The sequence below is a fragment of the Thalassophryne amazonica genome, chromosome 3, assembly GCF_902500255.1.
Source record: "Thalassophryne amazonica chromosome 3, fThaAma1.1, whole genome shotgun sequence".
Classification (NCBI taxonomy): domain Eukaryota; kingdom Metazoa; phylum Chordata; class Actinopteri; order Batrachoidiformes; family Batrachoididae; genus Thalassophryne; species Thalassophryne amazonica.
This window is the reverse complement of record NC_047105.1, coordinates 36323071-36395159: the sequence shown is the minus strand read 5'-3', so window position 1 is coordinate 36395159 and position 72089 is coordinate 36323071. Positions and strand designations below refer to the sequence as shown.

The following is a 72089-nucleotide window of genomic DNA, read 5'->3' as shown; positions in this document are numbered from 1 at the left end:
TATGAACATACAAATTAACGTGCTTACACTTTATCATGATTTTCTCCATTGTGAGATATAAAAGTGTTTTATCGTAGCATTCGTGTGTGTGTATATGCGTTATAACGCCTCAGTGCACGAGCGAAGTTACAATATTCCTCAGAATGACAATATACACAACATGCATCTAGCAGCATACACGTTGCTGTCATAGGCAACTGTCTGTAAAGTTTTTTGGCAAGATATAATTTTCTAAACAGCGTAATTTGTAATGAAAGCCGCTTTCATTTGTGCGGCTCTTTCGGCACCATGTTTGTTTCTTTGGAGACAGCGGTAAGCTCCTCCTACCCCTCCAAATGCAGTGTGCATACAGATTCACTCTGTTTGAAGGGGTTTTTAGCCCTCTGCCTACCCCTCCACCTTGCATCGAAAAGAGAATTGAGCCACCCCTCTGTCTCTTGTGCCCACGCAAAACGGAGGGGAAGGGATAAGGGGAAGAGCCGAGGGGTAGAAGTGAGATTCAGCCTAAGTGTTCATAGAGCTCCTTGTTGTGTGGGCCACCAGAAGAGGAGGTACTGCTGGCCCACCACCAGAGGGCGCCCTGCCTGAAGTGCGGGCTTCAGGCATGACAGGGCGCTGCCGCCACAGACACAGCCGGGGGTGACAGCTGTCATGAAATAATGAGTGACAGCTGTCACCCATCTACACTTCATCATACTACTCCATAAAACCCGGACGTCATCTCCACCTCGTTGCCGAGATATCATCTACCTGTGAAGGTAATATCCTCAGCCAGAAGCTAATTGTGTCTTAGTCTAAAGTCATTTTGCAGCTGCTTTCCTGTGGAGTGCCTTATCAGTGAGGTTGGTGTAATCAGCGACAGCTTCGCTTCACACCCCAGCCAGATAAGTGTTGAGACAGGAGCTGCACGAGTGTGTGTGAGAGGTGGAGGTGGAATCTCCACCACTGTTGTTACTGGGTGTACACACACCCACTTCTTATTGTTTCTGCTCCTCGCCAGCAGTACCAGATCCGACATTCGTAGACGGTGGCCACCTGGGGACTCGGGACTTGGCGGCTCCAGTATTCTCCAGGTTCGGTGGCGGAGGAAATCGTGTGGTTCCGGTTCTTCTCAGGACAGACGTCTTCTATCCTCGAGCCCACACGTCACCGTTGTGGATTGACTGTTTGCAAAATTCTGTATTCCTCTGTATTGTGGTTGTGCTCATTCACAACAGTAAAGTGTTCATATTCGACTGTTCTCCGTTCATTTACGCCCCCTGTTGTGGGTCCGTGTCACTACACTTTCCCAACAGGATATCTCGGCCAGCGTCATGGATCCCGAGGGGCGTCACCCATCTGTTGAACAGCCAATGGAAGAGCAGGGTGCACAGGCGTCTGCAGGAGGCGTGTTTGGTGAGTTGCAGCAAATCCTCACCGCCTTTACCGCTTGGTTGGATCTGATGACCGAGCAAAACGTCATCCTTAATCGCAGGATGGAGGCTCTCACCGCACAGGTGGAAGCGCGCGCTCAGGGCGCTGCTGCAGCTCCTCCTCCTGCCGACCCAGTGCAGAATATAGCGTTCCACTGGTCGTTCAACGACCCCCCCCACCATCCCCTGAAGCATACATAAGTCCCCCAGAGCCGTACGGAGGTTGTGTGGAGACGTGCGCGGACTTTCTTATGCAGTGCTCCCTCGTCTTTGCACAACGTCCCGTAATGTACGCGTCTGACACCAGTAAGGTGGCTTATGTAATCAACTTGCTTCGTGGTGAGGCACGCGCTTGGGCTACGGCGTTTTGGGAGCAAAATTCACGGCTTCTTACCACTTATACTGGGTTTGTGAGGGAGTTCAGAACGGTTTTTGATCACCCTAATAGAGGAGAGACTGCTTCAACAGTGCTGCTGTCAATGAGAAAGGGGCGCCGGAGCGCAGCCGAATATGCAGTCGACTTCCGCATCGCGGCTGCGAGGTCCGGCTGGAATAACGTTGCGCTCCGCGCCGCCTTCATAAACGGACTGTCGTCGGTCCTGAAGGAGCACCTGGTAGCGAAGGAAGAACCATGGGATTTAGATGGGCTTATTGATCTCATTATACGGTTAGATAATCGGTTGGAGGAACGCCGTCGGGAGCGAGATGAAGGACATGGCCGGGCACGCGCCGTCCCTCTCCCTTCTGGGTCTGAAAAGGTTCCGCCCTCCCCACGCTCCACAGCCTCAGCGCTCCGTGTGGCAACAGCTCCCCCTGCTGATGAAGCTATGGACACGAGCAGGGCCACATTTAACAGACAGAGGAGGCTGGCCCGCGGGGAGTGTTTTGTCTGTGGCTCGAGTGAGCACCAGAGACTGCCCCAAGCGATTTAAACAACAACGCCCGCCCCTAGAAACTGGGCTGAGGGTGGGCCAAGACATTCACGTGGGACACACACATATTTCCACACGACTCCCAGTTACAATCCTGAGCGGGGATTTAACCCTTCAAGCCCCAGCACTGGTGGACACGGGGTCAGAAGGGAATCTGCTAGACAGCAGATGGGCTAGGGAGGTAGGGCTCCCTCTGGTGGCGCTCCCTTCACCATTGCAGGTGCGGGCACTAGATGGCACCCTTCTCCCTTTAATCACGCACAAGACACAACCTGTAACTCTGGTGGTGTCTGGAAATTATCGGGAGGAGATCGAGTTTTTTGTGACTCCTTCTACCTCCCAAGTGATTTTGGGCTTCCCGTGGATGTTGAAACACAATCCCCGGATTGATTGGCCGTCTGGGGTGGTGGTTCAGTGGAGCGAAACCTGCCATCAGATGTGTTTAGGTTCCTCGGTTCCTCCCTGTTTACAGGCTAAAGAGGAGGTCAAAGTCCCTCCCAATCTGACAGTGGTGCCGGTTGAGTACCACGATCTTACTGACGTCTTCAGCAAGGATCTGGCACTCACCCTTCCCCCGCACCGTCCGCACGATTGTGCCATTGATTTGATTCCAGGCGTGGAGTTCCCATCCAGCAGGCTGTACAACCTCTCACGACCTGAGCGCGAATCAATGGAGACCTACATCCGGGACTCATTAGCTGCCAGGCTGATCCGGAATTCCACCTCCCCGATGGGTGCAGGTTTCTTTTTTGTGGGCAAGAAAGATGGCGGACTCCGTCCATGCATTGATTACAGGGGGCTGAGTGAGATTATGGTTCGCAATCGATACCCGTTGCCGTTGTTAGATTCCGTGTTCACCCCCCTGCATGGAGCCAAAATCTTTACAAAGTTGGATCTTAGGAATGCGTATCACCTGGTTCGGGTCCGGAAGGGAGACGAGTGGAAGACGGCATTTAACACCCCATTAGGTCATTTTGAGTACCTGGTCATGCCGTTTGGCCTCACTAACGCCCCCGCGACGTTCCAAGCTTTGGTTAATGACGTCTTGCGGGACTTCCTGCACTGATTCGTCTTTGTATACCTGGATGATACTCATCTTTTCTCCGGACCCTGAGACTCATGTCCAGCATGTACGTCAGGTCCTGCAGCGGTTGTTGGAGAACCGGCTGTTTGTGAAGGGTGAGAAGTGCAAGTTCCACCACACTTCTTTGTCCTTCCTGGGGTTTATCATCTCCTCCAACTCCGTCGCCCCTGATCCGGCCAAGGTTGCGGCGGTGAGAGATTGGCCCCAACCAACAAGCCGTAGGAAGCTGCAACAGTTCCTCGGCTTTGCTAATTTCTACAGGAGGTTCATTAAGGGCTACAGTCAGGTAGTTAGCCCCCTGACAGCCCTGACCTCTCCAAAAGTCCCCTTCACCTGGTCGGATCGGTGCGAAGCCGCGTTCAAGGAGTTGAAACGACAGTTCTCGACTGCACCAGTTCTGGTGCAGCCCGACCCTAGCCGCCAGTTTGTGGTTGAAGTGGACGCCTCTGACTCAGGGATAGGAGCCGTGCTATCCCAGAGCGGAGAGACCGATAAGGTTCTTCACCCGTGTGCCTACTTTTCTCGCAGGTTGACCCCGGCTGAACGGAACTATGACGTCGGCAACCGAGAACTCCTTGCGGTGAAAGAGGCTCTTCAGGAGTGGAGACACCTGTTGGAGGGAGCGTCTGTGCCATTCACGGTTTTCACTGACCATCGGAACCTGGAGTATATCAGGACCGCCAAGCGGCTGAACCCCAGGCAAGCTGGTCAGGCAACCCCAAGCCCGCTGGTCACTGTTCTTCGGACGTTTTGACTTCCGGATCACCTATCGCCCCAGGACCAAGAACCAGAGATCGGATGCCTTGTCCTGGGTACACGAAGACGAAGTCAAAACTGAGCTGTCGGATCCACCGGAGCCCATCATTCCGGAGTCCACTATTGTGGCCACCCTCACCTGGGACGTGGAGAAGACCGTCCGGGAGGCCGTGGCACGGAGCCCGGATCCCGGAACTGGGCCGAAGAACCGACTTTACGTCCCACCAGAGGCCAGAGCTGCATTCTTGGATTTCTGTCATGGTTCCAAGCTCTCCTGTCATCCAGGGGTGCGAAGGACCGTGGCAGTTGTCCGGCAGCGCTTCTGGTGGGCGTCTATGGAGGCCGATGTCCAGGAGTATATCCAGGCCTGCACCACCTGTGCCAGGGGCAAGGCAGACCACAAAAGGTCCCAAGGACTTCTCCAGCCGCTTCCTGTGCCTCATCGCCCCTGGTCCCATATCGGCCTGGATTTCGTCACAGGCCTCCTGCCGTCCCAGGGCAACACCACCATCCTCACGATAGTGGACCGATTCTCCAAGGCGGCCCACTTCGTGGCCCTCCCGAAGCTCCCAATGGCCCAGGAGACAGCAGACCTCCTGGTCCACCACGTCGTCCGTCTGCATGGGATACCAACTGACGTAGTCTCGGATCGTGGTCCCCAGTTTTCCTCTCAAGTCTGGAGGAGCTTCTGCAGAGAACTGGGGGCCACCGTGAGCCTCTCGTCCGGGTACCACCCACAGACGAACGGACAGGCAGAACGGGCCAACCAAGAGTTGGAACACACCCTCCGCTGTGTGACATCCGCGCACCCGACGGCCTGGAGTAACCATCTGGCCTGGATCGAGTATGCACATAACAGCCAGGTGTCTTCTGCCACCGGCCTCTCCCCATTTGAGGTGTGTCTAGGGTACCAGCCCCCATTGTTTCCCGTGGTGGAGGGAGAGGTCGGTGTGCCCTCAGTCCAGGTCCACCTGCGGACGTGCCGTCGGGTGTGGCGTACCGCCCGTTCTGCCTTGTTAAAGGCCCAGACGAGGGCTAAGGCCCATGCAGACCGCCGGCAGTCCCCGGCCCCTGCATACCAGCCCGGGCAGGAGGTGTGGTTATCAATGAAGGACATCCCCCTCCAAGTGGACTCCCCTAAGTTGAAGGACAGGTTCATTGGACCATTCAAAATCCTCAAGATCCTCAGCCCTGCCGCAGTGAAGCTCTAACTCCCAGTTTCACTGCGGATCCATCCTGTTTTCCATGTGTCCAGACTGAAACCACACCACACCTCACCCCCCCACCACACCTCCCGGTCCAGCGCCGCCTCCTGCCCGGATCATTGACGGGGAGCCGGCTTGGACAGTGCGCCGGCTCCTGGACGTCCGTCGAATGGGCCGGGGGTTCCAGTATTTGGTGGACTGGGAGGGGTATGGACCCGAAGAACGCTCCTGGGTGAAGAGGAGCTTCATCCTGGACCCGGCTCTCCTGGCCGATTTCTACCGCCGACACCCGGATAAACCTGGTCGGGCGCCTCCTGGCGCCCGTTGAAGGGGGGTCCTGTTGTGTGGGCCGCCAGAAGAGGAGGTACTGCTGGCCCACCACCAGAGGGTGCCCTGCCTGAAGTGCGGGCTTCAGGCACGAGAGGGCGCTGCCGCCACGGACACAGCCGGGGGTGACAGTTGTCACTCATTATCTCATGACAGCTGTCACCCATCTACACTTCATCATACTACTCCATAAAACCCGGACGTCATCTCCACCTCGTTGCCGAGATATCATCTACCTGTGAAGGTAATATCCTCAGCCAGAAGCTAATTGTGTCTTAGTCTAAAGTCATTTTGCAGCTGCTTTCCTGTGGAGTGCCTTATCAGTGAGGTTGGTGTAATCAGCGACAGCTTCGCTTCACACCCCAGCCAGATAAGTGTTGAGACAGGAGCTGCACGAGTGTGTGTGAGAGGTGGAGGTGGAATCTCCACCACTGTTGTTACTGGGTGTACACACACCCACTTCTTATTGTTTCTGCTTCTCGCCAGCAGTACCAGATCCGACATTCGTAGACGGTGGCCACCTGGGGACTCGGGACTTGGCGGCTCCAGTATTCTCCAGGTTCGGTGGCGGAGGAAATCGTGTGGTTCCGGTTCTTCTCAGGACAGACGTCTTCTATCCTCGAGCCTGCCCACATGTCACCGTTGTGGATTGACTGATTGCAAAATTCTGTATTCCTCTGTATTGTGGTTGTGCTCATTCACAACAGTAAAGTGTTCATATTCGACTCTTTCATTGTCCGTTCATTTACGCCCCCTGTTGTGGGTCCGTGTCACTACACTTTCCCAACACTCCTTGTTCAATGACGGTGATTTGACAGCAATGTAGAAGCAACAAATGTAAAATTAAGCCAATATTTTGATCATCCTGTGTTTTTGACTGATATAAGATAAGGTGTTACTGACCCCCCTGCTGTGAATTAAACAAAAAAGCTGCAGACTTTCGTATTGAATGAATGAACGATGAAGCGCTTATTGATTATTATCTGATGCATGCAAATTTAGTTAGGCCTTCAATGATGGAGGTTATTGGGCAACTTTCCACACAGTTACTGTCCGTCTGGATCCACGTTTATTCCTGTGAACTAAACATTGTTTCAGACATACAAATAACATTGACTAACTGTGTCTTTATAAAGTTAAAACTTGCTGTTTTTAATCCATATTTAAATATGTTTATGTGTGATAGAATTTATGTTGGGCTTATGTCAAATGTTTACTGTGTGGAACCACCAAGCCTGTACATGCAAAGGGTTTGTATGTCTAATGGGTAGGTTTGGGGGTAAAAAGAAAAAAAAAAAACAAACAAAAAACTGGTAAACATTTTGGTGAGATTAATGCTGAAAATAAATAAAGTTGATCAAATACACTTATTGCATTGTTTTAACTATTTTAATACTTTTAACTAATTAAGCTGGTACCCTGCTGATTCTTAGTTAACTGATATGCATAGATGGTCTCTCTCACTTTAGAAAAAAAGATTATGCATTTTTTAACTTGTATAATAATAATAATAATTTATTAATTTATATAGCACCAAATCACGAGTAATCGCCTCAAGGCGCTTCACAAACATTTACAAGCAGAATAAAATGAAATAAGATTAAAACACAATAAAAAAAATTAACCATAAAAGGTAAAAGAAGTAAAATAAATAAAATGAATAAAAAAAAGACACACAATCATATAAAATACTAATGATAAAACAGGGAGAACAAATGTGTCTTCAGCCTGGCTTTAAAAGTCTCCACAGAGTCCGACTGTCGTATCAGCGCAGGCAGATCATTCCACAGAGTTGGGGCGCGGTGATAAAAAGCTCTGTAACCCGCTGACCTTTTCTTCACCCTTGGGACACACAATAGTCCTGCACCCTGTGAACGCAGAGCCCTTGCCGGCACATAGAACTCAACCAGGCCGGCCAGATAGGGGGGTGCCAGTCCGTGAACAATTTTATAGGCCAATAGTAACACCTTAAAATCTGATCTCAAAGAGACTGGAAGCCATTGAAGGGAAGCAGCATTTTGAACCAGTTGAAGACCCCTGATGCTGGACTGTGGTAAACCAGAAAACAAAGTATTACAATAGTCCAATCTAGAAGAAACAAAAGCATGAATCAGAGTCTCAGCATCAGCCATAGACAGGATGGGACGAATCTTTGCTATATTTCTTAGATGAAAGAAAGCAGTCCTCGTAATGTCCCTAATGTGGAGGTCAAAGGACAATGTAGGATCAAAAATTACCCCAAGGTTCCTCACTTTGTCAGTATTATGTAAAACACATGAACCTAGGCTAAGCACTAGCTGACCTAATTGATGCCGATGTCTTGCTGGACCAAGAACCATCATTTCAGTCTTAACAGAGTTCAAAAGTAGAAAGTTGCTAGACATCCAACTTCTCACTCCTGCGAGACAGTCCTGTAAAGATTTTATGTGGACAGGATTTCCAGCAGCTATCGGCATATACAACTGTCATCAGCATAGCAATGAAAAGCAACCCCAAAACACCGCAAAATGTTCCCAAGGAGTGCCATATACAGGGAAAAAAGCACCCCCAACAGTTAATAAAGTAAACCTGGATTTATAAATAAAAGCAACACCCCAGCTCCTCAGCAGCCAGTGACGCTGCGTGTTTCACCCGCCGGATGAGCTCAGGTGAAACATCACGTCTGCGAACTTTCCCAAATTACTTCCTTCCCCAAACTAATTTTGCAGCTTTAAGGGACTTTGTTGAACAAATAAATAAATGTAATTGGGAGAAAGCAATATGCAGTAGGGCTAAAAAAAAAAAAAAAAATACTGAAACTATTCACTACTTTGTTCATGTTATATTCATCTTGGTTTGTATAAGTAAAGTAATTTGGGTAGTTTTTTTTTTTTGGTTTATTTGCTGTAATACTATTCAGTATTTTACATGTTTCCTTTATGTTGCTTATATTATTGTTTAGTATTTTTCCATAATAGTTGTTAATTTACTTTTATAGTCCTTATATATAATCTCTGCCTCTCTTGATTTACTTTTAATGAATTCTCTGTATAGCACGTTTCTTTTCTTACAAGCCTTTACCAGCTCTTTTGTTATCCATGGCAAGCTGTTGTGTGGGCCGCCGAAGAGGAGGTACTGCTGGCCCACCACCACAAGATGGCGCCCTGCTTGAAGTGCGGGCTTCAAGCACGAGAGGGCGTCGGAGCGACCAGGAGTGACAGCTGTCACACATCATCCGTACCAGCTGTCACTCATCCACTACTCATCACCACCACCATAAAGGCCGGACTGCAACTCCACCTCCCCGCCGAGAAATCAGCTACCATTCAGGTAATTTTCTCTGCTGACTCAAAACATTGAGTAATAATCTGAACTTCTTTGTAGCCGTTTTCCTGTGGTGTGTCCTTATCTGTGGGATTGGCGTTTGGTGTGATCAGCGACGGCTTCGCCTCACACCCCAAACTAGATAAGTGGTTAAACAGGAGCTGCACGAGTGTGTGATTGGAGGTGGAGGTGCTCCCTCCTAACTAAACACTGACTGTGGGATTACTGAGTGTGCGAACCCACACTCATCAGGACTGTCTCTGTTCTCTGCCAGCAGTACCGGGTCTGACTGCTGCGCCACCTGGGGCGCAGGGCTTGGCGGCTCCGGTGTTCTTCAGCTCCGTTGGCGGTGGAAGCTTCTGTGGGGATCCGGCTCTTCTCTCGCCAGGCGTCTTCTATCGTCGAGCCTGCCCACACGTCAACTGGTGTATGATTGACAGTCCACCATATTGTTATTGTCTGTACGTCGTTGTGCGATTCACAACATTAAATTGTTGCTTTTGACTATCCATTGTCCGTTCATTAATGCCCCCTGTTGTGGGTCGTGTCACGACACTTTCACAACAGCAAGCCTTATATTAATTGCACTGTACTGTATAATTGGAGAAATAAATTTTGTTGTATATATCGAGAAATATGTTTTCAAGTTCGAAATATGCTAAATTAGCATTCTGCTCTGTATAAATGGACTTCCAATCCTGCCAAAGTAAATATTTTTTAAGGCAGTGATAGCTTCTTCAGATTGCAGGCATTTACGATATTGTATTTTCTCATTACATTTTCTTTTTAAATATAGACCAGTTACCATAAAAATTGGTAAGTGGTCACTAATATCATTGATCAGTAAGCCACTTAATGTTTTGATGTTGATATCATTAGTGAATATATTATCAATGAGTGTAGCTGAATGTGAAGTTATTCTTGAAGGCCTAGTAATTTTTGGATATAAATCTAAGCTGTACATGGTATTAATGAAATCCTCAGTCACATTATGCTGATATGGATTTAAGGGATCAATATTTATATCTCCACAGACAAATAATTGTTTATTACCCATCGGTGAAAAACACTTCTCTATCCAGTTTCTTCAATTTTACATCCCGGAGCTCTATATATACAACTAATAATTATATTTTTACCTTTTTCCATACATATTTCAACTGTGATACATTCAAAAAGATTTTCCTCAGCCATAGTCATTTGATCTTTAGTTTTGTATTTAAGCCTTTTGCCAACATACAAAGCCACACATCCTCCTCTATTTTGTCTAATCAAATAATTGAGTTCATAACCCTCCAATTCATAGTTTGTATCATCAATGTCTGCAAGCCAAGTTTTTGTTATGGCAGTTATACTAAAAGGTTGACAAAATTGTTTAAAATAGTCCTTAATAGTCCCAAAATTTTACAGACTCCTACTGTTAAAGTGGATTATTGAGAAATTCCCATCACTTGTAATGCAGTTGTTATACTGTTCATCTGTATAATACTGACAATTACTATTTATAAAAGAATAGAAATGATTTTCCGGATCTCTCTCATATTCCAGATCTTGTATGTGATGCTTGGTATACTGAAAAGGTTGTAATTGCTGCACAGCAGTAAATTCAAGAGAATCAGCTGTCATAAAATAAAAAAGAAAAATTCACAAACAAAAAAAAAAAAAAGTCAACTTAAGTCTAGCTACATGATGTAAACACTTGCATGCTATGGAAAAAATTATACTCAAATTCCTTTGACAACACAGGCATAACCATTAATAAACACATAAACAAATACTCATCACTTAAATTTTTCCAAGTTTGAAAGCTCCTTTACCATTATGATTTTAGCTTCTTCTGGAGATCCATTAAACTTAATTAAGAATTTACAATTCTTAGTTACTCACTTTACATTATTCATTAATAGCTCCATCTATGACATACTGCATTTAGATTTGGGGAACATATATAAAACAAGTACTAATTCAACATTGGTATTGCAAAAGGTAACCATGAGTAATAAAACCTTATCTAACCCACTGTTTTATTTACTGGAACATTCTGAAATTCATGGACTTAGTTGATTACATTACAATACGTAGTAAAAAACAAACTTTGATTGCAACATAGCTGAAGGGGATGTATGCCACATGTTTGGCCACAGTGTGCTGTACATTTATCCCAAAACATTATTGCACTTGACGGTCCTGTGACCAGGGCCCTGGCGGGTCTAAACGACACTTTCTGAGGAATTGGCTGAAAAATCTGCAATCAATAACATAATAGTTGACTGGTTTTACAAACATTTTGGCAAGTGTGTTGTGTGTTGGGGGGGGTTTGGCTGGGCATTTTGGTGTTCTTTTCTTTTCTTTGCTCTCCAGGTGGTATGCAAACTGATTTATTGTCTGTGGAGAAGGTGCTGGCAGAAGAGTCCTTCACCCTCATCAACGTGATGTGCAGCACCTGTGGATGGTGCTCACATGCAACCTTAAAGACTTTCAGCTGAAGCAGATAATGAGATGGCGTTCTGCATTTAAGCCATGTGTGATTCAAGCAGAATTGCCGGGAACTCGACCTTGTGATGTTCGTTTGTGAGACGCTGAGGACCGCGCCTGGGTTTGACACATCGTGCCTGTGAAGGAGGACGGGTGAGGGACACATGCTGTCAGCACACATCAGAGGTGATTTGATTGTTTGAATAATTGTTAACAGTAACTTGGTATTTTGTTATGCAGTATATGTGAACATTGATGAGAATTGTGCAGCTCGCTTCTCACGGCCGTGGCATGCGGACTGATGATCCTCCACCTGTTGTGAGAAGCTGCTCATTTACATAAAGCTTAAATTCAGACCTGAATGTGTTGCTGATAGTGTGTGCCTTTGAAGGATATTAGTTGTAGCTGCTGACTTACCTCACCTTTTCTATCCTTCGCAGAGTCGGTTCGTCGTGTCCAGCTGGGGGGTGTTTGGCGGTGAACGTGGGTCCAGAAGCGCCGGGCTTCGATCCTTTTGGGCTCTGGAGAGCGTGCCGTCCTTCACTCTGCCAGACTGACACAGTTTACATTGTACACTTTGTATTGCACAGAAGGGGGAAAAAATAAAATTGTTTGTTTTCAGAACCGCTTTCTGGTTGTTTTGGCGCTGGGTTCCGTCAGACGCAGGTCCGCTCCTCAACCCGCGTCGACACATAACAAAGTGGAAAGGACTGGTAGCTTTAATTCTAATTTCTGACTGTAGCAGTAACTGTACTGTCCATTGTATAAGACATTTGTCTCTCAAATGCATCACTGCTGCCTTAGATAACAAATTGGGGGCCCCTCACCCCTATTAAATGTCACAGCACTCTCCTAATGAAACCAGACCTTCAAGGAAGACCAATATGTTTTTACTGCTATTACTGTGTTCTATGTTTTATTTTTTTTCTCTTCTTCTTCTAGCAATTTTTATTTGTTGGGTTTTTTTTTTACTTTTTAGTGAGTCACTAATACGCACTGTAGATGTTTTCAGTGATGCACTGTGCAATGAAGAATGCTTGCTGTTCTTAAATCTGGCAACGAAGAACTGCTTACACCAATTTTGTTACTGATATAGATGCTGCAATGAAATAACTGCTTACACACCACAGGGTGCAGGGTTGGAGGCTAAACTGAATGGGGGCCTTAGGTCCTGTCAAAATAATGGGAATGATATACATCTGATCCTGTCCTTGTTCAGTTTTTTATTATTATTTTTTATTAGTATTATTATTGTTTTAATACTAATGTCATGTATTGTTTAAGCATTGATTGATCCAACAGATCTATTCTGAGATAAATTTTTGAAGAGATACTTCAATTCCCTTTCAATGATCCTACAAATTTGATGATCTGTGAAAATTTTAACTGGATATGACACCTCAAACGGTTGTTCACCCACCCCTTGGTACCCCTGCTCAGTTGGTGTCCTTTCTCAGGCAAGTTTTGGAAGGCTGGATAGCCCATGACGGGTAAGAGTCCATCCTAAACCCTGGGACAACCTAAGGCTCTGTGGGACTCTGACTCACTTGGACTGGCAATGAAGGTACGGCACATGTTTGCCTGTATGCCTACATGTTTGGCAGTGTATTGTTTTGATTGGAGTATTGGATCATTGTCGGGAATTGAATTATCATATTCAATCGACCTGAATTGGAAACCATGCCTTAAGGTGTTGACCTCTGGTATCAAAGGTTAAAAGGGAGAATTGAAGGAATATATATCCTAAATGTGCTTAAATATGCATTAACCATTTGTGCTTTTTTCCCCATTCAGAATCATCTTATGCTTTACTGAGTTAAGAATATATTGTTACATATATGAGTGTGTTCTAATGTTTGTAAGTGATCATTTCTATATTAATAGAGCTTGTTGCTGTTGAAGGATGTATTACTCATATGCACACAGTGATGAATATTTATCAATGCTTATTAAACATGTAATCAATAGCTAAGGTTAATTACGTGATATCTATATGTTCAAATACTTTTGAAATATATGTTTGAATGCTTTTGAATTGTATATTGTGTGTACCAAATTAAAGGTATGTTATCTTTATGATTACATTTGCTTTTGCTTTGTTAGTTTAGTTTCTTAACATGCTGTTATAAAGATGACATTTCTATAATCATTTTCAAAGTGCTGTAAATGTGATGTCTCTATTGTTGAGCCTCAGAAAGATACGTTGAGAAATATCTTTATGCTGCAAACAGCATATGGAACAGGATGCCAGTACTGACCACTGTCAGCAAGATAAGAAGACTAAACTTGATACATGGATATGAATAGACTTGTTTGTCAGAATGTTGTGCAACCTTGAGATGTGAAAAATCAGTTACCAGTTTTCTGCCCAAAACAATTTTTTTTATCAGTTTAGGCGCAGGTGCCACTTCAGGAGAAACAGAAAGCAAGAAGACTGCACAGCGCACGTGGGCAGGACCATGCCACGAAACAGAGGGATGAAGACCATTCAGATGAAGGATGACGCCTAAGTTTAGCATAAAACATTGTATTAGCATGACTAATTAGCATGACACCACATGACTAATCACCTTATCAGCATAAACCACCCTCCCCCATCTCTCCACTTCACACATTTCAGAAACTTCAGTTCTGTCCTGCGGTACCTGGCCTCATTATTGTTCCTTTAATATTGCTTTATTCTCTATTCTTCCAGCGTGTCTTCTTCCTGTAACCAATATTCTAATTTTTCTGCTGTTCTCAGTCACCCGTCAGCTCTGCTATGTCCACCTGGCCCTGGCTCCACTATTTGTTTGTTCTCTGAGTTGCACTGTCAACTGTGGGACCTTATATGTAGACAGGTGTATGTCTTTCCAAATCATGTCCAATCAACTGAATTTTTCCCAGGTGGTCTTCAATTAAGCTGTAGAAAAATCAAGGATGATCAGTGGAAACAGGATGCACCTGAGCTCAATTTTGATCTTCACGGCAAAGGCTGTGAATACACTTTCTTTTGTCCTGTACATGCTGTTTATTTTTTTTAATAAATAAAAAAACAACAAAAAACAAAAACATTTTTCACATTGTCATTATGGGGTATTGTGTGTAGAATTTTGACATAAAAAATAATTTAATTCATTTTAAATAAGGCTGGAACATAACAAAATGTGGAAAGTGAAGCACTGTGAATACTTTCCAGATGCACTGCACCTATAGATCTGTTAAGTTGTGAAATAATGCAGCTGTTACCTAGCAACAGGGCATGTGGAAATGAAAACAGACAGATGACGTTCAGCGTATTTTCATACTTTACAATCATTTTATTAAAATAACAAAAGCATATATATTCAAACAGTAAATATATACAGTGATATTTTGCATTCTCATTGCCAATATCAGTTACATTTGTACACCATTTTTCGGTTCTCTAAAAGAGATCAACACTCAGTTGTGCCTTTCACAAACAGGCTCACAGGCACACTCTGTGCACTTTGGTGAAACATGCGTTCTCCAATATCCCTCCGGTATGAAATTGAAATCAATTTTCCCTTGTCACTCAGATGATGTCCCACAGAGCTGTTTTGTTGAAAGTGGGAGAACTGTAGTTGCCTAAAGTGGTGAAAATATAGCCTGCATATCGTCTGTAAGAGCGGATGTATATAAACTGTTCTGAAATCCAACATCTCTTGAAGCAATGATTATTTTGTAGATTGAGGCCAGAAAGAACAGGAGATAGCAGATGAACATACAGCCAAATAACATTTCGTCTCTGCGTGCTGGAATGGCAACCTACTGGTCAGTTCATGATCTGGAAAAATGAAAGGCACAAACAATAAATTAACATGATTTATAAGATATTCACTCATCTAAAAGATACAACAGGATATAACATTAAATGCAAATACTTTTACTGGCATTTCTAGAGTGCCAGACAATGATTTATTAAAATAATTTCTTTAATAGATAACATTAATATGTATACTCCGACTGACCGAGTCCATCCATTGAATGTAAGCAGAGACCCGGGTGAAGAGTCTTGGTTTCGTGAGAATGTTGCATGACGAAAAAGGCATCAAACAGCTAATGCCATAGGCATAGTATTGTCCATTAACTTGGCAGGTCAGGGGTGCACCAGAGTCATTCTAGGAGGAAAAGTATTACAGAGAGTATTTTTATTTGATTTTTTTTTCATTTAATTTCTTTTATATACAGTGAGGAAAATAAGTATTTGAACACCCTGCGATTTTGCAAGTTCTCCCACTTAGAAATCATGGAGGGGTCTGAAATTTTCATCTTAGGTGCATGTCCACTGTGAGAGACATAATCTAAAAAAAAAAAAAAAAAAAAAATCTGGAAATCACAATGTATGATTTTTTTAATAATTTATTTGTATGTTACTGCTGCAAATAAGTATTTGAACACCTGTGAAAATCAAGGTTAATATTTGGTACAGTAGCCTTTGTTTGCAATTACAGAGGTCAAACGTTTCCTGTAGTTTTTCCACCAGGTTTGCACACACTGCAGCAGGGATTTTGGTCCACTCCTCCATACAGATCTTCTCCAAATCTTTCAGGTTTGGAGTTTCAGCTCCCTCCAAAGATTTTCTACACTCACAGAAATATTTACCCTAACTTTTAAGATTTATGTAATTTTATTACATGACAAATTCCATTACATGACAAATTAGATAATTTTAATACAAACCTACCGAATAAACATTACATGATGCATATTCATTAATCCTATTATTTGAAATGCATAATCCTCAGCTTTATGTATTTAGTATTAATAAAATATAATTACTCTAAATCAATAATAATGACAGTATTTATTTAAAATACATAACATATATTGTCTGAATTGCATAATAATTATGTTACCTATACATAGGTAACATAATTATTCCAGAAAGGGCCAAGAGGGTGCAGGTTTTCCTTGCAGCCACTGAGTTCAGCAGGTGATTTCACTGATTAACATCCCTTTGAACAGATGGGATGAGTTCATCAGTGAAATCACCTCCTGAAGTCAGTGGCTGCAAAGAAAACCTGCACCCTCTCAGCCCTTTCTGGAATAGTTTGGACACCACTAACTGAGGTCATACTAATAAAAAACATTTTTTAACAATACAGAGGAACATCAAATTTCCAGTACTTTGAGTACTGGTTTCAAGTCTGGAAAAATGGGGAAGGATTCAGGATGGGCATCCTCACTCTCTTGGCTAAGGTTAATTCACCATCTATCTTGAGCTCCCAGAGACTATGTGGGTGTATCACACTGACTAAATATGATTCCTGATATAGAGTTCTCTGACATATGTCACAGAATCTCAAAATGAGGCTACATTTTGCTTTTAGGGGCAAAATTTCTTTACACAGTCAGAGATGTTTGACGAGAGATCCCAGTCATATTCACTTGTAGCAAAAAGTAGATAGAAACAGATAATTTTGATCACATTAACTCCCTAAAAAAAGAGATTTACCTGATAAAGGACAGATGATGGGAAGGAGAGGAGCAGTTGTAGCCAGTAAACCAGTAGCGAGCAGTATTTCTGCTATATTTGTGTATTTATATTGCAAATTGTTTTTTACTTTCACTTTTGATACTTTGTGTGCTTCTTACCCTGTGTACTACTATGCAACGCTGCTGGAATCTCAATTTTCAAATCACTTTTAACACTTTAACACTTAACACTTTTTTAAAATGGGTGAGAGGAATGTTAAATGTATTCTTATTCTGTATGCAAGGCACAAACATTAAAAACAAACTAACTCTTTAGCAATTGGAACAAACTCATAAGAATAAATAAGTAAATAAATTAATAATAAATTAGTATTATTATTATTATTATTATTATTATTATTATTATTATTATTATTACAGAGCATTAGAATACTCACAGCACATTTACAATCCACAGGACCTCCAGCACACACCATGGTGGCCTTGACGTTGCTGCCCCACCAATCTGGGCGGGTGCAGGTCTGATGGTCCACCAGAAGAAGAAAGGCCTGCATCAGCTTGGAGTTGAGGCTACCACCAGCTAGACAACCAGACAAACCAAAAAGAACCAGGAGATGTTGACTTAAAAGATCTAGAATGACACTGAAAGTAAAATTTAAATGTTGCAGTATCCACATCAACACACGTGAAAGGCGACTCCATCCGGTTTGGTAGCAGGGATAGTTGTTGGGCAAAATCTGTCCAGAAGGAGGCAGGGTAGCCAGCTGGACGTAGGAGTTCAGCGTGGCTTCAGAGTCCAACTGTAGCAACGCAATATCATACCTAAAATAGAGATCCATGAGACAACCAGGAGAAACGAAACATCAAGATGAAGCACTTTATCCAAAGGTGAAACCACCAGACTCCCCAGTGATATAGTTCTGTCTTGAACCAGTTCCAGTTACACAAGTCAAAACACTTTGGAAACTGATTCAAGACAGTCGGTTGGCCAAACATCCTTACCCATTATACACGTCGATGGGATTCCATCTGGGGTGGATGATCACCCTGCTGACTTTCTTGAACTGCTCTCTGCCACTGTGACTGTAGAGGTCATGGTCACCAAGAACGACTTGCCAAGTCCTGGAACTGTATTAGTCCAGAGGAACATAATGTCCAAGAGTCAAGAATACGTCAGTGTTGATGTGCAACAATGACAGTTAAAAACAATCTATGTTATGATCACCAAGTACGACACGTCAAGTCATTGATCTGTATTATTTCAAAGGGATACAATGTTGTTATTACTCAATGATTGCATATGGCTTGGAAATATGACAATTCAGTTTGAAGGATTTTTATTCTATGAATTTAAAAAATACTGTATTACAACTGAAAACTTCTAGTGAGGCACTTCATAGTTTTGTCATATCAATAGCGATATTTTGGAATAAAATACAGCTTTCCTGGACTGTGAGTTTAAAGTACTCTGCAAGTATTGGACAGCTCACATTCTAAGGTCAAGTCTATAACTAAACATTTAGTTGAAACCAAGTGGATTTCATGTTTAGTCTTCAAGACATTGCTGGATGTATCTGGAGTGTTGGAGAACCAGTAGAGAATCTTTGGAAAACTTGTTTTTTGTCAAAGGCACCAATAGATTACCCCCTCATTACCCCATCTCCGTAGAGACGGTGCCTGCTCCCAGACCACCAATAACCAGCAAAAATCTATTTAAGCATAAAAATTCAAAAAGAAAAAATAATATAGCACCTTCAACTGCACCACAGACTAAAACAGTTAAATGTGGTCTATTAAACATTAGGTCTCTCTCTTCTAAGTCCCTGTTGGTAAATGATATAATAATTGATCAACGTATTGATTTATTCTGCCTAACAGAAACCTGGTTACAGCAGGATGAATATGTTAGTTTAAATGAGTCAACACCCCCGAGTCACACTAACTGTCAGAATGCTCGTAGCACGGGCCGGGGCGGAGGATTAGCAGCAATCTTCCATTCCAGCTTATTAATTAATCAAAAACCTAGACAGAGCTTTAATTCATTTGAAAGCTTGTCTCTTAGTCTTGTCCATCCAAATTGGAAGTCCCAAAAACCAGTTTTATTTGTTATTATCTATCGTCCACCTGGTCGTTACTGTGAGTTTCTCTGTGAATTTTCAGACCTTTTGTCTGACTTAGTGCTTAGCTCAGATAAGATAATTATAGTGGGCGATTTTAACATCCACACAGATGCTGAGAATGACAGCCTCAACACTGCATTTAATCTATTATTAGACTCTATTGGCTTTGCTCAAAAAGTAAATGAGTCCACCCTGTTGTGAAAGTGTAGGAACACGGACCCACAACAGGGGGCGCAATGAACGGACAATGGAGGAAGGTGAATAACAAGGTTTACTATTGTGAAACGTGCACAATGAATACAACAATCACAATTTGGGGTCGAATCCGCTGGTGTCGTGTGGGCAGGCTCGAAGGTAGGAGACGTCCGTCTCAGTCGAACCGAAACCACCCAGATCTCCTCTGCCACCGAACCCTGGAAATACTGGAACCGCCAAGTCCCGAATTCCCAGGTGGCCACTGCCTCCGCTCGTCGGATCCGGTACTGCTGGCGGGAGAGAGCAACAACACAGGCGTGGATGCGACAGCACCCAGCAACGGAGAGGGGAGAAGCCGCCTCCACCTCCAGTTACAGTATGACAGGCAGGTGAGTACTTATCTAAGCAATTCAGCTGTCCTGAAAAGGTTTAACAAATCTGTTAGCTATTTATTCAGAATATAAATGCAGAGAACGTTACCTTCGTCTAAAGGCGATATCTCGGCACTGAGGTGGAGACGCCGTCCTCCTGATATACCTCTGTGCTGAGTGGAACAGCTGTGTCCGGTGATGGGTGACAGCTGTCACCCAGGCTGCTCCCATAAGGCGGCAGCGCCCTCTGGTGCCTGGAGCCCGCACTCCAGGCAGGGCGCCCTCTGATGGTGGTGGGCCAGCAGTACCTCCTCTTCAGTGGCCCACACAACAGGACCCCCCCCTCAACGGGCGCCTCCTGGCGCACGGCCGGGCTTGTCCGGATGGCGACGGTAGAAGTCGGCCAGGAGGGCCGGGTCCAGGATGAAGCCCTTCTTCACCCAGGAGCGTTCCTCGGGACCGTACCCCTCCCAGTCCACCAGGTATTGAAAACCCCGGCCCATCCGACGGACATCAAGGAGCCGGCGTACAGTCCAAGCCGGTTCCCCGTCGATGATCCGGGCAGGAGGCGGCGCCGGACCCGGGGTGCAGAGGGGTGAGGTGTGAAGGGGCTTGATCCGGGAAACATGAAAAACTGGATGGATCCGCAGTGAGGCCGGAAGCTGGAGCCTCACTGCGGCGGGGTTGATGACCTTGAGGATCTTGTAAGGTCCGATGTACCGTTCCTGAAGTTTCGGCGAGTCTACCTGCAGAGGAATGTCCTTGGTAGACAACCAGACCTCCTGCCCAGGACGATACTTGGGGGCCGGGGCCCGCCGCCGGTCTGCATGTGTCTTCGCCCTCGTCCGGGCCTTCAACAAGGCAGAGCGGGCGGCACGCCACACCCGACGGCACTTCCATAGGTGGGCCTGGACCGAGGGCACACCGACCTCTCCCTCAACCACCGGAAACAAGGGGGGCTGATACCCCAAGCACACCTCAAACGGGGAGAGGCCGGTGGCAGATGACACTTGGCTGTTATGGGCGTACTCGATCCAGGCCAGGTGGGTACTCCAGGCCGTCGGGTGCGCGGCTGTCACACAGCGAAGTGTCTGCTCCAGTTCCTGATTCGCCCGCTCTGCCTGCCCGTTGGTCTGGGGGTGGTACCCAGACGAGAGGCTGACCGTGGCCCCCAGTTCCCGGCAGAAGCTCCTCCAGACGTGCGAGGTGAACTGGGGACCGCGATCGGAGACGATGTCTGATGGTATGCCATGCAGACGGACGACGTGGTGGACCAGGAGGTCCGCTGTCTCCTGGGCCGTTGGGAGCTTCGGGAGGGCCACGAAGTGGGCCGCCTTGGAGAAACGGTCCACTATCGTGAAGACGACGGTGTGTCCCTGGGACGGCGGGAGACCCGTGACAAAGTCCAGGCCGATGTGGGACCAGGGGCGATGAGGCACGGGCAGTGGCTGTAGCTGCCCTGAGGTCTTTCTATGGTCGGCCTTGCCCTGGCGCAGGTGGTACAGGCCTGGACGTAGTCCCGGACGTCGGCCTCCAGGGATGCCCACCAGGAAGCGTTGCCGGACGACTGTCACGGTCCTTCGCACCCCAGGGTGACAGGAGAGTTTAGAACCGTGACAGAAGTCCAGGGACTGCAGCCCTAGCCTCTGGTGGGACGTATAGTCTGTCCTTTGGTCCGTTTCCCGGGGTCCGGGTCACGGGTCAGGGCCTCCCGGACGGTCTTCTCTACGTCCCAGGTGAGGGCGGCCACGATAGCGGACTCCGGGATGATGGGATCCGGGGATCCGACGGTTCCGTTTTGACTTCGTCTTCGTGCACCCGGGACAATGCATCCGATCTTTGATTCTTGGCCCCGGGACGGTAGGTGATCCGGAAGTCAAACGGCCAAAGAACAGTGACCAGCGGGCTTTGCCTGGGGTTCAGCCGCTTGCGGTCCTGATGTACTCCAGGTTCCGATGGTCAGTGAAAACCGTGAATGGCACGGCTGTTCCCTCCAACAGATGTCTCCACTCTTCGAGGGCCTCTTTCACAGCAAGGAGTTCCCGATTGCCGACGTCATAAGTTCCGTTCAGCGGGGGGTCAACCTCGGGAAAAATAGGCACACGGGTGAAGGACCTTATCGGTCTTCCCGCTCTGGGAGAGCACCTGAGTCCGAGGCATCCACTTCAACCACTAACTGGCGGCTAGGATCGAGCTGCACCAGAACTGGTGCAGACGAGAAGCGCCATTTCAACTCCTTGAACGCGGCTTCGCACCGATCCGACCAGGTGAAGGGGACTTTGGGGAGGTCAGGGCTGTCAGGGGGCTAACTACCTGACTGTAGCCCTTAATAAACCTCCTGTAGAAATTAGCAAAGCTGAGGAACTGTTGCAGCTTCCTACGGCTTGTTGGTTGGGGCCAGTCTCTCACCGCCGCAACCTTGGCCGGATCAGGGGCGACGGAGTTGGAGGAGATGATGAACCCCAGGAAGGACAAAGAAGTGCGGTGGAATTCACACTTCTCGCCCTTCACAAAACAGGCGGTTCTCCAACAACCGCTGCAGGACCTGACGGACATGCTGGACATGTGTCTCAGGATCCAGGGAAAAGATGAGTATATCGTCTAGATATATGAAGAAGAACCGGTGCAGGAAGTCCCGCAAGACATCGTTTACCAACGCTTGGAAAGTCGCGGGCGCATTAGTGAGACCGAACGGCATGACCAGGTACTCAAAATGACCTAAGGGGGTGTTGAATGCCGTCTTCCATTCGTCTCCCTTCCGGACCCGAACCAAATGATACGCATTCCTAAGATCCAGCTTGGTGAAAATTTTGGCTCCATGCAAGGGGGTGAACACCGAATCCAACAAGGGCAACGGGTATCGGTTGCGAACCGTGATTTCGTTCAACTCCCTGTAATCAATGCATGGACGAAGCCCGCCGTCTTTTTTACCCACAAAAAAGAAACCAGCACCCATCGGAGAGGTGGAATCCGGAATCAACCCGGCAGCTATGAGTCCCGGATGTAGGTCTCCATTGATTCACGCTCCGGCCGTGAGAGGTTGTACAGCCTACTGGACGGGTACTCACAGCCTGGAACCAAATCAATGGCACAATCATAAGGACGGTGGGGAGGAAGCGTGAGAGCCAGATCCTTGCTGAACACGTCAGCGAGGTCATGGTACTCCGCCGGCACCGCCTTCAGATTGGGCGGGACTCGGACCTCCTCATTAGCTTGGGAGCCGGGAGGAACCGAGGAACCTAGACACTCCCGATGGCAGGTTTCGCTCCACTGAACCACTACCCCGGACGGCCAATCGATCCGAGGATTGTGCTTCAGCATCCAGGGAAAACCCAAAACCACACGGGAGGTGGCCTGAGTCACAAAGAACTCGATCACCTCCCGGTGGTTACCTGACACCACCAGAGTTACTGGAGGTGTCTTATGCGTGATTGGTGGGAGTAGGGAGCCATCTAGCGCCCGAACCTGCACAGGCGAGGTAAGAGCCACCAGAGGGAGCCCTATCTCCCTGGCCCATCTACTGTCAAGCAGATTCCCCTCAGAGCCCGTGTCCACCAGTGCTGGGGCCTTCAGGGTTGAATCCTCAAACAGGATCGTGACTGGGAGTCGTGTAGCAATGTGGGTGTGTCCCACGTGAATGTTTTGGCCCACCCCTGGCCCAGTCTCTAGGGGCGGGCGTTTGGCGTTTGGCCACTCGGGGCAGTCTCTCACATGGTGCTCTATGGAACCACAAACAAGACACGCTCCGTGGGTCCATCTCCTCTGTGCATCTGGTGCCCTAAATGTTGCCCTACTCGTGTCCCTAGCTTCGTCAGTAGGGGGAGCTGTGACCCCGCAGCGGCGCCCGAAGGGCGCGCCTCCACTTGTGCGGCGAGAGCCTCCACCCTGCGGTTTAGGAGAACGTGCTGCTCGGTCATTAAATCGATCCGAGAGGTGAAAGCGGTGAGGATCCGCTGCAACTCACCGATTACCCCGCCCGAAGCCGCCGACGCGCCTTGGTCTTCCATTGGCCGTTCAACAGCCGGTTGACGCCCCTCGGGGTCCATGACGCTGGCCGAGATATCCTGTTGTGAAAGTGTAGGAACACGGACCCACAACAGGGGCGCAATGAACGGACAATGGAGGAAGGTGAATAACAAGGTTTACTATTGTGAAACGAGCACATGAATACAACAATCACAATTTGGGGTCGAATCCGCTGGTGTCGTGTGGGCAGGCTCGAAGGTAGGAGACGTCCGTCTCAGTCGAACCGAACCACCCAGATCTCCTCTGCCACCGAACCCTGGAAAATACTGGAACCGCCAAGTCCCGAATTCCCAGGTGGCCACTGCCTCCGCTCGTCGGATCCGGTACTGCTGGCGGGAGAGAGCAACAACACAGGCGTGGATGCGACAGCACCCAGCAACGGAGAGGGGAGAAGCCGCCTCCACCTCCAGTTACAGTATGACAGGCAGGTGAGTACTTATCTAAGCAATTCAGCTGTCCTGAAAAGGTTTAACAAATCTGTTAGCTATTTAGTCAGAATATAAATGCAGAGAACGTTACCTTCGTCTAAAGGCGATATCTCGGCACTGAGGTGGAGACGCCGTCCTCCTGATATACCTCTGTGCTGAGTGGAACAGCTGTGTCCGGTGATGGGTGACAGCTGTCACCCAGGCTGCTCCCATAAGGCGGCAGCGCCCTCTGGTGCCTGGAGCCCGCACTCCAGGCAGGGCGCCCTCTGATGGTGGTGGGCCAGCAGTACCTCCTCTTCAGCGGCCCACACAACACACCCACCACTTTAATCATATCTTAGATCTTGTTCTGACTTATGGTATGGAAATAGAAGACTTAACAGTATTCCCTGAAAACTCCCTTCTGTCTGATCATTTTTTAATAACATTTACATTTCTCTGATGGACTACCCTGCAGTGGGGAATAAGTTTCATTACACTAGAAGTCTTCAGAAAGCGCTGTAACTAGGTTTAAGGATATGATTCCTTCTTTATGTTCTCTAATGTCATATACCAACACAGAGCAGAGTAGCTACCTAAACTCTGTAAGGGAGTTAGAGTATCTCGTCAATAGTTTTACATCCTCATTGAAGACAACTTTGGATGCTGTAGCTCCTCTGAAAAAGAGAGCTTTAAATCAGAAGTGTCTGACTCCGTGGTATAACTCACAAACTCGTAGCTTAAAGCAGATAACCCGTAAGTTGGAGAGGAAATGGCGTCTCACTAATTTAGAAGATCTTCACTTAGCCTGGAAAAAGAGTTTGTTGCTCTATAAAAAAGCCCTCCGTAAAGCTAGGACATCTTTCTACTCATCACTAATTGAAGAAAATAAGAACAACCCCAGGTTTCTTTTCAGCACTGTAGCCAGGCTGACAAAGAGTCAGAGCTCTATTGAGCTGAGTATTCCATTAACTTTAACTAGTAATGACTTCATGACTTTCTTTGCTAACAAAATTTTGACTATTAGAGAAAAAATTACTCATAACCATCCCAAAGATGTATCGTTATCTTTGGCTGCTTTCAGTGATGCCGGTATTTGGTTAGACTCTTTCTCTCCGATTGTTCTGTCTGAGTTATTTTCATTAGTTACTACTTCATCCAAACCATCAACATGTTTATTAGACCCCATTCCTGCCAGGCTGCTCAAGGAAGTCCTACCATTATTTAATGCTTCAATCTTAAATATGATCAATCTATCTTGTTAGTTGGCTATGTACCACAGGCTTTTAAGGTGGCAGTAATTAAACCATTACTTAAAAAGCCATCACTTGACCCAGCTATCTTAGCTAATTATAGGCCAATCTCCAACCTTCCTTTTCTCTCAAAGATTCTTGAGAGGGTAGTTGTAAAACAGCTAACTGATCACCTGCAGAGGAATGGTCTATTTGAAGAGTTTCAGTCAGGTTTTAGAATTCATCATAGTACAGAAACAGCATTAGTGAAGGTTACAAATGATCTTCTTATGGCTTCGGACAGTGGACTTATCTCTGTGCTTGTTCTGTTGGACCTCAGTGCTGCTTTTGATACTGTTGACCATAAAATTTTATTACAGAGATTAGAGCATGTCATAGGTATTAAAGGCACTGCGCTGCGGTGGTTTGAATCATATTTGTCTAATAGATTACAGTTTGTTCATGTAAATGGGGAATCTTCTTCACAGACTAAAGTTAATTATGGAGTTCCACAAGGTTCTGTGCTAGGACCAATTTTATTCACTTTATACATGCTTCCCTTAGGCAGTATTATTAGACGGTATTGCTTAAATTTTCATTGTTACGCAGATGATACCCAGCTTTATCTATCCATGAAGCCAGAGGATACACACCAATTAGCTAAACTGCAGGATTGTCTTACAGACATAAAGACATGGATGACCTCTAATTTCCTGCTTTTAAACTCAGATAAAACTGAAGTTATTGTACTTGGCCCCACAAATCTTAGAAGCATGGTGTCTAACCAGATCTTTACTCTGGATGGCATTTCCCTGACCTCTAGTAATACTGTGAGAAATCTTGGAGTCATTTTTGATCAGGATATGTCATTCAAAGCGCATATTAAACAAATATGTAGGACTGCCTTTTTGCATTTACGCAATATCTCTAAAATCAGAAAGGTCTGGTCTCAGAGTGATGCTGAAAAACTAATTCATGCATTTATTTCCTCTAGGCTGGACTATTGTAATTCATTATTATCAGGTTGTCCTAAAAGTTCCCTAAAAAGCCTTCAGTTGGTTCAGAATGCTGCAGCTAGAGTACTGACGGGGACTAGCAGGAGAGAGCATATCTCACCCGTGTTGGCCTCTCTTCATTGGCTTCCTGTTAATTCTAGAATAGAATTTAAAATTCTTCTTCTTACTTATAAGGTTTTGAATAATCAGGTCCCATCTTATCTTAGGGACCTCGTAGTACCATATTACCCCATTAGAGCGCTTCGCTCTCAGACTGCAGGCTTACTTGTAGTTCCTAGGGTTTGTAAGAGTAGAATGGGAGGCAGAGCCTTCAGCTTTCAGGCTCCTCTCCTGTGGAACCAGCTCCCAATTCAGATCAGGGAGACAGATACCCTCTCTACTTTTAAGATTAGGCTTAAAACTTTCCTTTTCGCTAAGGCTTATAGTTAGGGCTGGATCAGGTGACCCTGGACCATCCCTTGGTTATGCTGCTTTAGACGTAGACTGTGGGGGGGTTCCCATGATGCACTGTTTCTTTCTCTTTTTGCTCCGTATGCATCACTCTGCATTTAATCATTAGTGATCGATCTCTGCCCCCCTCCACAGCATGTCTTTTTCCTGGTTCTTTCCCTCAGCCCCAACCAGTCTCAGCAGAAGAGTGCCCCTCCCTGAGCCTGGTTCTGCTGGAGGTTTCTTCCTGTTAAAAGGGAGTTTTTCCTTCCCACTGTAGCCAAGTGCTTGCTCATAGGGGGTCGTTTGACCGTTGGGGTTTTTCATAATTATTGTATGGCCTTGCCTTACAATATAGAGCGCCTTGGGGCAACTGTTTGTTGTGATTTGGCGCTATATAAAAAAAAGTTGATTGATTGATTGAATACATACAGACAAATTGTTATCCATCCTAAAAGTCACAAGATCAGAATAATTTATATTGTGCCTAGTGTAACTGACAACAGAAGCCAAACAGTTATGGCATCATAGATTGGTCCAATACAGAAGGACAATCATCTCTGGTCAAGATGTCTTCATCAAGGCAGGGAACAGAACTAAAGACTGTTTTTATTAATATGCTGCTTCTTATGAGCATCGTGTCATCCACCGTTTGGAGGGTTGCATGGCTGTTGACCCTTGGAGTTCTCCATCACCACTTAGGGCACCGTTAAATGCCAGTGATGGAGTACAAAAAGTCTATGTCTGTCTTTATCTATCAACGAGATGTGATAAACTGAGTAAATGAATTCATACATAGGAAAGTTAGAATGTTCATATATATGTAACAACAGTGACTTGCCCCTCAAAAACAACAAGACAAAGGAGCTTGTCACTGACTTCACGAAACACAAGGACACAACACATGCCAACTTAATTATCAATGCAGAAGATGTGGAACAGTTGGGGCGTTTCAAGGTGTTCATCCCTCAGAGGACCTGATGTGGGGAGTGAACACCAAGGAGCTGGTGAAGAATGCCCAGCAGAGACTCCTCTTCCTGCAAACGTCTACCAGTGCACCATAGAAAGTGTCCTGAGCTTTGGATGCATGGTGTGGTTGCCCTGGTCACACGGCACTAACGAAGGACACCGAAGCCAAAACAAAACTAAAAATCTGGACTTACGTTGACTTACGTTGACATTGGTTAACCGTTGTCCAGCTTTGTTCCTGCAGTTGGCGCTTTGTCAGGCACTCAGTCTTAAACCCGCTGGGAAGTTATGTCAACATGAATGTTTTGTTTTGATATTGTTTAATGCATCAAGGTCGCCGTTCGCTTTGTTTTTCTTTTGTTAGTTACAGTTTCATTTCAGTCTTTTATGTGCTCTGCACGCACAGGTTTTTCGGTGATGGAAGAAGTCCAGGCTCATTCGTCCACTTTTTCTCGAAGATTTGTGACTTTGTGTCTTTTTTTCCTTCGTTCAGCTAATACTGTGTGCCGTGTGACCGGGCCATTAGGAGACGAAAGATCTGCAGCGGGTCACCAAGACTGCACAAGAGATCATCAGTGCCCGTCTTCCAACCCTGGAACATATCCACTCTGTCCGGTTAAGAAGCAGATCTGAAAAGATCAGGTCTGACTGCACACACCCTTAACAATGTCTTTTTGACACCTTCCCCTCTGGCAGGCTCATAGTCATGGATGCCCTGACAGAAAGACTGAAAAACAGCTCCTTCCTTGCGGCTGTGAAAACTCTGCTGAACGCCTGAGGTGGACCTTCATGCTGCACTTTAAATTTAATGGACATTCTGTCCTTTACATTAAAATTTTATTTTTATTACTTGACCTTGTGCTCAAAGAGAATTTCATTGTAGTGAAATTTGCAATGACAATAAAAAAACTATCTATATGTATGTAGATGAAGACATGGTGTTCACTTGATATGTTTATGATGATGGGATTTGAGTTTGTGTTGTTAAATGTGTTTGTAGCATGGCCCAAGCAGAGGGTCACCCCTTACAGTCTGGTCTGCTTGAGGTTTCTTCCTCAATACATCAGAGGGAGTTTTTCCTTACCACTGTTGCCTGTGTGCTTGCTCTGGGGTTGGTAATGTGTATATATGTATATATGGGGTGGGCGTTTATAAGCTTTGCTTCTGCTCACCCCCTTTTTGGTCACACATGTCACTGTGGAATTGTCTTGTGTATCAGTTTTTGTTATTGTCAAGTTTGTGTGCCAAAATAAATAAATTCAATTCTCACCCATATTGGCCTCTCTTCATTGGCTTCCTGTTAATTCTAGAATAGAATTTAAAATTCTTCTTCTTACTTATAAGGTTTTGAATAATCAGGTCCCATCTTATCTTAGGGACCTCATAGTACTATATCACCCCAATAGAGCGCTTCACTCTCAGACTGCAGGCTTACTTGTAGTTCCTAGGGTTTGTAAGAGTAGAATGGGAGGCAGAGCCTTCAGTTTTCAGGCTCCTCTCCTGTGGAACCAGCTCCCAATTCAGATCAGGGAGACAGACACCCTCTCTACTTTTAAGATTAGACTTAAAACTTTCCTTTTTGCTAAAGCTTATAGTTAGGGCTGGATCAGGTGACCCTGAACCATCCCTTAGTTATGCTGCTATAGACGTAGACTGCTGGGGGGTTCCCATGATGCACTGTTTCTTTCTCTTTTTGCTCTGTATGCACCACTCTGCATTTAATCATTAGTGATCGATCTCTGCTCCCCTCCACAGCATGTCTTTTTCCTGGTTCTCTTCTTCAGCCCCAACCAGTCCCAGCAGAAGACTGCACCTCCCTGAGCCTGGTTCTGCTGGAGGTTTCTTCCTGTTAAAAGGGAGTTTTTCCTTCCCACTGTAGCCAAGTGCTTGCTCACAGGGGGTCGTTTGACCGTTGGGGTTTTACATAATTATTGTATGGCCTTGCCTTACAATATAAAGCGCCTTGGGGCAACTGTTTGTTGTGATTTGGCGCTATATAAAAAAATTGATTGATTGATTGATTGAATTCAATTATTCCAGCGTTGATAAATCAGACCTGATCTAAACAACTGTGCTGGTATACGTGAAGTGTTATTTACATAAAGACATGCCATGAATGACCTTTTATGGTTACAAACGTCTCCTGTAAGGTTGTAAGACTGTTAAAATATCAATAATAGAAGGCCCTTTCTTGATAATCTTTGACACTCAGTCTAAAGGAGAGATATAGTACAAGTACATTTGAGGTTTGTCTGAGATAAGCTGCTGGCTTGTCCAGGGTGGACGCCGCCTCTCGTTCAGTGACTGCTGGGACAGACTTCAGCTGCCACCTGGAGCGAAACTGGAATAAGCAGTTTCAGAAGATGGATGGATGGATGGATTTATGTTCAACTTCATCCTCCTGTCTGCACAGCATGCAAGCTGAGGGCAAAGTAAGATACAGGGTATACAGAGGTTGTAATTCGTCAGTTAATCACCAGTATATTTTGGGTAAAAAATAATCCAATCAGAATCGATTATTGCCTTTAATCCTCTGGGGTCCATGGACATGCTGGCACTTCTCAATCAATTTTTCATTTCATTATATAGCTACGACAGTACGCGTGCACTTATATTTTCCCAAATCCGACTGTTACCATGACATTGGGTCCAGATCGCATATCAGATTTGCAACTTTGTTTACAATTTTCACAGCATGAAATAAAACAAAAAGCGAATAAAGAAATTATGAGCTTTTAAGAGGACCATTTTCCGAGTGAATTTTATTACACTGACGAGTTTGAACTGGAGGAATTAACAGCAAACGAGCTCAAAGTGGACATGCAAAATGAAGACCAACAAGATGAAAACACAGCTCAGAACAGCCATATAATAAACAAATGATTAATCTTGCTTACTTGGTCTGTACGGGTATATCAGAGCTCTGTCTTTTTTTGTCAAGACTGTCAAGACCTCGGTCTGATATTTTCCCGTATAGACCTCGTGCTGTGTTAATGATCCTTTAATATTTATATTAATACACCTATGACGGAATGCCACAGTGACATCACTCGACCACTTCCTGGAATTACAACTCCTTAGCTGTTGTTTCCATCTTCCCTTGAGACAATCTGCCACTCAGTCAATCTTAGAAGCTAGAGAAGATGCAGTGTGTGTCATCATTAAACTTTCAAAATATTGAAGAAGAACCTTCGCTCTGATTCTTCTTCTTCTTTGTCTTCCAGCTGTTCCCGTTAGGGGTCGCCCAGCAGATCAATCGTTTCCATCTCACCCCATCCTCTGTATCTTCCTCTGTCACACCAACCACCTGCATGTCCTCCCTCAGCACATCCATAAACCTCCTCTTTGGCCTCCCTCTTCTCCTCCTGCCTGGTGGCTCCATCCTCAGCATCCTTCTCCCTATATACCCTGGGTCCCTCCTCTGCACATGTCCAAACCATTTCAATCTCGCCTCTCTGACTTTGTCTCCAAACCATCCCACCTGAGCTGTCCCTCTGATATGTTCATTCCTAATCTTGTCCATTCTTGTCACTCCCAAAGAGAATCTCAACATCTTCAGCTCTGCCACCTCCAGCTCTGTCTCCTGTCTTTTTGTTAGTGCCACCGTCTCTGAGCCGTACAACATAGCTGGTCTCACTACTGTCTTGTAAACTTTCCCCTTCACTCTTGCTGATATTCTTCAGTCACAAGTCACTCCTGCCACCTTTCTCCACCCACTCCACCCTGCCTGCACTCTCTTCTTCACCTCTCTACCACACTCTCCATTACTTACTACGTTTTTCAGGTCCTTCTGATTGGAGCGTTCTCCAATCTGAACTGAATCTGTCTAGACTGGTTTCTTTGCACACCTTCCAGTCTGTTTTACGAGATCGTGAATGGGATTCTTTTGCGCAATGCCTATGTTTCTAAATCTTAATCTCTTTGAGACTTTACATCATTTGCAATGTTACTATGACCAAGTTGATTGTATTTTATTTATTACCAACCAAGGGCACAATTTAGAACTAGAAATTGGGGGGGGACAAAGTGTGAGGCCCGCAGGGCCGAAGCCCATAGGCCGGTGGTCTGGGGGCTGCTTTAGGCCCCCAGAAGCCAACGGTTTCTAGATAAGCTCAGATACATTCTGAGCATCCAGAACAGTAATTTTAATGTTTTGAGAAAACCATAAAGTGGACACCATTTGACTTATACAATTTGAAACTGTGGATATAAGTACTTTATTCTGAGAATAGCCAGCATTGATTTTATTAACATCCTGGTGTAAATAAGGTGTCACTATGTGTAGAACTCAAAAAGAATGATAGGTTGAGATTTCATTATAAAAACAACTGCAATGTGGTAAAATGTATTCATAAATATGAAAGAACAGGCTCTTAATAATTATTAACTATCGCGTACTGTATTTTTTTTTCCTCAAGATTTGTTTTTGCATAAGTTTGAAAAAACAACAGCTCATACGTTTAGGATAAATTACTTATCATGAATTTAATTTTCGAAGTGGCACTAAGGACAACACTCATACTGAACATAATTTCGCTTGCATAGACTGATTTTGGAGATCAAGCAATAATTGCAGATGGTCTTTCTGAGGTCCCAGATAGCTTTTCTGATTTCCTTTTCTAACTTTCAGAATTTAGTCAATTGGCATATGGTCCATTGATACTTATGTGTAGACACTAGTCCCGAGAGGCAACTATTTTTGGTTTCAAATCTGGGCAAATGCAGTCCCAGAAAATTCCGAATGTGACAAACAAGAAACAGGTGTTGTAAACAAGTCAATGCTGCTAAAAATACAAACTTGCAGAAACAAAGATACTATTCTGACATGGTTTTGCATGTAAGACTGACATGGTTTGCACATAAGACTGGCATAGCATGTTTCAAGTACACACATGTATGTCAGAAGGTGGGGGGGCATACCATATTCTGTCCCCCCCTGGTTGAAAAGGTGGGGGGGGGACATGCCCCCCTATCCCCCACCAAATTGTGCCCATGTTACCAACGTTCTCATGTTGATGTTACCCTGTCCATTATGAGGTGTGCTGCTGCCTTTCAATCTCAATGGAACTGTACCTGGTTAAATAAAGGTTATTATTATTAGAGCATATTTTCTTGGCACAATTGCTTTCTCATTTGTCATGAGAGTAATGCAGCTGCACTGTGTATGACTATGTGCACAGATGACAGCAAGTACATTTGATGCTGAAATGAAATGCTGGTGGTGTGAAAGCAAATTTAGACAGATTAATTCAACTGCATAAATGGCCAAATGTCAAGAAGACGAAACAAAAACTCGGTTGCTCTGAACTTGAACTTGAACTCAGTTGCTTGAATGGCTGAGAATGTTCTCAGGCACTTTTCAGGGCATGATATTTACCTGTGGACACAGTGAGCAGCAGTCATAACCCAGCCTTTCCTAACCAGAGTTCCTCCACATGTGTGGTAGAATGTGCCACCAGACTTGTACTGGAGCGAGACCTAAATCGACAAAACACACAAACCTGAGCTATGAGGATATTTCCAACCTACACATTAACACTTCCAACTGATCAAATATGATGCTTGGTTTGTGCTTCTTGTGTCAAGTTGGGTAGCCCCTTTGCATCATTTCATGATCTTCAAAGAACATCTATCCATGTCTGGGTTACAGCTATGGTTAAGGTTAGGGCTTGGGTTAGCATTTCTCTATTCATTACTAATTGGGGCTACCAAATTCATCACATTGAATTGAATTGAATTTATTAGACACCCATGAAACAAAATTTCACTCATATACAACAGCAAAACTCATAAACAAAGTATTCAAAGAAAAAAAGACAGGAAGAAAAAAATAAACAATGTACACGGTACCTAAAGGTGTTGACAGAAGCAAAGCTTATCAACGCCTACACCCCTCCATGAAGTAAAATCAAACCAGGCATATGTGCCTGTTCATAAATGTTCATTTCTAAACAAAATCTGAACAACAGCAGCTCATAATTACAATTAAAAGAAAACAAATATTTCACAAACAGCTCCAATACAAGCTGGTTACCACCTACATATTTCAGTAGAAAAGGTTCAAGTATAACACCTTCATACAACACAACTCAACCACTTTCATCTAATACATATCTGAAGAATACCATTTCTTTCTATAAATATTTGAACTGGTTGATATCTGGACATCGCTTGAGTTTCTAAGGTAGATTATTCCATTTTTTAGGACCACAAATGGAGACAGAGAAGCATTTCCTGGTCGTCCTAGCGCCAGCAATTTTAAAATGATACAAACCCCTTAAATTATACATTCTTTCTCTTTGTGTAAAATATTCTTAAATTCTAAATGGTAATTGCTTATTTTTCGCTTTATACATCAATTGAACAGCCTTGAATGAAATCATGTAACGTTTTAATATCTTTGATTTAATGAACAATGGATTGGTATGGTCCCGATACCCTGCATTGTGAATTATTCTTAATGCTCTTTTTTGAATGATGAATAATGGTTGCACTGTAGTTTTATAGTTATTGCCCCAGACGTCAGCACAGTACGTCAAGTAAGGTGGAATCAATGCACAATAGAGAGTGTTTAGTGATTTGCCATCAAGAATGTGCTTTGTCTTATTTAATACTGCAATACTTTTGGATGTTTTCTTTTGAATATTTTGAAGATGAGCTTTCCAGTTAATTCTATCATCAATAACCACACCTAACAACTTATTCTCTTTGACACATGCTATGTTTACCCCAAGTATATTTAACTGTATATGTACATCCTTTTTATAATTTCCAAATAACATCATTTTAGTTTTAGACCAATTTAATGACAGTTTGTTAATATCAACCCAACTCTTCAACTTTATCATTTCAGTTCTTAAATCAAATAATGATTGTTGCAAATTATCTCCTGAACAAAACAAGTTTGTGTCATCAGCAAAGAGAACTGCTTTAAACACATCTGAAACTTTACATAAATCGTTGATATATAAAATAAACAATTTTGGTCCCAACACAGAGCCCTGGGGAACCCCACAAACAATGTCCAGATACGTAGAACAGCAGTCCCTGAATTCAACAAACTGCTTCTGGTTTTGTAATTAGCTTTTAATCCAATTCAGAGCCACTCCTCTGATCCAATAAAGTTCCATCTTTTGAAATAGTATGTTGTTGAATTATTTGTTATTCTAGTTTATTTTGTCTCTGTTCCCCTCAGTAATGTTCATGCAAAATATTATCTTAATTTTTTCTCTCTCTCTCTCTCTCTCTCTCTCTCTGAAGTTGGTGTGAACATTGTCGTATGTACATAATGTTCTTTTGTCAATTTGGGAATTTTTTCCATATTTTGAAAGAGTCTAAATTTGGTGATGTTTTCTGTTCTGTTAAGGTCGGTGTCATTGTGATCCCCATGATCTGTTTGGCTGAGGATGATGGCAGTGCAGTACAGTTTGGTGTGCTATGTGTGTAATTGGTGCAAATGGTGAAATGTTCCTTTCTCAAGAACTTGAGTGTTGTATTGTATTTGATACTGTTCCTTTCCAAAGTATAAATGAGGCCTAATAAAGCTGTAAATGGTTAACTTTATCTGTGAAACTGCTGATTTTGAGAAGGGCATGAAATGATGTAATTTTAAAGTAATTTTCTGACTGTTCATTTGAATGCCTGTACTTGACTAAGCAGGGAGATTTATTGGCACACCAGCCCCACTAAGATTTTTTTTCACCAGCCACCACAGCCAATTGTACTTGGAGAAACACACAGCCCCTGGTCTTCCTATAAGGTCTCCCTTCCAAATTCATCACATGTTGGTGTTCAGTGAAAAACAGTTGTAGAAAGTCAGAATGTGTTGCTTCAACATGAAGGATCTTTTCTCTTCGTGGTGTTACTGAGACAACACACTTTTCTACACATGTAATCCGTGCTGCGGTATTTTACCTGCCAGGGCCAGGCATTAGCGCTCGCCACCTCACATCCAATCACCTCAAAAGTGTCCTCAGTGTAGCTGGGCTTGGGTTCGAGCTCAGCGAGTACTGATTAAAATACATGAAAACAGACATAGTTTATGCTTCGTTTTCCAGATTTCAAGTTATATTTTCCCTCTCCTGACAGAGACATGAGGTCAAACAAGTGAGACTCTTGCTTGAAGATGACATTATCAGGGGCAACCTGAATTTGTTGAAAGTGACAGATTAACCCCTTAACGCCTGAATTTATATAGCTGTATATAAAAAAAAATGTTTTGTGTGTGTTTTTGCCTTTAAGTAGATGGTAAGTAATGTTGAGATTATTAATTTCACTTTTGCACAAAAAATAAATAGTAATTTTGGTATTTTGGTAATGACTTTATGTTATAATGTTATAATAATAATAATGGTATGTTGCAAATTTGCGACAACAGGCATACAGGTCAATTTGGTATGTTGCATATTTGAGTCAAATATTGTAGCATATGTGCGACAATAGGCATTAAGGGGTTAAATAATGGTTTTACAGTGCAGGGTGTGCTGTTAATGTTCTTACCCACAGCTGTCGTGAGCACGAGAAGCCTGAGCATGTCTGCGGTGTGTCACAGCGTTTCTGATATGAAAACACTGCACATCTCCCAATTTTATACCCAAACTCGACCTTCAGTTTCTGCTGCATACCTGCCAGAATACAGGTATGCAGCTGCAGTGGGTCTCACACAGTCTTATCACAGTCTCCTACCTCACACCACCCTCTGTGGCAGTGGCTTGGAGCGCACAATGACACGTAAGCACACAAGCGTATCACTCGGTGATATCAATCACAGTGATTCAAATGGCTATTTTGATTTTTTTACATTAAATTTTTATCATTTTTTTGATAAAACCATGCGTCAACCTGGCTGCATAATGTGAAGAAAAACACACCTTTTTCTTTTTGTTTAAAGTGCACACGGTGTTATTGTGACTGTCTGACACAACAGAGTGCAAGTTTGGGTGAATGTATACAGTGAGGAAAATAAGTATTTGAACACCCTGCGATTTTGCAATTTCTCCCACTTAGAAATCATGGAGGGGTCTGAAATTTTCATCTTAGGTGCATGTCCACTGTGAGAGACATAATCAAAAATAAAAAAAATCCAAAAATCACAATGTATGATTTTTTTAAATAATTTATTTGTATGTTACTGCTGCAAATAAGTATTTCAACACCTGTGAAAATCAATGTTAATATTTGGTACAGTAGCCTTTGTTTGCAATTACAGAGGTCAAATGTTTCCTGGAGTTTTTCACCAGGTTTGCACACACTGCAGCAGGGATTTTGGCCCACTCCTCCACACAGATCTTCTCTAGATCAGCCAGGTTACTGGGCTGTCGCTGAGAAACACAGAGTTTAAGCTCTCTCCAAAGATTTTCTATTGGGTTTAGGTCTGGAGACTGGCTAGGCCACTCCAGAACCTTGATATGCTTCTTATGGAGCCACTCCTTGGTTAGCCTGGCTGTGTGCTTCGGGTCATTGTCACTTTGGAAGACCCATCCACGACCCATCTTCAATGCTCTAACTGAGTGAAGGAGGTTGTTCCCCAAAATCTCACAATACATGGCCCCGGTCATCCTCTCCTTAATACAGTGCAGTCGTCCTGTCCCATGTGCAGAAAAACACCCCCAAAGCATGATGCTTCCACCCCCATGCTTCACAGTAGGGACGGTGTTTTTGGGATGTACTCAGCATTCTTCTTCCTCTAAACACGGCGAGTGGAATTAAGACCAAAAGTTCTATTTTGGTCTCATCTGACCAACATAACTTTCTCCCATGACTCCTCTGGATCATCCAAATGGTCATGGGCAAACTTAAGACGGGCCTGGACGTGTGCTGATTTAAGCAGGAGAACCTTCTGTGCCATGCATGATTTTAACCCATGACGTCTTAGTGTATTACCCACTTGGAAACAGTAAATGGACTGCATTTATATAGCGCTTTTCCATCTCCATCAGACGCTCAAAGTGCTTTACAATTATGCCTCACATTCACCCCAATGTCAGGGTGCTGCCATACAAGGCGCTCACTACACACCAGGAGCAGTAGGGGATTAAAGGCCTTGCCCAAGGGCCCTTAGTGATTTTCCAGTCAGGCGGGGATTTGAACCCACCTGACCCACAGTAACCTTGGAAACAGTGGTGCCAGCTCTCTTCAGGTCATTGACCAGCTCCTCCTGTGCAGTTCTGGCCTGATTCCTCACCTTTCTTAGGATCACTGATATGCCACGAGGTGGGATCTTGCATGGAGCCCCAGTCCGAAGGAGATTGACAGTCATGTTTAGCTTCTTCCATTTTCTAATAATTGCTCCAACAGTTGATCTTTGTTCACCAAGCTGCTTGGCAATTGCCCCGTAGCCCTTTCCAGACTTGTGGAGGTCTACAATTTGGACAGCTCTTTGGTCTTAGCCATAGTTGGAGTCTTACTGATTGTGTGGGGTGGACAGGTGTCTTTATACAGCTAACGACCTGAAATAGGTGCTTCTAATTTGGAATAATAAGTGGAGTAGAGGTGGACTTTTTAGAGGCGGACTAACAGGTCTTTGAGGGCCAGAATTTCTGCTGATTGGCAGATGTTGAAATACTTATTTGCAGCAGTAACATGCAAATAAATTATTAAAAAATTATACATTGTGATTTTCAGATATAGATAGAAATAATAGGATTAATGAATATGCATCATGTAATGTTTATTCGGTAGGTTTGTATTAAAAGTATCTAAAAAAAAAAAGCAAATGGGAATTTGTCATGTAATAAAATTACATAAATCTTAAACGTTAGGGTAAATATTTCTGTGAGTGTAGAAAATCTTTGGTGGGAGCTGAAACTCCAAACGTGAAAGATTTGGAGAAGATCTGTATGGAGGAGTGGACCAAAATCCCTGCTGCAGTGTGTGCAAACCTGGTGGAAAAACTACAGGAAACGTTTGACCTCTGTAATTGCAAACAAAGGCTACTGTACCAAATATTAACATTGACTTTCACAGGTGTTGAAGTACTTATTTGCAGCAGTAACATACAAATAAATTATTAAAAAAATCATACATTGTGATTTCCAGATTTTTTTTTTTTTTAGATTATGTCTTTCACAGTGGACATGCACCTAAGATGGAAATTTCAGACCCCTCCATGATTTCTGAGTGGGAGAACTTGCAAAATCGCAGGGTGTCCAAATACTTATTTTCCTCACTGTATGTCAAAAAACAAACAAACAAACAAAAAAACAGCAAATACACATGGGAAAACATGTCATTTCTTCCATGCTGCTCCCTGATGGGGCTTGAGGAAATGAAAAATATGACACATTTGCAAACACTTGCTGATCGCATGCAATAAATTTAATGAGACAGGATAAAATAGACACCAGCTCCATGATATGATGCCAATCACAGCACACCTATTACAATACATATAAGAAGTAAGCCCCTTCGGTTTCTACTTTTTTCACTCGTGGTCGCCACAGCAGATCAGAGGTGGATCTGCATGTTGATTTTACACTAGATGCCCTTCCTGATGCAAGTTTACATTACAAGGTGAATGGACAGGGTCTGCCTTGAACCAGGAACCTTCCAAACTGAACACAAGTATACTTAAGCCTCATTCACACAGCAAGATAATTAGGCCGATATAGGACCCGATCTTCCCCTTCCAACAATCTTAAGGACGCCCCGACAATCATGATGACTTCAAAGATAATCTTATCAGATATTCCTTTCACGTGTGGTGTGTTAAGAGAGCTCTGATCGGGAGCGCTCTGATAGCAAATCGGGGATATTCAACATGTTGGATTGTCTTGGCCCAATATCGCAGTGTGTGTGGTGTCCCCCACCCCAACCACAAACGAGCTCAATCAGTCTCAATCAGCTGTTCTGACTTACCAGAATGTCCGGTGGTAGCGCCTTTTCTTTTTGTATCTTTTTTCCCCTCTGTTTTAAATAATCCACAAACTATCTCCATCTGTTTACTCTGAAGTCACATTTAATCTCGAGGTATTTTGCGAGATTTCCTGTCTGACCTGGGAATGTTCGTGTGTGAAATCTGATTGCATGTGGTGTTGTTGTCCTTACCGTGTGGCTGAACACCACACACTGTATGACCAACACTGACAGATCTATGATTTTTTTTTTTTTATCTCCACGTGTGTGGTCTCTCAGGTTTTGGAACCTCCAGATAATTTTAAAATCCTGCTGTGTGAACCAGGCTTTAAGTGCTTGGCCACAACCATCACCCCTGACACAATGTGGTATCAAGGCACACAATTACATCGCTGTTCCCACTAATTTTGTAGAAATTAATCTGTGGTGAGTGTTTAATATTTAAAGAAACAAATGATTCTGATGTAGAAATTGGAATCCTTGATGTTATCTGATTCCTTTTGTGTATTTTATAGATAACTAGTGCTGTGCCTGAAGGACGCTGGTATTGCTATAGAAAATTGCGAGTTTAAGTAGATTTCTCATGGATGGTCGTATGAGGCTGTGTTTGAAGGTGGTATCTACAAAGAGGTGTACTTGTATTATTATTTGAAAATAGTATTTCATTTTGTTTAAAAACAGTTTTATTATCAATAATATGAAAATAAAAGGATTCCTATGAAACAGGTTATTGGAAGAGACTAAATTAAACAGAAAATTTAGAATATCTGAAACAGCAAAGGCAGTGGATATTTTGCTGGATATGGCAAACACATTTGACTGGTTCTCCTCGCTGATTGGCTAGTTCAAATGATGTCATCGCAGAGTTTATTTCAACATGGCGGCAGACTCAGCAAAGTTGAACTAGATGATATTTTGCAATTAAAATGACGGGTTGCACTGTTTTGCCAGCGGTCTAAATTTATTCATGTTGGAACGGAACAGCCGCAGTCAGGCGGAAACTTAAAGGCGATCAGAGTTTAAGATCTCCTTATTTCACATTCATGATAGTAGCTCAATATTGGATATTGATTTTCATTATTGAAAATTGGCATATTTTACCATTCACTATTTTCAGGGGTGGACTGATGGAAGGTTTTGCAGACGTGACACAAAAAAACAGGATAAACACACGTGCCGATGTGGACTTCTGTATTTTCGTTTTTATTCTGTCTTGAATTTGCAGGTTTTATTTATTATCCCCGCCCAACACAGAAAATTACCAAGACTGCAAAAATTATTTCCACCATACACAAAATTATTTCCACCGCGTGGCGAAAAGCGCCAGTTGAAATTATTTTCGCCACATGGTGGAAATAATTTTGGGCACGGCTATGCCACATTTTTCAGCTGCTTTTAGCATCTGAGAAACCCTCTGGCAGTAGGTGATTTTCTGTTCCGATTCGAACAGCTTCATGGTACCCAAAACGGCATCGATTCCCTCCTCCGCTAGGTGATTTTCTGTTCCGATTCATATGACTTTATCGCATCCAAAACGGCATTTAAAGATGAAAAAGTAGCACCAACACTTAATGCTGAGGACGCCGCAACACTCAGTGCCGAGAACACCGCCATGTTGAAATACACTCTGCGATGACGTCACTTGAACTAGCCAATCAGTGAGGAGATCCGGTCAAATAGCGCTAGGTGCGTGTTTGCCGCATACGGCAAAATATCCACTTCGAACAGCAAATCCTCAGTACTTCACCTCCTGAACACCGTTTGTATAAACATGAGCTCACAGCAAATATTAGATTTTATGCAGCTTATGTACTTATTGAAACATTGTACAAATTGTGGTTAATTTGTTGGCATTAGCAAAAAACAGATTTTAGCTAACGTCTCCTCAGTGGTGTCAAGTTAAACTCAGTCGCAAGGAACACTGACAGCATGCTTTTCACAGTAAAAGTATTTGCTGGGATGCTAGCATTAAACATTTTTTGTGAAATGGCGTAAGTAACTGGATAACTTGACTGCATACCGAGGAGGTAATTTGGCTATTTGATTCAGGGACACAGCTAAAAGGTGCAGGACACTGTCCCTCGAGGAATGGAGTTGAAGACCCCTGATCTAGCGGTAAGTACAGGAGTAGAGAGAGGTTAAATAGTCCAAGACATGACAGATGAGACACACCTGGGGAGACACAGGAAGAAAACCATGATAATGCACAAGAGACAACGGATATCAAAATAAATCACAGGAAGTGCAGTAGACAGGACAGACGTGTGACGTGTGTAAGGTGGAACAGGCTACGTGACATAGGGCACAGAATTATGAAATGAACCTAACTTTTGGTGATAAGAGCAGAATTTGACCACACAGTCAGGGATGTTAACTTGAAATTCCAACCATACTCTGCCAAATAAATAAATAATTCCCAAAATGTTGTTGTTTTGCAGAAAAATAGCAGCTGTGGTTGCTGGAGTAATTCTGTAAAAATGCAGTAATAATATCTAAATACCTTTACAGAAAAAAAATACTGTAAATGTTACAGTATACAAGTAATACAGGGAGAATGTTTTATTACTGTAATGTATTATTACAGTGCAGGACTCACAATGCATCTGCAATCAGCAGGGCCTTTGCCACACACCATGTTGGCCTTGACCATGCTGCCCCACTGTTCTGGGTGGGTGGAGGTCTCATGGTCAACCAGAAGAAGAAAGCCCTGCCTCATCACGGTGAAACTACTACCAACTAGACACAAGCAAAATAAAAAGTATTCCAGATAATAAAGAGCCCTAGAATAACATTTACTGTATAAGTCACCTTGTTTATTTATTTATTTATAATTTGTGAGAGCCAGTGAATTATATTCCAAAGTGACTTATATTTGAAAAAATACTCATTGTCTACATGCATGACAAGCTGTGATGTCATAAAACAAGAAGAAGACGATCTGAACAAGAGAGATGTTCTGTGTCTTAGAAAACAAGTAAATTTAACAAATCCTGCCTTAAACTGAAAGATGACACTGTGTATACGCTGTAATAAAAAGAAGGAATATAATCTTCCTACTTCTTGGCACACAACTTGTTTGGACTGTATGAAAACACAGGAACAGCAATGGCAGGTCAGGAAGCCAAATCTAAGATTCACTGTTTGTGTTATAAATAAATAATGCATATAATTTTCAAATGTTTAATTACATTGCATATTTACCTCACCTATGAATGCCAGTTCAGTGCTGACAATAAATAGTTTAGCGCATTTTGTGTCATGTACAATAATAGTCATTAGATCATTAGCTTCTGCTTTCTAACGTGGAGTTTGTTTTATGAATGAATAATGTGGCAATTAAATAAATTTTGCTTCTTGTTGCCTGAAGTGGCAGCACCATGTTTTAAAAATAAATACCACCGGTGCATCTGCCTTTTCTATCAATGAAGCATTTTTGGAATGGTGCGACTAATACTCCTGTGTGATTTATAGTCCTGAAATTATGGTAATGTTTTTTCTGTTGGTGTTGCTGATACAACATATATTTATACATATGCAGTTTGTGCTCTGGCCTTTTGACAGACTAGGGACCTGACCACGGTGTACCCCAGCTGTGGCCCGGTGACTGCTAGGATAGTCTCCACCACCCTTGGTGACCCTAATTGGAATAAGCAGGTATAAAAAATGGATGGATGGAATTTGTGCTGTGGTAGGGTCATGAGTTAGGACTAGACACCTCACATTCCACACCCTCGAAAGTGTCACTGTTGTCACTGGTGCCCCTAGGCTGGGTTTCTTATACAACGCTGTAATATTATTTGCTTCCTGCCGAGGGAACGAGAGAGGAGACATGAGGTCAAGTATGTAAGACTCGACTGGAAGTTCATATTATCAGGAGCAACCTGAAACTGATTGGCTTCACACTGTGAGAGTGGAAAGTAATTAGTTGAAAGCGACAGATCAATAATGGTTTTACTGGGCAGAGTGTGTTGTTAATTTTCTTCCCCACAGCTGTCAGAGTCGTTAGCACGAGAAGATTGAACATGTCTGCAGTGCGTCACAACATTTCTGTGATAAAAGGAAAAAAAAAAAATACCCAAACTGACCTTCGGCTTCTGCTACGTAGTTGGACAAATCCCGGTCTGCAGCTGCGGCGGGTCTCACACAGTGTTGTCACAGTCAGTTACCTCACACCATCTTTTCTTTCAGCGGCTCAGAATGCACTTATGACACTTTGACATATATATGTACAGTAGTGTTGAGAATAATAGAGGTGCTATGTGACTAAAAGGATTAATCCAGGTTTTGAGTATATTTCTTATTGTTACATGGGAAACAAGGTACCAGTAGATTCAGTAGATTCTCACAAATCCAACAAGACCAAGCATTCATGATATGCACACTCTTAAGGTTATGAAATTGGGCTATTAGTAAAAAAAAAAAAAACGTAGAAAAGGGGGTGTTCACAATAATAGTAGTGTGGCATTCAGTCAGTGAGTTCATCAATTTTGTGGAACAAACAGGTGTGAATCAGGTGTCCCCTATTTAAGGATGAAGCCAGCACCTGTTGAACATGCTTTTCTCTTTGAAAGCCTGAGGAAAATGGGACGTTCAAGACATTGTTCAGAAGAACAGTGTAGTTTGATTAAAAGTTGATTGGAGAGGGGAAAACTTATACGCAGGTGCAAAAATGCTTTAAAATGGACAAAAAAACAAAAACAAAAACAGAGACATGTGGAAGAAAATGGAAAACAACCATCAAAATGGATAGAAGAATAACCAGAATGGCAAAGGCTCACCCATTGATCAGCTCCAGGATGATCAAAGACATTCTGGAGTTACCTGTAAGTGCTGTGACAGTTTGAAGATGCCTGTGTGAAGCTAATTTATTTGCAAGGATCCCCCGCAAAGTCCCTCTGTTAAATAAAAGACATGTGAAGAAGAGGTTGCAATTTGCCAAAGAACACATCAACTGGCCTAAAGAGAAATGGAGGAATATTTTGTGGACTGATGAGAGTAAAATTGTTCTTTTTGGGTACAAGGGCTGCAGACAGTTTGTGAGACGACTCCCAAACTCTGAATTCAAGCCACAGTTCACAGTGAAGACAGTGAAGCATGGTGGTGCAAGCATCATGATATGGGCATGTTTCTCCTACTATGGTGTTGGGCCTATATATCGCATACCAGGTATCATGGATCAGTTTGGATATGTCAAAATACTTGAAGAGGTCATGTTGCCTTATGCTGAAGAGGACATGCCCTTGAAATGGGTGTTTCAACAAGACAATAACCCCAAGCACACTAGTAAACAAGCAAAATCTTGGTTCCAAACCAACAAAATTAATGCCTCGCAGATGTGAAGAAATCATAAACAAACTGTGGTTATACAACTTAATACTAGTTTAGTGATTCCACAGGATTGCTAAAAAAGCAGTTTGAACATAATAGTTTTGTTTGTAGCATCAACAGCAGATGCTACTATTATTGTGAACACCCCCTTTTATACTTTTTTTTTACTAATAGCCCAATTTCATAGTCTTAAGAGTGTGCATATCATGAATGCTTGGTCTTGTTGGATTTGTGAGAATCTACTGAATCTACTGGTACCTTGTTTCCCATGTAACAATAAGAAATATACTCAAAACCTGGATTAATCTTTTTAGTCACATAGCACTACTATTATTCTGAACACTACTGTACATAACTCTAAAAGGTAAGTAAAAACCTATTTTATGCAATGCGCCACCTTTCATGGATTATATTCCAGTCTAGAACCAACTGTATTTCCATATATAAAGACAATAAAATTCTGATTAGTTTTTGAGGAATAACCTAAAACACACATGGCATTGAAAACAGAAATAATAACATAGAATTAGGTGAAATTTTAAAATGAATGATTGTCAGAAAAACTGGAGAGCAGGTACCTCAGTGGGATTAGGAGTTGGGGTACCGATATGTTGAGTTAGGTTGATGTTCCAGTCTGTGTAGTTGGACAAGACAATTCATATGCATTGTCTCAGTCTCCCGTGGTTTAGAAAATAACGTGTGTTGGACTGGCATCCGGTGCAGGGACAGTCATAGACTGTCATCTGTGTCATGCTATGAAATCTAGGGATAAGCATGGGCACCAAAGGGCCAACATAGGTGTTAATACTTCTTGTAAGATGAAAAACGTCTCTTTGGGTACCTGTGTTTTTTCAGGTGAAAAATGGGAAGAAACATCTGTAAGCATACATATTCCTGGGAAGTGTGGATGCTCGGGGTGTTGCACAACCCCTGCTGGAAAAGCAGATGGCACAGCTCCCCTTGCCAGATGACAAAAATCCATCCCTCCATTTTCCATACCTGCTTACTCCAATTAAGGGTCATGGGAGGCTGGAATCTATCCCAGCAGTCATAGGGCACGAGGCAGGGTACAGCCTAGACAGGACACCAGTCTGTTGCAGGGCTACATATAGACAGCCGGAGCACCCAGAGGGAACCCACTGGGTTCTCTGGCTCTTCACTGGCTTCCTGTCCCAGTGAGATCAGATTTTAATGTTCTGCTACTAGTCTATAAAATTGTTCACGGACTGGCACCTCCCTACCTAGCTGACCTAATTAAACCGTACGTACCGGCCCGGGCTTTGCATTCTCAGGGTGTATGGCTAGCATACTGGTATAGTTTTGTCTTATGCTTTTTACTCTTTTAATTAATTTTATTAGTAAGCGGAGCGGGCCGCGGCCTCAACTTTACCTAAATTCTGGGTCTTTTAGTAAAGCTTAGGGCTAGTGGCCGGCGATCACCTTATTTTTTCTGTTTTTCTTGTTCATTAATGCTGGCAAATTATACTGTATTTCTTGTCTTTCTGATGCCTGATTCTGTTTTTTTCTCTCTGTTTAAGGTGCAGCTCCATCCAGAGATGGGAGTTGTATTTGTGCTGGTGACCCTCCTGTCCTGTTCACCAACAGCATTTCCTGTATATTCATTTTGTGAATTGTTCTGTAATTTGTGTCTGTAGCATGACCCAAGCAGAGGGTCACCCCTTTGACTCTGGTCTCCTTGAGGTTTCTTCCTCAGAGGGAGTTTTTCTTTACCACTGTTCCTCTGGGGGTTAGTAAGGTTAGACCTTACTTGTGTGAAGTGTCTTGAGGCAACTCTATTGCGATTTGGCGCTATATAAATGAAAATAAATTGAAATTGAATTGAACCCATGCAGACAACATTCAAACTCCACACAGAAAGGGTGGGAAGCCATCCCATGACTTTCTTGCTGTGAGGCATCAGTGCTAACCACTAAGCCACCACGCTGCCCCAGATGACAAAAATATAATAATTAGATCATTAGCTTCTGCTTTCTAGCATAGAGTTTGTTTTATAAATGAATAATGCGGCAATTGCAAAATAAATAATATAAATGAGTAAATGCATTGTTTCCCTAATGTTATACCTTTTAGTCATAAATGTGATGGTCAAAATAATAAGCAATTATGAATTAGTAATCCATAGTGCAATAGCCTATGATGAAATCTATTGACATTAGACACTTGCTCGCCTTTTTCCCAGCACCTATTTATTTGTTGATGCTGATAATGTATGTGTGCATATGCCCGATGTCTGTGTCCTGCCACAGAATAGGGGTTTAAAAATGAAACACAGTAAATTTTCTGTCATCTTAATATTCTGTGTAGACTTTTTGGATGTGTTGTTGTTGGCTTAGCGGGACTCTCGCTACAGCACCCCAACCCAAATCGTCTTCCCACGGCCATGTGAGCTTATTTAAACAATCAGAATAACTCCCAATAGACAGGAAAATGGTCAATCTTTGTTTTTGTGTGTTTTTTTTTTTTTTTTGAAGAATTATTAAAGATGTATAAACAGTGAGCGGCATGATGGGTTAGTGGTTAGCACTGATGCCTCACAGCAAGAAGGTCATAAGATTGCTTCCCACCTAGTTCCTTCTGTGTGGAGTTTTACTGTTTGTGTGGATTCCTCCCACTACCAAAGACATGTAGTTTAGGTGAATTAGTGACTACAAATTGACCGTAGGTGTGTGAGTGTTTGTTTGTCTATATGTGGCCCTGTGTTAGACTGGTGTCCTGTCCACGGTGTACCACACCTCACGACCCCCGTGACCCTTGACTGGAGGAACCACGTATAGAAAATGAATGAATCAATGTATATAAACAGTTTAGGTATCTTATGATCACCTTCTTCTTTTAAAATTATGTAACTTTTCAGAAAGGTGATTAATTCAAATTGGTTCTAATCAAACACAACAAACACACACACACACACAAAAAAAACTGTGATTTGCCTTTGAAGTAAAATGACTAGACATGAAGTATGGATATGGAGTGTCTGTCAAAAGTCTCTGCTGCTGTGCTGGTAGGATGGACATCCAGACACTAGGTGGGGCTACAGCACAACAAACACACTCGATCTCCATTGGGCCTGCCAGGAACACACATCTGACTTCATGTGTTGTGTCAAAGCCAGATACTTCATGGAATCCTCAAATTAATATTTTAGCACCCAAATTTAACTCCATTTTACTTGAGATTTTGGTGCTGTATATTAAACAAAGAAAAATAATTGCATGAGAAATGACAATGACCCTGAGTGAAATCCAGTGTGAGAAGTGAGCCAAAGAAGATTTCTCGTCTGTTTTTTCATCTGCCCTCTTTGACATTGAGCAGCCATATTGCAAAGGGATTTCTTTGTGCTTAGCCAAGGGTAAGTATCAAAGCATTAATACTTTTTACAAGCCTTTATGGAGATAGTATGAATTTTAGGTTTGTGAACAATGAAAAGGTCTCTGATGTGGCCGGCTTTTATAAAACAGTCCTTAATTAGACAGAAAGTCATTAAAAGTGCATGGATTTTGGATTATTGCCTTATCGGTGCTATTAAAGAGATAACGGTCCTGACTGGTAATTGAGCTGGCTCCACTGAGTCTAGGAAAGGTCTTTTTGTTGCAAGACCTTCTGATCAACCGAGGCTCTGCAGTAGTGGCTTTTTTCCGATATCCCCTCCAAACTCCTCGTGTATCCCTCCACCGAACCGCCCTCTTCAAGCAGAGGCATAAATCAAATGGGGAGATCAAAGACAGGAAGTGCTGTGGATGTGTTAATTAAAGATGTTTGTTCTTGATACAGCTTCCCCTCGTTAATGAACAGTCGATTTGGTTCCCATAAAGATGTCTCACAGACGTGGGTAGGAAATTGAGCCTTTAAAAAAGTAATGGGATGCACTGATTGGGTCTGTGATAGCAAGTCTGGGAGGGTAACAGTGGAGCAGCTGTTGACTATGTGACATGTGACATGTTTCAGGAATATTTTATATATATATATATATATATATATATATATATATATGCCAGTCTTCCAAACTCAGCAAAAAGATTCACAGAAAATTCAGACATCCAGGGCACTGGAATAGGAAAGGTACCCAGGTTCCTGCCTTACACACAACATCTTGTATTTCATTGATTTAAGATGAAAGCAGTCCAACCTCATTGGTTGGGATATTACAACCACCAAAGACGTAACAGAATCATCGCTATTAAAAGTTAAACCCATAAACCGCTAAAAGATTTTGCGGAAGTTGCCACTAACAGCAAATTTTAGTATTGACTCGGTACGCTGTCAGCTACTGATAAGCCAGGTTTGAGTTTAAGCACCACAGGGGCTGCTGGGTAAATTCAAAGGCAATCACAAACACAAAACAAACATACAATAAATAAATAAATAAAACCGCAAACAATCTTATCATCTTTATCAAAAGCAGTAAATCGCAGTATTTCAGTATTGCATTCACAAACATAAAACAAATGCATGAAAAATAAATAAATAAAAATACTGACTTTTGAGCTGGTCACATACCGTTTTTGGCCACAGTGTAACTTGTCTTCTTACATGCGCTGGTGTGCTTTGACCTGTGAACTGGAAGTGTTAGCTAGCTCTCTGCATTCATAAACAATAACTAACGTATGATTTTAGGGTTAACAAATGTTTTTGATTGTTAAATTTACTCTCTTTACCAGTAAAAAAAAAAAAAAAAAATGTTAACGGAATGAAACTTAGCAGAACTAAATTTAGCCAAAGGTTTTTCTGGTCTGCTGATGGTTTTCAAAGTTAGCTGACAAGCTAATCTGCTAATGAAAATGTTAGCTTCACTAATTAGCAGTTAGCAGAACTGTGCCCACCACTGCACACCGAGCTGCACACGTAAGGTATTTTTTGGTATAAATTAAGATTTATAATGTTCAAAAATAAAGTGATGGACATGTTTGTAGATGATAATCATATTAAGAACAGCCTTAAAGCTGAGACTGGATACCTCAATGGATTCAAAATGACAAAACGAAATAACTGACACAAAAGGACATTATAAATCATGAATGAATAAAGCTGCAAACAGGAATTTAATTACCCAATATCCTTAATGTTGCCTGATTACATAAATGCTACTCAGTGCCATGAATCCCCCATTATCTATTTGTGGCTGAAGAAGAAAATAGTTTATGTGCAACATGTGTACAGCTGAAGTGTTAAGTTACTGCAAGCCATGGCAGTAATACTAGAGTCTGCAGGGGCCAACAGTGTATTAGCACTTTTCTCTGCTGGCTGATGAAATGTGTAGTGCTGCATCAACGCACCCTGCTGGGTGACAGCAGCGTAACTGATCCACTGTGCTGTTTGCAACCTTTAATTGCAATTATACCACAGTGAAAACAATCAATACATCCTCCCTCGCTACCTAACTGCCTCTCATGTCTCCTTCCGCACTCTGCTTTGCACCTACCCCTCCTTCTCTCTCTCTCTCTCTCTTGCTCTCTATATATACCCATATCACATATCTGGCAAAAGACAAATACGATATACCTAAGCGATGAGGTGATATTCTTTATTGGAGGCAAGGATGGGAGGATGCAGCAGCAGAAACACTGCTGGGTGCAGAAAGATGATCTTCTGTCCCTATGAGTGGCTGATTGATCTTTTCGTATGTTGTTCATCCATCTTTGTCCTCATCGCCTCTGCTGTGCTCTCACCTCTCGCCGCTTCTTGACTCATCCCTCTGCTGACCCGCTGCATCTCAGTCTCAGCTGTGGCTGTGCTGCCAGGTCTCAAGCCTCGGTTTCATCAGCGATAGGGTCTACTGGAGGAGAAAAAGTCACCATTACTGAGCGATAGAGTGGAAAAAGAAAGATGATTAAAAACTGACCTGCCAAGGTTTCACACAAGTTTGCTTGTGGTCTGGATCCACTAATATGGGCTTTAGGGACCAGAGATTTAACCTCTAGCTGGAGATGGTCATTAAAAATCCACAAATTGAAAAGTATCACCCAACAACCAAGTAGATATGTGGTGGAAGTTCTAGCATTTTGCTCATATGTAAGCCGTAGGAACTGGGGATGTGTGAAAATAATATTCCATGAAAGACACTCTGTCATCTGGACTAACCAATCCTGTCAATGGGCCATCTTGTCTGTCTTTATTCATCTAATGACCATTCTATCAACTCAGTCATTGACTTTGGCAGTGATATTCATGTATTTGGGTCCTCAGTTTATGAAATCAGGAGATGTCTAGGGAGAAATCCAGTCATGAGGTTGTTTGTTGATGACGATAGTTTTGCAGGAGAACAAAGTGCTGAGTCTTATACTGAGTCTGATACTTCCTGCCTTATGGTATGGTTGAAGACTTGTGTCTGTAGCATGGCCCAAGCAGAGGGTCACCCCTTTGAGTCTGGTCTGCTTGAGGTTTCTTCCTCAGATGGAGTTTTTCCTTACCACTACTCCTCTGGGGATTAGTAAGGTTAGCCCTTACTTGTGTGAAGCACCTTGAGGCAACTCTGTTGTGATTTGGCATATATAAATGAAATGAAATAAAAAAGACTTGGATGTTAACCAGTGACCTAAAGCAACAACTAAATGTCTTTGGTACAAGGTCTCTTCAGAGGATCCTTGGGTCCCATTGGAATGACTCTATGTCAGATGAACAGTTATTGTACAGTGGCTTGCAAAAGTATTCAGGTATTCCTTGCATTTTAATTTGTTTATGGCATTTCAAATACAAAAAGTAAATCAGGCTTCTCAGTATAAAAAAATCTAAAATTATCTTCCTTTAACCCAACTGAAAGCAAATCTCAATTTTATATAAATTAATTTAAAATATGAAAGCCAAGATGATGGGTTGCGTCCACATATGTGGACATGACATTTTTGGTTGTCTAGTCCATAAACTAAGTTTTGTTTCATGAGAACCTCTGGGTCTTAGGAGGGTATAATACCTGTAAATAATCAGTTTAATTGCCAGTTTTCTTCAGTTTTCTTTTCAAGACATATTCAGTGACTTGTAAATGTTCATGTATCCATCCCCTGACTTGTCTGAAGAAAACTGGCAATTAAACTGATTATTTACAGGTATTATACCAAAGGGGCTGATTACTTATGCAACCCATCATCCTGACTTTTATACAGTTGTATGCAAAGGTTTGGGCACCCCTGATAATTTTCATGATTTTCATATACAAAATCATTGGTTGTCTGGATCAGAAATTTCAGTTAAATATATCATATAGCAGATGAACATGCTGATATTTGAGAAGTGAAATGAAGGTTGTAGTATTTACAGAAATTGTGCAATCATTATTTAGGCAGGTGCATAAATTTGGGCACCCTTGTCATTTTATTGATTTGAATACATTTAGCACTAATTATTGGAACACAAATTTGGTTTGGTAAGCTCATTGTCCCTTGACCTCCTGACACAGGTAAATCCAATCATGAGAAATGGTATTTAAAGTGGCCATTTGCAAATGTTTCCTCTCTTTGCATCTCTTCTAATGAGTGGCAACATGGGAGCCTCTAAACAACTCTAAAATGACCTGAAAACAAAGATTGTTCAACATCATGGTTTAGGAGAAGGACACAAAAAGCTATCTCAGATATTTCAACTGTCAGTTTCCACTGTGAGGAGCATAATGAAAAAATGGAAGACCACAGGCACAGTACTAGTTAAGGCCTGAAGTGGCAGGCCAAGAAATATCTAAGATAAGCTGAAGCAAAGGATGGTGAGAGCAGTCATAGTCAACCCACAGACCTGCACCAAAGACCTACAACATGATCTTGCTGCAGATACTGTCTCTGTGCATTGTTCAACTATACAGCGCACTTTGCACAAACAGATGTTGTATGATGTTGTAATGCAGAGGAAGCCTTTTCTGCGTACATGCCACAAACAGAGTTGCTTGAGGTATGCTAAAACACATTTGGACAAGCCAGCTTCATTTTGGAATAAGGTATTGTGGATGTTGTGTGGGCCGCCAGAAGAGGAGGTACTGCTGGCCCACCACCAGAAGGCGCCCTGCCTGAAGTGCGGGCTTCAGGCAGGAGAGGGCGCTGCCGCCTCAGGAACAAGCCGTGGTGACAGCTGTCACCCATCATCTGTGACAGCTGTCACTAATCCATACATCTGGTATAAAAGCAGGAGGACACCTCCACCAAACTGCCGAGATATCATCTTCATTTGGAGGTACTACTCTCAGCCTTTTTTTGAGATTTATAAATCTGTGATTGTGAGTGTTTGCAGGAGAACCGGTCGTTTGGTGGAGGCTGTGCATGACGGCGCTCCTTTTCCTCTGAGACCACTGCAACGTGTTGAGTGAGAGGTGGAGGTGGCCATTCCCACCATTGTTGCTGGGTGTTCACACACCCACCCTTTGACTGTCTTTTGCTTTCTGCCAGCAGTACCAGATCCGACACGCCGGAGAGGTGGCCACCTGGGGACTCCGGGACTTGGCGGCTCCAGTATTCCTCGGGTTCAGGGTGGCGGTGGAAATCGTGTGGTTCTGGTTCGTTTCCTGACGGGCATCTCCTATCGTCGAGCCTGCCCACACGACACCTTTATTAATTGACTGTTGCACATTCTGATTCTGCTGTGTTTGGGTTGTGACATTCACACCAGTAAGTGTTATAATTTGACTTCTTCCATTGTCCGTTCATTTACGCCCCCTGTTGTGGGTCCGTGTCACTACACTTTCCCAACAGTGGACTGATGAACTAAAATTGAGTTATTTGGACATAACAAGGGGCGGTATGTATGGCTGAAAAAGAACACAGCATTCCAAGAAAAAATGCTTGCTACCTACAGTAAAATTTGGAGGTGGTTCCATCATGCTGTGTGACTATGTGGCCAGTGCAGGTACTGGGAATCTTGTTAAAGTTGAGGATCACATGGATTCCAGTCAATATCAGCAGATTCTTGAGAACAATGTTCATGAATCAGTGACAAAGTTGAATATTGCGCCGGAGCTGGATTTTTCAACGACGACCCTAAATACTACTCAAAATCTAATAAGGCATTCATGCAGAGGAACAAGTACAATGTTCTGGAATGGCCATCTCAGTCCCCAGACCTAAATATTATTGAAATCTGTAGTGTGATTTTAAGCGAGCTCTCCATGCTCGGAAACCAACAAACCTGAGATGTTTTATAAAGAAGAATGGTCCAAAATACCTTCAACCAGAATCCAGACTCTCATTGGAAGCTATAGGAACCATTTAGAGGCTGTTATTTCTGCAAAAAGGAGGATCTACTAAATGATGTATTTTTTTCTGTTGGGGTGCCCAAATTTATGCACCTGTCTAATTTTTTTATAGAATTATTGCACACTTTCTGTAAATCCTATAAACTTCATTCCACTTCTCAAATATCACTGTGTTTGGCTGCTATATGATATATTTAACTGAAATTGCTGATGCAAACAACCAATGATTTATAAAGGAAAATCATGGCAATCATCTGGGGTGCCCAAACTTTTGCATACAACTGTATTTTTAATTTGATTATATCAAGTTGAACAGATTTACTTTCAGTTTGAGTCTAAGAAAGATAATTTTAGAAATTTTTATACTGAGAAGCCTGATTTACATTTTGTATTTGAAATACCATAAACAAATTAAAATGTGTGAAATACTAAGAGGCTGAATACTTTTGGAAGCCACTGTATGTCGGGAGACTCAGATGAGAAGACTCACTTGCATTGTCGGCGATGACATTTTGGGCAACTAGTCCGTTTCTCTGTGCATGATCCAGCATGCAGCTGCCTCACTACCAGCAACTGGAGAAGGCCAAGGGACAACCACTTTTCACCTGACGCAACAGATGATAGAAAGCCACTTTCAAGAGGTGGGGTTGGACTTACTGTCTGCATGACTGATTGCCATCCATGACCCAAGGTGTTTCTGTGGTGTGGCGTACGCAGCGGTGTGCCACACCAGCGCTTGCTCCCAGATCTGTCATATGTGATATGTGAGTTAGCATCCTGGAGCCTCCAGTAAGCAAAAAGCAGCATGGTGATGGAGTTACACAAAAATCTAATTAAAACACCACCCCCGAACATGGTGGAGCTTGTGCAGCTGTTTGTACAGCATGTTTTTTGTTGCACTCCACATTTATACCTGTCACTGTGCTGTCATCATAATTATTCCCTGAGGGAAAAGCAGACAAAATAACTATGTCAATTAGCACAGTTTAACAGAGAGAGTGCCAGTCAGCCTGAATAAGTGGGCTATGATAACAGTAACTTGTTAATTTGTGGAATAATCTATCACTGCATGAAACGCTGAATCCTGTCATACCACAGACAAGTCTTTTGACAAAATAATAAGCTATCAAAGCTGACTTAAAGTCTGGTACAGTGAGGTTAACGCAGGAGGCCAGTTTCAGTTCAATGGCAAGCTGGTGATTTTTGATTCTGTTCCTTATTCAGTATTTTTTCAATCATATTTTACCACTAACAAATGGAAGTACAGAGAGCCACAGGCGCAGTCTGAGAACTCTCTGATCTGTATAGTATTGCTTTCACATGATTACTGTGTTCATTAAAAGGCAAAAACAAAAAAAAATTTTCTTCAGTCATGAATAGTTAAAGGAAGTTCAAGTAAAGGTGGATGTACTTCTCCAACAAGTGAGCTAAGCTTAACTGATGCTAACATGATGCGAATGAATCATTTAAAGACAATTTTCCTGTTTTTTAGCTAAGCTAATGTTTTCATGCGTGAATTAGCTTTTCAGCTAGCTAAAAACCATCAACAGACCAATTAGCTCCCGATAAATTTAGTTCACTAACATTTATTTATTTATTTTTTGCTGGTAAAGTGAGTAAATTTAACGGTCATAAATATTTGTAAACCCTAAAATCATACATGTTAGTTCTGTTTATGAATGTAAAAGGCTTGCTAACACCTCCGGTGTCCCACCGAGATGAGGTGCCTCGCGCAACTGCACACGTGGAGATGATGTAACTCGCTCGACGTGCAACTGCGCATGCGCATTTTGTTTATTTCGTTCCTCTACCCACCACCGAGAAGTATTCACGTAAGTTTTATTTATTTATTTATTTATTTATAGCCTAGTAAGTAAAACATTTTCTGTGTTTTACTTGAGGAGCATAAATGCATGTACATATGTATATTTTGCCTATCGAAGGTTAAAAATAATTATCATTTTATAGTGAGTACATTTTATACATTACTACGTTCGGATAAACAATTTACTTGCCCATCAAAATAAGCGAACTTCGTCAAGTAATTTTTTCAGTGCATGCATGTGCAGTTACGCAATGAACCTCATCTCCACGACGCACCTCATCTCAACAGAACACCAGTTCACAGGTCAAAGCACACAAACGCTGCTGTTGTTGCAACATAGAGTCGAAAGAAGTTACACTTTGGACAGAAACGGTTTGTAAGCAGCTCAAAAGTCAACATTTTTATTTATTCATTCTTCGTGCATTTGTTTTGTGTTTGTGAACGCAATATGGGTGAGCGTACTCCATTAACGGTTTATAAATATGCAATTCAGAGATAAAATGTGACTTTTAATACTGTCATTTACTGCTACAGCCATATTTTTACAATATTTTAAACAGACTGAAAAAAGGATATATATATATATATATATATATATATATATATATATATATATATATATATATATATATATATATATATATATATGTTCTCCACTCAGATTGCAATAGCCAATCACAGATTAGCCTTTATATACGAGGTCTGTGATAAAGGTAACGGACCTTATTATTTTTTTCAAAAACCATATGGATTTGAATCACGTGTGATTACATCAGACATGCTTGAATGCTCGTGGGCATGAGAGTTTTTTCTCGCCTGTCGGTTACGTCATTCACCTGTGGGCAGTCTTTGAGTGAGGAGTGGCCCACCCTCTCGTCATTTTTTCATTGTTTAGGAATGGCTCAGAGACTGCTGCTTTGTATGATCAAAATTTTTTCAAAAACTGTAAGGCACAACTGAGTGGACACCATTCGATAAATTCAGCTGGTTTTCGGTAAAAATTTTAACGGCTGATGAGAGATTTTGGTCTGGTAGTGTCGCCGTAACGATGGCCCACGGTGCCTGACGGCGATCTGCGCTTCGAGGCGGCAGCGTCTCGCCGTTTCAAGTTGAAAACTTCCACATTTCAGGCTCTGTTGACCCAGTAAGTCGTCAGAGAACAGAGAACTTTCAGAAGAAGTCGGCATGAGGAGTTTATTCGGACATTCCATTGTTAACGGACATTTTGTAATGAAAGAATGTGCGGGCAGAGTCGCATGTCGGGCCGGACCTGACCGCGGGGGGTCGCGACAGGAAAAACACCTCCGTTGGAAACCTTAACGGGCAAGTTGGAACATGCCCAAGCTGTTAAACAATTTCTCAGTTACTCACTTGTTGAAAGCCATCAAAAGCCTCCTGAATTTTACAAATGGTTTTCAACACGGAGGTGTTTTTCCTGTCGCGGCGCACACAGATTTGCCGAGTCGTCACGGAAACGACTCGGCGAATTTGCGCGCACGTCTTTCATTACAAAATGTCCTTAAACAGTGGAATGTCCACATAAAGTCCTCATGCCGGCCTCTTCTGAATCTTCTCTGTTCTCTCACGACGTCCTGGGTGAATTAAGCCTTAAATTAGGATGTTTTCAGGTCGAAACAGGCCGACGACGGCGCCTGGAAGTGCTGCGCGACGTCCTGCTCCGTGGGAAGTCCTTACAGCGACAGAAACACCCCATAATCTCTCATCAGCCATTAAACTTTTCACCAAAAACCAGCTTAATTTCTCGAATAGTGTCCACTCGGATATTCCTCACAGGTCCAGAAAAAATGTTGATAAAGCAACGCGCCGTCCGCAGCGGCTATTCAGACAAAGAGATTCCGACGGGCGGGGTGGAGCACTCCTCACTCAAGGCCTACCCACAGGCAAATGACGTCACCGACACGCGTGAAAAAACTCACGCATGAAAAAACTCACGCATGCGCACGAGGGTTCAAGCATGTCTGACGTAAAAACATATGAATCAAATCCATTTATTTTTTGAAAAAAATAAAAGGACCGCTTTTTTCATCACAGACCTCGTGTGTGTATATATATATATGTTCTGCACTCAGATTGCAATAGTCTATCACAGATTAGCCTTTCTGTCCATCATTTACCTGTATTTTGGCATGATTGGTGCCAGAAAGTTATGTTGGATCCAAAAGGATCCAAAAACGCTAGGACCAAAAGTTGTATTGGTTCGGTTCCCACTGACCAATAGTGTTAGAGCTTATTGCCAACAGCTAGCCAATCAGAGCGCGGCATACGAAGGTCAGGAACTTGCTGACAGACGCTGGTTGAAAAATGGCAACAACATGTCAACAACAGCAGAAAATCGGTCTGCCAGTGAGGTTTGCTGAGTTCACAGAGGAGGAACTGGTGGAAATATTGAAATCCAGGATGCCAAAACACTAAGAAGGTAGACAAGCAGGCTACTGACGTTTAGAAGCAATCATCGCATCAGAATCAATCATATGCTGTTCACAACAAAATAAATTGATCTAATTTACTTGACTTTGTTGTTTGCTTAATTTGGGAGGGGGTGGAGAACAACAATTGTATATATATATATATATATATATATATATATATATATATATACAGCCTACAAGAGCACCTAGTTACAACACAGACTGCAGTCAGTTTTACAAATGGGAGAAATCAAGACCGCAAGTATAATATAGACGGTATTTGATAAATCAAAGAAATACAGTGCTATTTGAGTACTGAGTTGTCTTCTATGTATATTACATCTGGATAAAGTGGTGCCTTTCACCTGCGTCCAGTCATTTAACTTACATGGCTGATTTAATTTCATTTTGTGCTTACAGTCATTAACATGCACAAAATCCTCATTTACATACTGCTGTCTATGTCACATTACCACATGCTATCAATTACTCTGAGGAAATGACCCACCAAAACTGTCTCCACCCAAACATGCAAAAGTTTGGATGGCCAACACAATTTAGCACTCATGTTCTGCGATATAAGTAAATCAGGCCCATAATCCTTAAATACACCTTGCACTGCAGTGGGAACCAGAGTAGTACCATCTCAGTTTGTCCGCCATCTTCAGCAGCCCTGCACAATCCTTAGGGGGTCCGATGTGTTAAAGGATGCAGGCACACAGGGAACCCCCCATGAAGTCAACAAGACACATAACTACTGGGAAACAAACCAAGGTAAGATCAGAGCTCATAAGCTCATAATTGGCTTGTTGGCCTTATATGCCCCAAAAGTATCCTGGCTTGCAGAATTTCCCAGCTGTCAGCAGTACTTTTCTTGTAGTCACTGGATTTTTCCCCAAAATTAGTGCATGAAAACTTGTGTAACAATTACTTTTTATTACATTTGCTGTATGTGGTGTGCGTATAATAAATACACACACATATACAGTGATGGGCACAGTTCGGATAATCTGCTAATTATCAAAGCTAACGTTTTCATTAGCGGATTAGCTTGTCAGATAACTTGGAAAACCATCAGTGGACCATTTAGCGTCTGATTAATTTAGTTCCAGTAATTTTAGGCTGCTAACAAATTTTGCAGGCTAGTGAATAAAGCTTAACAGTTAAAAACATTTAAGTCTAAAAGCAAAGATTTTAATGCCTGCCTGTTGCATGTTTGAAGCAGACAGACAGCTATGAGAGGTACAGCTGTATCCTCTGCAGGCAGGGAAGAGCTGACTACCAGAGAGAAAGGGAAAGAGAGACAGCGAGAGAGGTGGTGTGTGGTGTGAGAGAGAGAGAGAGAGAGAGAGAAAATTAATGTAATAATTTGAGAGAGACAAGAAAGATCATTTCTCTTTACACCATACAGACTCGCCGGCATATCACACAGTCATGCACAGGGAGACAGTTTTGACTTATGGTTCAAATTTAAACAAACTAATTCCGGACAAGTTATTGAAATTAACGTCATGTCTGTCATTTTGCAAAGTGAAAAATATCACTATATGTTTTAATTTTAAAGGAAGGCACTTATTTTGAAGGTGTTAGCGCGTAGACACACATGCCGCAGTGCATTATGGGTAAAATAGTTTCCTGACATGAGTGGTTGGTCGATGGTTTAACACAGCACATACTGAAACGTGGGGTGGGTTTTACACATAAATCTGTTTGTAGATATGTCGTTTTTTACATTTGTAAAAAAAGGAAATTGAAAACTGAAAATTCTGTTGCTAAGTGGAATTCAGCACTTTTTGGTCGAATGTGTGGCAAGTGCTGTTCATACTGCCATGAACACTGCCATCTACTGGCCAGTATTGGCTGAAAATTTAGACTACTGTATGAAAGTCACTCAGCCCACAAGCGCATGTGTGGCGGGCACATGCATAATTTCCGGCCCAATCTGAAGTGGCAGTAAGGATCTAAAGAGTCACATACAAAAACTTTGAATCCAGAAATGCTCACACTGACAAAGTTGTTATGGTTAGAGGTCTGGACAGGACTGGACTGGTTGAGGCTATGGACCCAATGCTGGAAGCAAGAACAGAATGGGTGTGAATGAAAATATATTTATTTACAGCAAGGACAAATAAATATTGCTGCGCTGGGGGTGCCTGCAGAGTGGAGAGGCAGCCCGCTTGTGGAGGTGGTAAAATAGGGAGCTGCAGGTTCCCAAGCCAGTCTTGTAAATGAACTGATGACTTGAGCTATACAGAGCCAGGAACAAGGTGGGACACACAGAGCCGAGATCAGGAACTAGGAGAAAGGATCTAGTGACTATTCTTGGAGAACAATTCTTTGAAATAGTTCTTGGTACTAGTTCTTGGAACAGTTCTTGAAGAAAGTTCAGGAATACAGTTCTTGGGAACAGCTATTGGAATTAGCAGCTCTCGGAAAACAGCTCTTGGAAAGAGTTTTTGGAATTAGCTCTTCATCATGTACAATCATAAACAGGTTCTCACAGACAAGCAGGAACTTAGCTGAACGTGGCAGAAGCTAAGTGCTCTGGAGCGAGAGCTGGAGGAGTTCCACAGTGAGTGGTGTGCGACAGTTGTGGAGCCGGGAGCAGATGCGACTTGGAAGCTGTGCAGGAGAGTGTCTGAAACATCAGAGCTTGGAGTGTAGCAGAGCTATGTGCTCTGTAGCAGAGAGCTGTAGAGTTCCCAAGAGACGTGGTGCCGGGAGTTGATGCAGTGTGGAAGCCACACCTGATAGTGCCTGGGAATCATGGATTGTTCTTGCTGGGTTCCGGACTTGGACTTAGAAGAGGAAGACTCTGGCTTCATGAAGAGGATCAGTCTCAGAGAGAGTCACGGAAGACTCTGGCTTCCTGGGGAGAAATCTGGCTTCATGGCTTCAAGTTTTTCATCAACTTCTTCTGCGTTTAGAATGCTCGATTTGATAGCCTCACGGAATGCAAAGATACTTAAAACTGTGCATGTTAGCAATTAACTTTATGCTAACAATATGTTCTATCAATTGATGCCATCACAAACTATATTTAATCATTTCAGTTGCTAAAATGTCCTGTTCAGCACAAAAAAATATGTTAAAATTGTAAAATTGAGAATGACCTTAACCTCTAATCACTAATAGAACCGTATAAATCGATTCTGCACACTGGAAACTACAGGAAAGGACATTTTATTTGCTGAAATAAGCAGAAAATTTACTGATTTATGAGAAATTTCAAATTTCCTGCTCACGCAGATTTGGCTCTGAAAGTGCTCACCTATAGGATTCAAAAGTGTCAATTACAGAAATAAGGAAATATGCCACAGAACGAACAGTGGTTCTTGAGGGTTACTGGCACCCCTTATGAGGAATCACACTCACTTTTTCTATCTACCCGTCAAGAACTGAGAACCGATATGTCAGTTTTGCCATTTGTTGTTTCTATATTTTTAATGTAACACTATCTGAGGCCATTTTTGACATTAATTTTGAACATGACCAAATTCAGTAAATTTTGCCTGATGGAAAACCCAAGCCCGGCGCCAAAAAAAAAAAAATTAAGGGGCGATGAGTTTATCACAGGGGGCAGGGTTGCCCCCCCCCCCCCCCCCAAAAAAAAGTGAGCACCGGAGGGGATGTGCCTCTGAGCGTGCATAATGAATTGGGCGTGCTCCTGGAAAGCTCATGTATTTAGGATACACCGTTGTAAGAGACTGACTGAGTAAGAGTAAAGAGTGATGACAGTATTTTTAAATTATATTTGAACGTATAGACCCTCGGTCAAGTGATCTCCTGCATACACAAAACCAAACCAACAACTGATCTGAGAAACGACATGAGACAGTAGATTAACCCCACATACAGCCCTCCATCCAACACAGCGCAATTGGGCATGACAGTCACACAACGGGTCAAAGATAAACCTTTCATGTAGATATATTTACAACAATACATAACTTTTATCTTAACATCCTCCCCAAGTGAGTCGTGCTGCATGATCTGCCTTTTGCTTGGTGGACTTGACGAATCCCAGGAACTCCAGCTCTGACACTGCTTGAATAAATCGAGCATGCTTTAATTCGTCCACCTTGCCATAATCGCTGGACTCAGGATCCTTGCCCTCTGCTGCACTGACAAGCGCAACCCTCAACCTATCAAATCGCTTGAACACAGACACATGCCATATCCGTTTGTTTTAAAATTAATTACTTTAGTTAATTAATTTGGTAAATACATGATTTGTTAAATACATGATATTATTGAATAACTAATATTTTGCTATATTTTACAGTATTTCTTTTTCTTTCTCTTTTATTTTATTTTTTGATAACTCTCACATCTGAGGTCTGGCACCGGGTCTGGGAAAAACTAACTTTGCCATTCTCAATCAATCTACTTGAAGGGTATAATGGTGAAAATGTAATCAAAATCAGAGTAGGTCATCCAGCCACCCCCGTATGATTTTCTCTGGGACAGCTCATTAAAGTGCACATACGCTTTCAACCTAAGGGTCCCAGTGACCTCCCCCTTAGTGCCTGCAGTCACCATGCCAAGTTTGGTGTCGATTGCTTAATTACTGTGACTGTGCATAGCGAACACACACACACACATGGTCAGCTTTATATATGATATATATATTTTTACCATGGTCATTGAGAATTCCATGTCTAACTGGTGTGCATTATTTTCGTGTATACGCACACGTAGTTCAGCGAGTTAAGTTACTGTAATATCACTCCACTCTCATCGTCACCATAGCAACACGCAAATCAGTAGCAAACGAGAAGAACAGCAAAAGCAACGGCACAAAGATTTAACATCGGATGAACTGGACAAGATTGAAGACGGGAAAGAAGAAGAGAACACAAAAAAAGTTAACTTAAATAAATATTTGTGTGTAAGCTCAGTGTGTGGGACCATAGTATAAGCGGATTAAACAACTCAAAGCCGTGCATTATACGGTTTGAATGCACATCGCGGAGTCTAAAACACCACCACGCGTGGTGTTACTTCTCGTTGTTTAAGGGGAGGCCATGGAGGAGCACTATCGGTGGGCCTTGAAGAGATTCTGGCAAACCGTCCGACGCGGTCCGAGGCGGAAGCAGCTCTCCACCAGCACTGTTTACGGGGGGGGAGCTGTTGACCCTGACTGGGGATGTTCTCGGGCGGTGGAAGGAATACTTCGAGGATCTCCTCCATCCTATCGTCACGTCTTCCGAGGAAGAAGCAGAGACTGGGGACTCAGAGGTGGACTCGTCCATTACCCAGGCCGAAGTCACTGAGGTGGTTAGAAAGCTCCTCAGTGGTAAGGCTCCTGGGGTGAATGAAATCCGTCCTGAGTACCTGAGTAAGAACGAGATCGCGAGTACAAGCGGCCGAGATGAGTTTCCTCCGCAGGGTGGCTGGGCGCTCCCTTAGAGATAGGGTTGGGAGCTCAGTCACTCGGGAGAAGCTCGAAGTCAAGCCGCCGCTCCTCCACATCGTAAGGAGTCAGTTGAGGTGGCTCGGGCATCTTTTCCGGATGCCCCCTAGACGTCTCGCTGGAGAGGTTTTCCGGGCATGTCCCATTGGGAGGAGGACCCGGGGAAGACCCAGGACTGCTGGAGGGACTACATCTCTCAGCTGGCTTGGAATGCCTTGGGGTTCCCCAGAGGAGCTGGGGGAGGTGTGTGTGGATTGGGAGGTCTGGGCGGCTTTGCTTGAGCTGCTGCCCCCACGACCCGACTCCGGATAAAGCGGCTAACATATATATATATATATATATATATATGTTATTGCAGTATATATTTTATACATATTTGTAAATTATTCTGAACAAAAATATGATTCTTTTAGTTAACACAATATTTTTATACTGAGTTTGAAAACTTTTCCCATGTTCCTCTGTGGGCAGTCCTTATGAACACAGGGATGTGCATAACCCTTCTTACCTTTGACCAAAAGTGGGACGAAGTCACCATCACTCTCAGTTATGAATCAGCAAGTCCCAGTCAAGTCTCATGTCATAATGACCACCAGCTGTTTGCAAGCTGACTTGAGACTTGACTTGGGACTTGCAGATTGATAACTTGAGAATGACTTGATGGTGACTTCATCGCACCTCTGCCATTGACAGACAGGACAATGCTCATACTTTAACTTTTACCTGAACTCTCGATTCCAGAACACCAAAGTGAACGTTATTGACCGGCCTGCACAAGCCCTGACGTGGCTCTTGCTGAAAATTGTGGTGTGAACTGAAGAACCGAGTCCATTGCCAGAAGACCATCAAATTGAGAGGAGCTTGGAGAGACTCGCGAAAGAAGAATGGGCTGGATTCCTTAGGAACATATCTGAGACTGTTTTGTTTGTTTTTCAAGGTGCAAATGACAGAGAGGTGGCCAAAGAGACAAATGGACAGGCACACATACCTGCTTCTAAAACTCCCCATATGGTAAAAACACAAACACAAATCTGTTCAGTGCAAGAATATTACGTGTCTGTCTCAGAATTTACTTTGAGCTATTTTTTTAAATTTCCATATTTATTTTTTATAACTGGATTATTTCACATGTAAAATTTTAATATCGGAGTAGAAAGTCCTACATGTCACACTTTAATCAGAATCAAAATGGACATTATAAATAAGTATCCCTATAAGCGCTCTTCGGGGTCAGTGGTAAAATGTAATTGGCAAAAAATGTATTTTCAATTACCACTTCAATGAAAAACTGATTCCTTTCATGTTACATTATGGACTTGGCACCCATTTAGGTAAGCCCGTATCTCAAACATGCAGTGGTACAATACAATATACTACTGCCTTGCTCTTAAAGAGCAGCAAGAGACCACCGATGGAATGAGAGCAAGACAATGAGTTAGACAAGTGAAAGCCAGAGAGGAATTCGGCCTGCTGTGAATATTTTAATTAACAGTTAATGAAAAGTTATCATTAGGATTAATTCATCCTTAAGGCCAATTTAAATGTTCTTTTCCACTGCTTGTGAGGATAATCATCTGGCAGCAGCTAAGAGCTCTCAAATTGTTCATATTGGGACCTCAGCTGTAGATAATATAGCCAATGATTCAAAGTTGTGTGACTATAAAGGTTGTCTCTTAGCAGCATGCACCACTCCTGAAAAATATTCAGATGCAATAAAACCATCAAATCAGCTAAATTATATGTAAAATTGAATCGGCCAGTGGGCGAAATATTCCAGCATTTGCCAACAGAGTCAGATTTTTGCATAACCAGCTCTCCAAATACATCATTACTCTCATCTTTGGTAAAGCCTGGGGTGGTTAAGTGCACTAAGATTGTGGTTGATGAGCCTTATACTTGTCTTGCAGAGGGAAAGAATCTGTGTTTCAGCTGAGAGCTCTTGCTGGCACTGCACTGTATGGGAGACAGATGAATTGTTTCACACATAAGTGATTAAAAGGTGAGCAGAAACACTAGCACTGAACCTTTCTGCTCACCCTCCTATACCACAGAAATGCATCCATTCATGTCCTTCACCTGACCAATGACACGACAACACCAAAGTAGCTACTGTCGACTCCTAATGTTAACTACAGTGTGACACTAAGCCTATGGTCACATGAGCTAAAAATGAGGGTGACACGTAGTTTGCATTTGATGTGTGTTCCCAGGGCGTGGCCAGTTCGTGGTTATTTGCCGTTAATGTGCACAATGTTTAATGATTATAAAGGATGGGAGACTTGACACTGTTACTTATGAATTTTTCCTCCATGCTTTACCGCTTAACAGAGCCAAAGTTTACTTGATTTGTTTAAGTTCAACATTCACAATGATTTTCGTGTATCGCTAGTTAGCATACTAACATCTCCATAAGATGTCTTGTAAATAACTTCTGATGTATTCTCTAGTTACAAAAACAACATTTTAAGATTTAGAAGTGTGTACATTTTGCTAAGTTTTACGAAACATATGAGGAAAAAAAAGCCAAACATATCAGATTTATACAGAAAGACAGCTCTTTTGGTGCATGGTCCACCATCTTAGATTATTTTGTTTGAGTGACCAACCAGGTGAACTCAGTCGGATTGGCAGTCACTGTGTCTCATCGCTCAGCATTTGATAATAGACTTTTCTGTTCCGCACATGAATAAATTGAACTGAAAAATGCAGACAACCCCATACTGACTGGGTGAAATAAGTGATTTGATTTACCAAACGAAAACAGTCCCAAAGCTTGGGATCTGTCCAAACAGTGCAAAGTGTACCACAGGCATAGGCAGAACAGGTGGCGAGGCTGGGTGTGGCTGGCAAAGGAGGTGCATCAATGAACGAGAAAGGAGTGGATGACTGAGCTGATATGTTAACCTGCACTGGAGTAGATGATTGTTTGCAGATGTGAGAGGCAACCAGGTCAGCCACGACAAGCTTAAAACCCACAAGACAAAAAAAAAAAAAAGATTGAAATCCTCACATTCTCATCTTTTTTGGCCCCACCTAGCTATCAGCATAGTGATTGTTGTCTCTTGTCACTGCAAAATGATCACTGTTATTGAAAATATGACAGGTTGTGGCTTTGCCTCTGTCACTTGTAACTAATGTGACCGTAGGGTAAACAGCGACAAAAACTATTTTCTGCAGGTGTAACGAGTGATGTGCCATTTGGTACATGAACAGACTCTGCTGTGTGGTTTGTGTCCCAGACTTAATTTGGGCAGGCTTCAACAGCAGACTGTTTTACAGCAGTCTGTGGAGGATTTACCAACATAGAGCCAACACATAACCCAAATGGAATGTAGGATTTCTTTAATGACAAGACACTGAAAGCTGACAGGCATTGCACTGTGATCACTAAAGCTCACAGGCAAACATGCCTAATCTCCAAGGAGTTGCAGTTCACAGCTTGATGGAAATTTTGGGCTGGTTAAAAAACTGAGAAAGTGGTGTATGATTGCTCTCTGTATTCTGGTGACCTTCAGCCTGTTTACAGAGAAACTGAAGTACTGTGTTCCGCTGAGCTTCTCATGGTGAATGAAGGCATGGTCCTAACCAGCCCAGTCTCATGTTTTTTTCATGATACCGTCACAAAATGTGTTACAGTTGACCTTCGATCACTATTTTTAACCCTAAACTATCACTGACACCATCATGAACATGTATTCAATTTTGTGATGGTTTCACAAACTAATACATTAAATCACTTTTTGTGATGACATCACAAACTTGGAGTGAGATCGGGTTGGTCCTGACAGGTGACTCTGCTGTGCTGTCCCGTTGGCCTGCCAACTGTGAGTACTTGTACAAGGGTGAGCCTCCCTGCCAGGATGTTGGACAAGTCTGGTGCCATGCTTCTGGTGGCTGATCAGTTACACAACATCCTCACTGCAGGTCTTAATGCTCAGTTGTCATCTACTACTTTGATCAGATTTTTTTGTTATCCTGTTCACATTATTCTTTTTAACGTGCCCAATATCATATTCCACTGTCAACTGTTTACTGTCCTGCAGAAACTGTACACATACAACAAAAGTGGGGCATGGCCTTATCTCTCGCTCTGTCTCGCTCCACATCTCATACTAGACCCCTACCGGACCTGGTCACACCATGCATATGTCAGACTGGGATGTAGGACACACAGCAGCCGCGCATGTATGGTGCTGCATTTTAGGTACACGCTCTTTCCACATCATTTGTCTTTGATATTGTGTTGTTATTCTACACTCTGTACACTCCATAAATTTTTTATGTTACAGCCTTATTCCAAAATGGATGAATTTTTTTTCCTTAAAAATTCAACACACAATACCCCATCATGACAATGTGAGAAAAAAAGTTTTTTGGAGATTTTTGCAAATTTATTAAAGTAAAAAAAATAAAATAAATTATATATATATATATATATATATATATATATATATATATATTGATTCAATACAGTTGACTTTAGACCTCCGAGACAAGATTGTCTCAAGGCACAAATCTAGAGAAGAGTACAGAAACATTTCTTCTGCTTTGAAGGTCCAAATGAGTGATCTCCATCATCTGTATGTTCAGATCCACCATGACTCTTCCTAAAGCCACACGTGTAAACTGAGTGATCGGTGGAGAAGGGCCTTAATCAGGGAGGTGACCAAGAATCTGATGGTTACTCTGTCAGAGCTCCAGCATTCCTCTGTGGAGAGAGAAGAAGATCCAGATGGACAACCATCTCTGCAGCAATCCACCAATCAGGCCTGTATAGTAGAGTGAACAGATGGAAGCCACTTATTTGAAAAAGGCACATGGCAGCCCACCTAGAGTTTGCCAAAAGGCACCATGAGAAACAAAATTCTCTGGTCTGATTAGACAAAGATTGAACTCTTTGGCGTGAATGCCAGGCATCATGTTTGAAGGAAACCAGGCACCATCCCTACAGTGAAGCATGGTGGTGGCACCATCATGCTGTGGGGATGTTTTTCAGCAACATGAACTGAGAGACTAGTCAGGATTGAGGGAAAGATGAATGCAGCAATGTACAGAGACATCCTGGATGAACACATCCTCCAGAGAGCTCTTGATCTCAGACTGGGGTGACAGTTCATCTTTCAGCAGGACAATGACCCTAAACATACAGCCAAGATATCAAAAGAGTGGCTTCAGGACAACTCGGTGAATGTCCTTGAGTGACCCAGTCAGAACCCAGACCTGAATCTGATTGAACATCTCTGGAGAGATCTGAAAATGGCTGTGCACCAACGCTCCCCATGGAGCTTGAGATGTGCTGAAAAAGAGGAATCGACAACATTGCCCAAATATATGTGTGCCAAACTAGTGGCATCATCTTCAAAAAGACTTGAGGCTGTAATTTCTGCCAAAGGTGCTTCAACGATGTATTGAGCAAAGGGTATGAATACTTACGCACATGCAATTTCTTAGATTTTATTTTTAATAAATTTGAAAAAAAAAAACTTTTCATGTTGTCATTATGGGGTGTTGTGAGTAAAAAAATTAATTTACTACATTTTGGAATAAGGCTGTAACACAGAGGTCTCAAACCGGTTCCAGAAAGGGCAGAGAGAGTGCAGGTTTTCTGTACAACCACCCACTCCAGCAGGTGATTTCAATGATTAACTGATTCCACCTGCTCAAAGTCAATCAATCAATCAATTTTTTTATATAGCGCCAAATCACAACAAACAGTTGCCCCAAGGCGCTTTATATTGTAAGGCAAGGCCATACAATAATTATGTACAAACCCCAAAACGGTCCAAAACGACCACCCTGTGAGCAAGCACTTGGCTACAGTGGGAAGGAAAACTCCCTTTTTAACAGGAAGAAACCTCCAGCAGAACCAGGCTCAGGGAGGGGCAGTCTCTGCGGGACTGGTTGGGGCTGAGGGAGGAGAACCAGGAAAAAGACATGCTGTGGAGGGGAGCAGAGATCGATCACTAATGATTAAATGCAGATGGTGCATACAGAGCAAAAAGAGAAAGAAACAGTGCATCATGGAACCCCCCAGCAGTCTACGTCTATAGCAGCATAACTAAGGGATGGTTCAGGGTCACCTGATCCAGCCCTAACTATAAGCTTTAGCAAAAAGGAAAGTTTTAAGCCTAATCTTAAAAGTAGAGAGGGTGTCTGTCTCCCTGATCTGAATTGGGAGCTGGTTCCACAGGAGAGGAGCCTGAAAGCTGAAGGCTCTGCCTCCCATTCTACTCTTGCAAACCCTAGGAACTACAAGTAAGCCTGCAGTCTGAGAGCGAAGCGCTCTATTGGGGTGATATGGTACTACGAGGTCCCTAAGATAAGATGGGACCTGATTATTCAAAACCTTATAAGTAAGAAGAAGAATTTTAAATTCTATTCTAGAATTAACAGGAAGCCAATGAAGAGAGGCCAATATGGGTGAGATATGCTCTCTCCTTCTAGTCCCCGTCAGTACTCTAGCTGCAGCATTTTGAATTAACTGAAGGCTTTTTAGGGAACTTTTAGGACAACCTGATAATAATGAATTACAATAGTCCAGCCTAGAGGAAATAAATGCATGAATTAGTTTTTCAGCATCACTCTGAGACAAGACCTTTCTGATTTTAGAGATATTGCGTAAATGCAAAAAAGCAGTCCTACATATTTGTTTAATATGCGCTTTGAATGACATATCCTGATCAAAAATGACTCCAAGATTTCTCACAGTATTACTAGAGGTCAGGGTAATGCCATCCACAGTAAGGATCTGGTTAGACACCATGTTTCTAAGATTTGTGGGGCCAAGTACCATAACTTCAGTTTTATCTGAGTTTAAAAGCAGGAAATTAGAGGTCATCCATGTCTTTATGTCTGTAAGACAATCCTGCAGTATAGCTAATTGGTGTGTGTCGTCTGGCTTCATGGATAGATAAAGCTGGGTATCATCTGCGTAACAATGAAAATTTAAGCAATACCGTCTAATAATACTGCCTAAGGGAAGCATATATAAAGTGAATAAAATTGGTCCTAGCACAGAACCTTGTGGAACTCCATAATTAACTTTAGTCTGTGAAGAAGATTCCCCATTTACATGAACAAATTGTAATCTATTAGACAAATATGATTCAAACCACCGCAGCGCAGTGCCTTTAATACCTATGGCATGCTCTATCTCTGTAATAAAATTTTATGGTCAACAGTATCAAAAGCAGCACTGAGGTCTAACAGAACAAGCACAGAGATGAGTCCACTGTCCGAGGCCATAAGAAGATCATTTGTAACCTTCACTAATGCTGTTTCTGTACTATGATGAATTCTAAAACCTGACTGAAACTCTTCAAATAGACCATTCCTCTGCAGATGATCAGTTAGCTGTTTTACAACTACCCTTTCAAGAATTTTGAGAGAAAAGGAAGGTTGGAGATTGGCCTATAATTAGCTAAGATAGCTGGGTCAAGTGATGGCTTTTAAGTAATGGTTTAATTACTGCCACCTTAAAAGCCTGTGGTACATAGCCAACTAACAAAGATAGATTGATCATATTTAAGATCGAAGCATTAAATAATGGTAGGGCTTCCTTGAGCAGCCTGGTAGGAATGGGGTCTAATAAACATGTTGATGGTTTGGATGAAGTAACTAATGAAAATAACTCAGACAGAACAATCGGAGAGAAAGAGTCTAACCAAATACCGGCATCACTGAAAGCAGCCAAAGATAACGATACGTCTTTGGGATGGTTATGAGTAATTTTTTCTCTAATAGTTAAAATTTTGTTAGCAAAGAAAGTCATGAACTCATTACTAGTTAAAGTTAATGGAATACTCAGCTCAATAGAGCTCTGACTCTTTGTCAGCCTGGCTACAGTGCTGAAAAGAAACCTGGGGTTGTTCTTATTTTCTTCAATTAGTGATGAGTAGAAAGATGTCCTAGCTTTACGGAGGGCTTTTTTATAGAGCAACAGACTCTTTTCCAGGCTAAGTGAAGATCTTCTAAATTAGTGAGACGCCATTCCTCTCCAACTTACGGGTTATCTGCTTTAAGCTACGAGTTTGAGAGTTATACCATGGAGTCAGACACTTCTGATTTAAAGCTCTCTTTTTCAGAGGAGCTACAGCATCCAAAGCTGTCTTCAATGAGGATGTAAAACTATGACGAGATACTCTATCTCCCTTACAGAGTTTAGGTAGCTACTCTGCACTGTGTTGTTATATGGCATTAGAGAACATAAAGAAGGAATCATATCCTTAAACCTAGTTACAGCGCTTTCTGAAAGACTTCTAGTGTAATGAAACTTATTCCCTACTGCTGGGTAGTCCATCAGAGTAAATGTAAATGTTATTAAAAAATGATCAGACAGAAGGGAGTTTTCAGG

At 42.6% G+C, this 72089-nt stretch overlaps 1 protein-coding gene across 1 annotated transcript; it reads right to left on the bottom strand.

Moving 5' to 3' along the window:
* Positions 1-15269: 15269 nt before the first annotated feature.
* LOC117507741 (elastase-1-like) lies at positions 15270-67619 on the bottom strand. Its single transcript, XM_034167554.1, has 9 exons — positions 67569-67619; positions 66541-66700; positions 35613-35707; positions 33076-33176; positions 17936-18061; positions 17619-17755; positions 17371-17513; positions 15466-15615; positions 15270-15281 (listed from the first exon to the last, which is right to left on the bottom strand). Exons 1-9 carry the CDS (start codon positions 67617-67619, stop codon positions 15270-15272), a joined length of 975 nt encoding a protein of 324 aa, XP_034023445.1.
* Between the last annotated feature and the right edge of the window lie 4470 nt (positions 67620-72089).

Coding starts and splice junctions, on each gene's coding strand:
- LOC117507741 (XM_034167554.1), bottom strand. CDS start 67,619: ATGGCACCAGACTTGTCCAACATCCTGGCAGGGAGGCTCACCCTTGTA. Junction 18,062..33,075: donor GCTGCTCACTGTGTCCACAG/GTAAATATCATG, acceptor GGACTAATACAG/TTCCAGGACTTGGCAAGTCG. Junction 15,616..17,370: donor CTGTGGATTGTAAATGTGCT/GTGAGTATTCTA, acceptor TTTTCCTCCTAG/AATGACTCTGGTGCACCCCT.